At 44.6% G+C, this 70,585-nt stretch overlaps 4 protein-coding genes across 4 annotated transcripts; all 4 read right to left on the reverse strand.

Moving 5' to 3' along the window:
• Window positions 1-13,325: 13,325 nt before the first annotated feature.
• LOC148103059 (keratin, type I cytoskeletal 13-like) lies at window positions 13,326-17,345 on the reverse strand. Its single transcript, XM_087840207.1, has 8 exons — window positions 16,881-17,345; window positions 15,936-16,018; window positions 14,820-14,976; window positions 14,401-14,562; window positions 14,196-14,321; window positions 13,852-13,926; window positions 13,620-13,768; window positions 13,326-13,541 (listed from the first exon to the last, which is right to left on the reverse strand). Exons 1-8 carry the CDS (start codon window positions 17,280-17,282, stop codon window positions 13,421-13,423), a joined length of 1,275 nt encoding a protein of 424 aa, XP_087696333.1. The 5' UTR covers window positions 17,283-17,345; the 3' UTR covers window positions 13,326-13,420.
• Window positions 17,346-30,221: 12,876 nt separating this feature from the next.
• LOC148103060 (keratin, type I cytoskeletal 50 kDa-like) lies at window positions 30,222-33,216 on the reverse strand. Its single transcript, XM_087840208.1, has 7 exons — window positions 32,795-33,216; window positions 32,202-32,284; window positions 31,741-31,897; window positions 31,370-31,531; window positions 30,913-31,038; window positions 30,612-30,832; window positions 30,222-30,394 (listed from the first exon to the last, which is right to left on the reverse strand). Exons 1-7 carry the CDS (start codon window positions 33,161-33,163, stop codon window positions 30,295-30,297), a joined length of 1,218 nt encoding a protein of 405 aa, XP_087696334.1. The 5' UTR covers window positions 33,164-33,216; the 3' UTR covers window positions 30,222-30,294.
• Window positions 33,217-39,193: 5,977 nt separating this feature from the next.
• LOC148103061 (keratin, type I cytoskeletal 13-like) lies at window positions 39,194-42,697 on the reverse strand. The gene is made up of 7 exons (XM_087840205.1): window positions 42,183-42,697; window positions 41,666-41,748; window positions 40,514-40,670; window positions 40,270-40,431; window positions 39,889-40,014; window positions 39,589-39,812; window positions 39,194-39,455 (listed from the first exon to the last, which is right to left on the reverse strand). The coding sequence occupies exons 1-7, from the start codon at window positions 42,630-42,632 to the stop codon at window positions 39,266-39,268; spliced, it is 1,392 nt and encodes a 463-aa protein (XP_087696331.1). The 5' UTR covers window positions 42,633-42,697; the 3' UTR covers window positions 39,194-39,265.
• A 16,242-nt stretch (window positions 42,698-58,939) lies between these two features.
• LOC148103062 (uncharacterized) lies at window positions 58,940-70,146 on the reverse strand. Its single transcript, XM_087840440.1, has 13 exons — window positions 70,118-70,146; window positions 69,657-69,744; window positions 69,362-69,534; window positions 67,754-67,877; window positions 67,249-67,377; window positions 66,404-66,486; window positions 65,808-65,975; window positions 65,686-65,776; window positions 65,408-65,554; window positions 64,853-65,076; window positions 62,344-64,754; window positions 60,997-62,283; window positions 58,940-60,454 (listed from the first exon to the last, which is right to left on the reverse strand). The coding sequence occupies exons 1-12, from the start codon at window positions 70,144-70,146 to the stop codon at window positions 61,025-61,027; spliced, it is 4,926 nt and encodes a 1,641-aa protein (XP_087696566.1). The 3' UTR covers window positions 58,940-60,454; window positions 60,997-61,024.
• Between the last annotated feature and the right edge of the window lie 439 nt (window positions 70,147-70,585).

Consider the following 70,585-nt stretch of genomic DNA (forward strand, 5'->3'; position numbering starts at 1 on the left):
ACCGAAGCCCCCAAGGCCCAGCCAGAGCCCTTGGCCCAGCGAAGCATCCCCAAACCCCAAGCTCCAACGCCTGCCTCGGATCCACTCAGGGGCAGCCAGGCTACCAGGCCAGTAACCTACGTCCGCCAGCACAGACCCTCCCCCAGCCCCGCTGCACAAAGCCACGAGGAAGACACCCTCTAAGAGCAACCAGAGCCACTAACCAGGTTATGACCACAACCCCCGGGTTAAACCCTCCATGGATAACGTCCCTAGGGATTCTCCAGATGCCCTAAGCCCGTCCCAACCTCCACATCAACCACAATAGGGAAGGCGGGACCAAACCACGACCCCTCACCCCCGCTAGGTGATGGAGCCAATCAAAGGAGCCCAGAGGGATTGATCTAATGTGGTGGCAGAGGCTGTGTCAAGGCTAATGTGATCTATTAGATGGTTTCTATATTGGGTAGAATTAAGATTATTTTTATTTTTCCAGTTCATGAGGACCGTTTTCTTGGCGATGCAAAGGGCCGTAAAAACCATGTGGACTGTATTAGTTTCTGTAGTGACATCATCCAATTTTCCCAATTATTTCTTCGGGTGATGGCCGAAGAAATAATATTCGCTTGGTGGCCTCCTTGAAGGAGATGAGGGCAAAGATATGTGTGGATTCCTAACTAAGGTGGATCCCAGAGGTGCTTGGGATTCAATCTTTCCCAGAACCCAGAGTGATTGAGCGAGCCCACAGAATCAGGAGACCCCGGGATGTTTCAAAGTCAACAGTAAATCCACCACGTCGAGGTGATAATGAAGTTGTTAAACTCTGCTGATAAGGTTCGGGTTCTAAGAATCGCCAGGCAAAGGGGCAGCGTACTTTATGAGGGCAAGAGAGTCGTGTTCTTTCCAGATTTCTCAGTGGAGCTCCGTAAACGACGAAGGTTGTTTGACACGGTAAAAAACAGCTGTTAACACTTCGCATCCCGGACCTCCGTTTTGGCTTCATCTACCCAGCAAGGATGCTGATAACCTTTCAAGGGGACCGACATATTTTTGTTAATCCATCTGAGGCAAGTTCATATAACAGCTCAAGCCAAATGGACAGGAGGAGGTTACGACCTGAAATGCTCACTTACCAGTAAAGCTTCTGTTGTCATGATTGTTATGTTGGATTTAAGGGTAATTTCATTCCAGGCCATATAGTCAGTGAATAACAAATATACTTTGAGGATAGAAGTGTCATGGCCTGATTTAATTCTTTTTCGTTGTGGTGGCAATTTACTGTTATTATTTTATAATATCTGACCGTCCATTCTTAGTTACCTTTTCTACTTTATTAGTTTTATTATTAGAGAGCGGCTCTGTTTTCTTTTGTTTGTTTGCTTCTTCGTTCTGGCTGCTCCTTGTGTTTGGCTGCTCCTCTGCAGGTATGGCATGGATCGGCCGTGAACATTAGCCGGGCCTGTTTAAACTGGGACGGGTCGGGTGCACACAAGTGTGGATCACAAACTTCTTTTGGTTTAGTTCGTCTTGGTGTTCTAATGTTACGCGCTGTGCACCTGCTTTCTTTTGCACTATTGTGTTGCTTTGTTTAGTTTTCTTTTGTTTTTTTATCTTCAGGGCAGACTTGTACATGTCTACATCTTTCATATTATTAATGCCGACAGCTCCAGATCTGAACATGACCTCCTGGAAAGTTCGAGGGCTGAATAAACTGGTTAAACTGAAACAAGTTATGAATTGAATTAGACAAATTAAAGCCCAAGTAATATTTTTACAAGAGACCCACCTAACTGCTGATAACGTTGTTACTGTAAAGAGATGATGGCCGGGTTTAAACTGCACAATTTATCCAAGTGTTGGTAAACTGGTCAACTGGAGTCAATTCAGCTCATAAGCAGTCTAGAAAGGAAATACTGCCATTTATGACTGAACTCAATTAGTTGATGCTTGGAGAAACATGCACCCGGATAAGATTACTTTCTCCTGCTACTCCAGCACTCATGGCACCTTTTCCAGAATTGACTATTTCTTACTTTCTGCATCTTTGGTACCCATGGTAACTAAATCCTGGTATGATAGTATTGTCATATCAGATCACTCCAACTAAATTTACCCAACTTACCATTATTTACCTTAGAATACATTGGAAAGCAAATAGATTATTACTCTGCTTATAACACAACTCAAACTACGGCTGCTATAAAATTGGAGGCCTTTAAAGCTTTCCTGAGAGGGCAAATGATCAGTTTTACAAGCTTTAAACATAAAGCATCCAGGATGGAGCTGGTCCGTTTGGAGGAAAAGATAAAAGATATCGAGGAAGAGATATTTATATCCAAATCTAATGCTCTAATTCTAGAGTTAAATAAACTCAGAGCTAAATTTAATATTTTGTCATTAAATAAAGACTGAAACAGTCATATTATGAACAGGGTGAAAAAGCAAGTAAAATACTGGCTTGGTGTATTTAACAGGCTCAGGAAAGAACAATAAACTCTATAACTACAGATGAAGGACAGATCACAGCTGATCCTGAACATATTAATGACTCTTTTTGTACTTTTTATAAACAGCTATACAAAACTGAGCATTTAATTTACATCAAAACAAAAAATCTTTTTGTATCAGCTGCATTTTCCTAGACTACCAGAAAACGATATGGATGAACTAGAGCTTAATATAACAGTAGAAGAAATTACTAATGCTATAAGGAACATGAAAGGGGGAAAAACTCCTGCACCTGACGCAACACCAATAGAAATATTCAAAATATTTAAAGATAAATTGATCCAGCCCTTATTGGATATGTATCAGGAATCATTTGAATCTGGGTCCCCCCCCCCTTCACTTAATGTTGCAACAATTACTCTGTTAGAATAGAATGGAATAGAATAGAATAGAATAGAGTTCAACTTTATTGTCATTGCACATGCACAGGTACAGGGCAACGAAATGCAGTTTGCATCCATCCAGAAGTGCTTTAGCCATGATATAGATATATTACAATATATATTAGCAATAATATAGATATGTAAGTATATTACAGAAATGGGTCTATTATGGTATGTTATAATGTACACGGTATGAAGTATGTTAGGAATATTCTATAACTATAAGTATGTACAGGCTGTAGTGAGTACAAGCTATGAACTATATAAATATGAAATAAAAAAACTATACTGAGATATGAACTATGCAAGTTATAAACAGTTGTAGGATTAAAAATTATCGTATGTACAGAATGATTATTTACACAGAGCTATACAGTAGTGCAGTTAAGATAAGTGAGATATGTGGATAATTTCTACAGAGGCTATAAAGTGCTGGTGGTTGTGAGTGGTGGTTCAGTCCATGTTATTTTGGCACGATCTGATATCCTCGTGTTGGTGTTGTTCCCAGATCATCATACTAAAGGTTGTTCCAGGATCAACATTGCAAGTGACCAATCAGAATGTTGTGATGTCATACTTTTGCGACTTCGGGAAAAACCGGCGTAAAACAAAAAACTGTACTTAAGCTGCGAGAAACCGCCTTTGTCCGCCGATCAACGGACCCTAACCCTGACCCTGACCCTTTAATAAACGCTAAGCAGAATTGATATTGTCCTTGCAACATTGGAATTTCATAAATGCACGAATGGGTTGGTGCGCAAAAGAATAACGTCACAATAATGTGATTGGTCACTTGCAATGTTGAACCTGGAACAACATTTTCATGATGATCTGGGAACAACACCAACACGACGATATCAGATCATCCGTTATTATTGTGTGTTTGAGGGTACAGTTGTCCGTGTGTGTGTGTAGGTGGTTGTGGGTGTGTGTATGTCCAGTCTATGAGTTTAACGTGGGTCAGATGTCAGGAGGCAGAGTTCAGGAGTCTGACAGCTGTGGGGAAGAAGCTGCTCCGGTACCTGGTGGTCTTAGTCCGGAGGCTCCTGTAGCGCCTCCCAGAGGGCAGGAGGGTGAAGAGTCAGATAAAAAACCGCTAAATAGCAGATTCTGGAGAGACACTGAGCCTCGCGTTGTTCACGCGCCGCCATCTTGGTCGAATTACTGAAACCTAATAAGCCAGCAAAACATTGTAGTTCTTATAGACCAATCTCACTGTTGGATTATGATTACAAGATACTTTGCAAACTATTAGCTATGAGACTAGAGTAACTCTTGCCTAAGATGATTCATTCAGACCAGAACAGCTTTATCCAGGGGAGGCAGGGGTTTCACAATATACGGAGGGTCATGAATATCATTTATGAGAAAAATGAGACAAGTTAATCTCAATGGATGCGGAAAAACCCTTCGACAGGATTGAATGGCCGTTCTTATTTGAAGTTTTGAAAAGGTTTGGTATTGGAAACAGATTTTTTAAATGGATTCAATTGATATACTCCAGATTTTAACCAATGGTCTTTTTTTCTGCACCATTCAGATGAACACATTAACAGACAACCTGTTAATGTGGCTCAGGCAGATCTGGAGTGTCACAGTAATGTGTTTCAGGCTCCACTGAGTATAATTCAGGGTTTGCAGAAACCCCAGCAGACCCTCTGTTGTCTTGTTTACAAGTCACACGAGCTTCTAGGTCATGAAATTTGATTTAAAATATAAAGCCGAACTGATTGCAATAACTCCACCTGCTCATTACTCATCAGGTGGAGTTATATATTTATAATATATATGTAATAATAGCAGACTGTTGTGAGACATGACGAGATCACAGAGTTTCTGCGTGTGGTCAAGAAATAATACATAACAAAATAACAGAGTCGTGATTGGCCAGTCCTGTCCAAAGGACCGTTAAGCTCCAATATTCCCAAATCAAACACAATAAGTCGCAGAACCAAAACAGAATCACCGTGTCCTGAATCGAGTGGCCACACAAAGGTCGACCAGAAACTCTGCAGCTTTGTCAACAGGTTGAATCTCCACAACGACAGAACCAACAAATAAACCTCCAAGATCAAAACCCAAGAATTTGGACAACACAGCGAATCACTTTCCGTCAGAGGTTCTGCACTGTAACCGCATCGCTTTGTTGTCTGTTTATATTTTATTTTATTTTTTCTTTTATAATGTTTCTCTCTGAATCTCTGCACTGTGCGGTCCATGTACGGTGCTCGTGTTCAGGCGCCAGTCTGGGGAACGCTTCAGCTGCACGATTACTCACTCAGAGTGGCCGACAGCAAAATGAGGTCTGATCTTTGGAATGATAAGAAGTGGATCTGCTGCCACATGTACCAGCCCGAGCCCTGCAGCTGAAAACACCACGGCTGATTTACAGGCTCATATTTCTGTGCATGCAAACCTGCAGGCATGTGTGAGCCCAGTTATGAACCATTACTGCTGAAAGTCACATCTCCAGGTCTCTTTTTGTAGTTTTCCACTTCAAAATGTCGACTCAGGTTTAATTTGAAATTAATTTAAAAAAATTGTCACACTTCTTTGTACACGGCAGCATGTTCAGTCTGCTGGGGGAGTGAAGCCAACAGACTCACAACCTTTCCTGGTAAAACACAGTACAAAGATGTGCTTTACAGACTGTCTCAAACCAACAGCTCCAACAACGAGTTCAGGTCAGAGACGGGTCCACAGCTCGGTGACAACACGATACTCAGAACAAGAGCATCAGTGTCCAAGTCGACTCCCATCAGTTCAGGTGATTTTAATTTGAAATGTCATGTAGCTTAACTGGCTCACCTTATTTTAAGGTTTTAACATATTAAAAATGACCAGCTGCCATTTCAAGGTCATGTTCAGCTGCAGGCTAGACGTGTGCGTTAAAGAGGCGGACGACCTTTAGAGTGGCAAAACCACCGTTGGGCCTCAGAGTTCGTCTGTTAGAGGTCGGTCCATTGGGAAGTACCCAGAAGTCACTGGTGTGCTGAAGTTGGGCTGATCAAACACAATGTGAGGAACTGTTACCTTTTAGATGATCTCTCCAACAACAAAAGCAGACATGAGCCTGAAGCTGAGCCTAAGTGGGCTGAAGAGGTGGACTTGCTGCATGTGAAGCTTTGATGAGCTGGACGAGAAACTGTGAAACAGCAGAACTGATCTCAGGCTGGTGTGAACGACAGGAGCAGATAAAAAGATGGAAACCAGCGAAACTGATGGTGCAGCTTCACGTGGGCGCTGCTTCAGTCTGGCTGTCAGCCACGTTTGCCACTTTGAGTTCAGCTCCTTGCTTAAGGGCACTTTGTGGCAGCAACCTGAGCTCCCCCACCTATCGTTTATCGTTGCTGCCTTCAGGTTATTCTCTGCTGATTCTGTATAATCAGCTCCAACGATGAGATTCACCACTGTGAGAGGAACAGGCGTAGAGAACATGAAACTCAACTTTCCCTGGAAAGTTTAAGCCCTATGGGAGTGTCCCCAAGAGGGCCGTGGACCCCCTATTGATCCTCTACCTAATCACATGAGCCAAAACTAAAACCTCCTGATGCTCAATCATCTGTCACCATCTTACATGCTGTGATTGCAGCCATTCCCCAACTCTCTGTGAATGCACTCATGGATATTGATCAGTGATCGTGAGAATTTGCATAATTATGATGAACTGAGCTCCCAGCCCATTGTTCCTCCAGTGGCTGGTTTCAGTCATTATGCAAATGTCCTGTTTAGATTGAAACCTGCAGTCAGCTGAGACTGACGACGTCACCTGGTGACGAAACGTTTCTCCCCCTGAAAACGTGACAAAGATCAAATTTACTCCAACAGTTTCTTTAAAACAAAACTCTGACGTTGAAAATTTTGACTTCTTTCATAAAATAAAAATGGCCAACCAATTAAAAACGCTCCCTCTAATTTAAATGTTTGCAAAACAATGAAAGTGTTGATTTGGAAACAGAAATGTCATTAAAGATGTTTTTGTCCTGATGAGATTTGATGCCAAGTTTTCACCGAGTCAACAGGAAAGAACAGTTGTGAAAAACCTCACAGCTAATTTGGATTAATTAGCAACACGCTCGGCTGCTCTGAGGCAGCAGGCAGGTTTATATTATCATTTAAATTCAGGCCCGCGGCGTGGGAGTGGTAACGACACTGTAACTGTCACGCTGTGTTGAAGTCGTGCACAGGTCAGCACACTGCTGCAGGCCGACTCCCTTAAACTGTCATTACGAGTTCACAACCATCAGGTTAGAGATGTAAACGTGTTCAGTGCCGAGCAGCAGCTGCAGCAGCAGTTTATCGCTATTTTTAGAGCAGTTTTATTGACGTGTTGACTTGGATGTTTGAACCTGCCCGTTAAACCTCAGCATCATTCTGTGTTGTGCTCTTTCACATCCTCCTTTATGGGATCCGAGTTCGCAGCCAAGACTTTGAGGAAGGAACATTTTAAAATGCAGTGAGAAGCAGTAAAATCACACACAGAGCCAGAGGGTGAAACCAGCGTTCAAGTCACCGTTTTTATGTTAAAGTCTTTTATGTATGTGAGAGAAAGCAGCGTGCCAGAGCAGGAACACGGTTGGGAAAGTCTCGATGTGTTGGACACTTTGTGACGCTGTGATCACATAAAGTTACAACATTTGTTAAATGTCGAGGTCGTCTCTGAAAGTACTTTTCTATTTCTGTCATATTTCCAGGATAATTAGAAAGACTTCCTGGATACTGAGGTGGTTTCTGATTCCTCACGCTGTTGTTGTCAGGACACGTTTTGATAAAGTTTCATGCAAATTGGGTGAGAACACCTTTGTTTGTGTAGCGTCTTCTGAATACTGACACGCACAATGGGACTGTGGAGGGAAGAAGAGCCGTGTGAGGGCGAATATTTGGATTCAGGCTTATGTTTAGAACTAGTCTTAGGTTGAAGTTGGTTTTAAGTCCTGGTTATCAGGACAGGCCGGGTCCTCATAAGCAGAGATGGGCAGTAACGCGTTACTTGTAACGGGTTACTGTAATCCGATTACTTTTTTCAAGTAACGAGTAAAGTAAGGGATTACTATTGCAAAAACAGTAATTAGATTACCGTTACTTTCCCGTAGGAACGCTGCGTTACTGCGTTACTAAAACCGTGATTTTTTTGCGAGAATGTCTCATGACAGTGACGTAAGCGAGTGCGACGTTCGTGACAACAGCTGTGTGCAGATCAACAATGGATCATATATCGAGTGCAGAGAGAGTATGAGCGTGCAGCGTTTAAAGCGTGGAAGTACTGACCTTACTTTGAGTTTGATTCCATAAAAAGTGACAAAAACATTAGTGTCCGTTGTGCGTGGGAAGAAAACTTCTTTTTACAGCGAAAAAACCCCTAAACTTCCAAACAAGCACCGAGTAGCTACGACGTAATGGGAAACTCACAGAGAAACTCGCGTATCCTTCCACTGACCGCTGCACACCTGCACCAGGGTAACCCTCCGCCTACCCCACTCCTGCTTTACAGGTGAAAATAGAGCAACAGGACCGCTAGTCTTTGACTTTATTTATTTTCTGCTGTGTTTTACTTGCATCTATTTGAAAGACTGAGTGTAAACACACAAAAAATATTTTATTTTATGAGCTGGAATGTGCAGAAAATAGGTTTAAATGTTAAACTAATTTCTTCCAGTCAGTGAATGTTGCAGATAATTAAATTTTTGCTTGATGCATAAAGTTAAAAGATTAAAACTAATAAAACAAGTTTTAAAAAGAGACTTTTCCATTTGATTACATTTTGTATGATGATTATGTAGAAAAAGTAGAATTGGGCTGAAAGATCTATCACTTTATCACCTATTCAGGTTGTGAATCGTGGTTTTAAAAAGTAACTAAGTAATTAATTACTTTTGAAAATAAGTAATCAGTAAAGTAACGGGATTACCTTTTTGGGGAAGTAATCAGTAATTAGTTACTGATTACTTTTTTCAAGTAACTTGACCAACACTGCTCATAAGTACTGTAAACGGGTGTGAGTGTGTGTGATCGACACTGACTGTTCAGGAGATTTCGTGTTTCTACTTTTACTTATTTATGAAAAACTTGTGTTAAACACAAAAACATGACGACACAGTGCAAACCTGCTCATCCTTCACCTCTCACGGCTTTTAAATCGAGATTAAATGTTTAAAAATGATGACTTGCTAAGGTAAATGCACTGGTTCTGATGTAGCGCTTTTCTACTCTCCTGAGCACTCAAAGCACTTTGTACATCCACCCATTCACTCCAGCACATTTTCTGAGTGCTTTCTAACGAACACACACTCATACTGCGATGGATGCATCAGAGTGTGGAGTAATGTGGGGTTAGCATCTTGCATTTGGCATTTGGCATGCAGTCCGATCAGTAGATGACCTGCACTCCCGCCTGAGCTACAGCCATAAAGTGCTTTGCTTAAAGTGTGGACATCGAGCCAGCGTTGGCTTCAGTAATGCTTGTGACGGTGACAGGTGCAGCTGTGCTGGGACTTCGCTAACAAATACAAAAACTTATTGAAAAAGCATAAAAAACAGGTCAAACTAATGATGTTGGATTTGTGCATTTTTTATGCGATCATATTTTTGCTGCCTGACGCTCTGATTTATATAAGAGGCACTAAACTCACTCTGAGCAATGACGCCCTGAGGCATGATGGGAGGAAACTGCGGCTGCAGCGGTGCGGGGCATGAAGCAGCCTGCAGAGTCGCTGCAGCTGCTGCCAAAACCCTCCGAGGGGTTTAAATAAAGTTCGAATGAAGGGCGAGAACAGTGACGCCAACATGACTGTGCAGGCCCAGCAGGGGGCAGCACCATCCTTCAGACTGACACCTGCTGGGCTCACCTGACTCTCAGTTCAGGTTTTTCAGCCACTTTGTTCCCCGAATGCTTTACATATAAAAAATGACCTTATTAAGAAATGTATTTCACCCAAAAGGAAAAACATGATCAGTTGTCCCACACTTTACCCAGAATGCACTGCAGGTACGCTGCAGGTTACTCTGATGCTTCTGACTCCCTGGCTGTGTCCCAATTAAGAGACTGCATGCTTGAAGTACGCGCACTATGCGTACTACGTACGGTGCGTACTATAAGTGCGAGAAGTGCGGAAGTGAGAGGCTTGTGAAATGGGACGGTCTAGCCTTCGTCGCGCTGTTCAGGTTGCCTAGCAACCACGATACTAACCGCAAGAAACGTCTCATACAGCTTTGTGTGACAGAAATGAAGGAAAAAAATGTTTTGTTGGTCATTCATTTTTGTCATGACATCACTTTGATTAGTTGAGTATCTGAGGCTGAGACCACAGGACTGTAAAACATGATTGTTGGGCTTCATTTCTGTACTGAACAGTCATTTAAGATTAGTTAGTAAATAACAATTAGCTGATGTTGTTCATGAGACTAAAGTCATCTCACTGTGGTAATGTAAATATAATATGGCCAATATTATAGTTATTGTCAGATTATTAGGATATATATATATATATATATATATATATATATATATATATATATATATATTAGGGGTGCAACGATACAACAAAATTCACGGTTCGGTTCGATACTTTGGTGTCACGGTTCGATATTTTTTCGATACAAAAAAAATGTTCATGCCTTTTTATTAATTTGTCATTTATTAAATTTTCACGGCACATTCTGCACCACCTCTCTGTGCGTTCATCATTTGTTTGAAGCCAGCTCACCTCCTGCAACCACTTTTCTGAGAATACGCTTCTTTTGTGGTTCGGACTCCTTCTGACATTTCTTTGGAGGTGGAGGAACACCAAAGTAATTGCTTAAAGGAGCTTCTTCGACATCTTTAAGAGTTCTAAACAAATGTCTGTCCTCCTCCTGAAAATCTTATGTACGCAAACACGCGTTGCAACTTCTTATCTTGTGCGGGTTTTTATTTTGACAGCGAATGCGCACCTGCGGACCACTTATGTGCAGCCCTGGTTATTTAGCTCGTCATATTGCAGCCACAGAAATTCTTTTGTCCATGAAACCATAAAGCTGCACTTTCTTTTTGCCTTATAGTCTGATTTGTCATAACCTTTCCGTTTTGTCACTTCTTCACCCTGACCTGTCTTATTTGGCTCAGCAGAACTAAAATATATATCCTGCTGCTTTTACACACGCACTAACATAACGCTCAGCGATTCTCTGCGATCAACCTCTCACATGTTTAAGCTGCGGGAGATTTCACTTGTCATGTTTGCATAGTAAGCTAACGATTGATAAGACGATGTCAGAGGAATTGGTGCAAATTATCATCACTCACCAATCAGTACTGTCGCTCTCTATACACAGTTCGCGCGATTGCAAAGTGAAAGCAAAAAACAAGCGCAAATTCAAACGCGATTTCAGTATGTCACATATTGACAGTGGCCGATGCCAATGACATAATTACCCAGCTACATTTCCGAAAGAATGCAAAAGCATTGACATATATTTTTCCTTCCTACGATAGGCCGACGGGCAGGGCAGAGATAGATTTTGGTAGCCCGACTGGAAAAAAGCCCCAGGACGTCGGGCTAGCGATTTTGCGAGCCCTGTACCTGATTGAGGAATCACTCATCTTTGGAAAAGAGAGTTTATTATGGAGAAATGTCTCTTTCCAAAATAAAAGCTATACTATACGCTTCTTCTGGGCTATATTCTCAGCAGCATATTAAACATATCAGGTCCCCATAAGGAGAATCATGTGCTAACGGCTGTCTAAATGACTCGGGTAAAGTTTGTAGCATGCCTGCTTGTTTTTGTCTGCTTCCACTTGTCTTTGCACGAGGATGATGTCGGAGTAAATGTGCAGTCATATTCGTTGTGTTCCCACTAGTGCTGTCAGCGTTAATCTGAAATGACGTTAACGCCACAACACGGCAAATCTCCGTTAACGAGCTACCGCGGATCGCCTCATGAGTGGGGCTGGAAGACGTCAACACATTAACGAGCTAACTGCGCTAACACACTAGTTCCCACCAATTGAGCATTGCTGGCACATCTGACATACTGTTTTACTTTTGTCCATGATGCGCTTACCTTCAGGGTCATACGTCACATGAAAACCAAAATAGTTCCAAACGCCAGATCTGAATGAGGGTGGGGGAGGTTCAATTTGCCATGTTGCAACGAGCTTAACTTCTGTCTAGCTAGCTTGCCCTGCGCTCAGTGAATCTGCGGTCGACTACTCCGCCTAGGCTGCACTGTCGAGCGCAGATCCACTGAGCGCTCAACACAGACAGCACCGTCAGAAGGAAAGTTGATAAAATAAATTAAAAATGTTGTATTGTTCGATACATATGCGTACCGAACCGAAAGCACTGTATCGAACGGTTCGATATCGATACGAGTATCGTTGCACCCCTAATATATATATATATATATATATATATATATATATATATATATATATATATATATATATATATATATATATATATATATATATATCAAGTTAATGGTGAAAGTACGAACATCACTAATGTCACATAACTTTGCCGACATGTCGCCAATAGTAATGTTTTAATGTTCTTCGTTATTAAACATTCACACATAAATAAGTGACGTCATATTCAGTACTTACTTTTGACAGTTCACTCTTGGCCGTAAAATTTAAAAGGGACATAAATACTAATTGTACTTTCTGTGGGGATCATCCAGAAACTGTGACACATCTTTTTTGGTGCTGTTCTCTTACACAGAGATTCTGGAAGGAATTTAGCAGGTTTGTTATTGTCCATATTTTAAGGGAGTTTTCTTTACGATGGGAAAATGTTTTATTCTGTTTCTTTAAGTTCCCCAAGAAGTATGATAAATGTTTTTTTATGATAAATTTGTTAATACTTTTAGCTAAACTTTTTATCCATAAATGTAAGTTTACTAACAAAACACCATATTTCTGTCATTTTTTAAGGATGTGGAAATGTACATTCAATTAATATCAGACTCCACCAACAAACAGGCTCTCAAAACAATATATGTGAATTTTTGCGTGTATTCTTATAATTGTTACCTTTTTCTTTCACCCCTGGCTTTTTGTGTTTATGTTCTGTTTTGTATACTTCATCTGTTCGTATGTTGTATACTCATTGTTTGTTAAATAAAGTTTAAAAAAAAAAAAAGTTCACTCTTGGCTGCTCCCTTCTGCCGTATTTTGCGGCAAAATTATCCACACCCACCGCCGCGCTATGAATTGTGGGATATATGGGACCACGAAGCGTGCACCGGACCACGCTTGATATTTGGGGAAATCGACGGCGCATTTGGAGTATGCATTTGAAGTACACTTCGAATTGGGACAGCCGTCGTCGCACGGCGGTGACGTAACCGCACTTAAAATGCGTACTTCAAGCGTGCAGACCCTGAATTGGGACACACCGCCTGATTGGAGGAAAACTGAGCGCTCTTCTTCTCTGAGCTTAAAGACATGGAGGTCAAATAAAGACACACTCTGAGTTTTTACGTGGACTCTCGGTTTATTGTCAGCACTCTGAGAGGAGACACTGGTTGGCTCTCTGCAGCGGCTCAGCTGATTGGCTGTCTGCAGCGGCTCAGCTGGTTAGGACAGAGGAGGACGTGGAGGAAGAGGAGGACACCACCTTCCCGTCAACCACCTCCTGGACCACCGTCACCACCCGCTTGGTCGTGGTGCTCGAGGACTTGGTGGTGACACTGCGGACCAATCAGAACAGAGCACAGGTTAGCGTCTGCTCTTAGCTTCAGCTTCACTCTTCGAAGCGCGAGTCTCACCTGCTGGTGGCGTCTCCATCCAGCAGCCTCCTGTACTCGGCGATCTCCATCTCCAGCCGGGTCTTGATGTCCAGCAGCATGCGGTACTCCTGCCCCTGCCGCTCCAGGTCGGACCTCAGCTGCGTCAGCTGCTCCTCCAGCGACATCACCTGCAGGACAACCGAGTCACAGGTGAGACGAAGAGCAGCGTGCTCAGGTACAACCCGCGAGCTCGGGATGAACAGCGGCTCACCTGCATCTGGTACCTGGAGAGCTGCATGGAGTAGCGGTTCTGCGTCTCAGCCAGAGAGGCCTCCAGCGACGCTTTCTGCAGAGGAACGCAGCGTTTGTGAGGTCAGCTGATCAAAAGCGACACCTGCAGTCAGACCCTTACCGTTCCTATCCTAAAACCTCGTTTTTATTGATCTTCCTCTCTGCTTTCAGTCAAACCTCGGCTCATGTGACCCGTCAGTGTTCAGACAGAGAATTAGAAACAGCCTGATCGGACGTTTTTCACCGCCTCTGTTCACAGCTCGCCCCTCTCTCTTTTACAGTGAAGCTCCTGCAGCTGCAGAGTGGAGGTCATGTGACACTCACCATGCCCAACATGGACTGCAGCTCGATCTCCAGAGACTGCAGCGTGCGCTTCACCTCCGTGACCTCTGACCTGGACGTCTGCAGCGAGGTGGTTTGAGTGATGACCTCTTTGTTCAGAGTCTCAGTCTGCGCAGGAAACACGCACACAGGTTAATACACAGGAGACGTCTGCGGTCACAGGAAGTGACGTCATGGTGGTAGGTACCTTGGTCTGGAACCAGGACTCGAGCTCTCTCTGGTTTTTGGCGGTGACGGCCTCGTAGTGCTCTCTGATCTCAGCCATGACCTTTGTGAGGTCCTGCTGTGGACCGGCGTCCACCTCCACGTGCACCTGACCGCTCATCTGATTCCGCATGGCGAGCAGCTCCTACACACACACACACACACACACACACACAGACACACACACACACACAGACACACACAGACACACACACACACACACACACACACAGACACACACACAGACACACACAGACACACACACACACACACACACACACAGACACACACAGACACACACAGACACACACACACACACACACACACTCAAGTTCAGCTAAAAACAAGTTTTCTTACAGTAAAAGAACAAATCTGTGTTTGAGCATCTGACTCCACGCTCACCTCCTCGTGGTTCTTCTTCAGGAAGATTAGCTCCTCCTTCAGGCCCTCGATCTGCATCTCCAGGTCGCTCTTAGCCAGCGTCAGGTCATCCAGGACCTTCTTGAGCCCGCTGATGTCAGCCTCCACCGACTGACGCATGGCCAGCTCGTTCTCATACCTGCATGAGGAGGATGGATCACAGGTGAGGCTCAGTGATTCAATCTGAGCTGCTGTGGCGCCACCTGCTGTTCAAACGTCCTAATATCATTGGATCTTTCCCCTGCAGTAACAGCAGTATTAACAATGACACTCTTATCCAGTGTTGCCAACTTAGCAACTTTGTCGCTATATTTAGCGAGTTTTCAGACCCCCTAGCGACTTTTTTTCTAAAAAAAAGTCGCTAAAAAAACTCGTGAAAGACATTAAAAAAAACAATAATTGCTAAAATAAATTTAATTTGTAGTTCTAAATAAACTCTAAATGCATTTAGGACGTTTTTTGCTCACTTTATGTCTCGTCCACGATGTTATTTCTCTCTCCAACAATGTAGGTTACAATTACGTTAGCATGACCAATTATGCAAATTAGGTGATGACGTCATTTAGCAACTTTTAGGACAACCAATAGCGATTTTCCTTACTGAGGAGTTGGCAACACTGCTTATCAGAGGAGATCCTGCTCCTGTGCGTGCTTTATTTCAAATGTTCACCATGACTCGCTGCTCTGATCTGCTGCTGCTGATGGAGACTCGAAGCATCATCTGAAGCCAATTTTTAACCATCAAATAAGGGACACAACCGAGTGTAAATCTGCACTGTGTGTGACATCGCAGATTTGCTCTTTATACGTAATTTCCCAGTTGGCATCTCTATCAGAACGTCACCGATGCTCCGTCGATGTCTCCACCTGAAGCCTCATTTTGTCTCGAGAACCCAAAACATCTCATATTAGCACCACGTGGCGACAGTGGGGAGGAAGAAGTCCCTTTTAACCCAGGACTGCTGTTTCATAACATAATGCTAACATTAAGTAGCACATGATCTCAGACTTGTATCAGACATGTGACTGATGGCTGCAGCGGCCTCTGCTGGGCGTCAGATGAACTGCAACCCGCTCTGCAGGTTCCTGCAGACTCACTTTGTCCTGAAGTCGTCAGCAGCCAGCCGGGCATTGTCGATGCTCAGGTGGATGGCTCCGTTTTTCTTGGTGGCTTCCTGAATCTGGAGACAAAAAACATCGTAATGGATGAAAATCAAACTTTATTGATCCACATTAAGGTGCTTTTATTTTGTAATTACCGATGCAGTGCAGGTCTTTTACTTTGAAGAGTGTTTGTACTACAGGAAACACATGTTTCGTAATCAAGATAAATACTTGGCTGCCAGTGAAAGTCAGCAGGGGGCGGGGCCACAGGATTACTGATTACTGCCCCGCCCCCTGCCAGTTCTAACCAATCAGACAGAGCATTTTTATTCACTTTTCATTTTCCAATATTTCAGAACTTTTAATTAACCAAAAATTCCCAGATTGTCAGAGATGACTGAGGTTCAGATCAGAAAAGTAAAACCTCCTCAGACTGTGTGCTGGTTCACCCAGTTGGAGACTTCCTGTGTGATTATGATAAATAATGCATTATTATACTTTTAGTTTGTATTAACTGAGCTCCGGCGTGTAAATCTCAGGTTTGAACTGAAGGTTTATGTTCTCTTTTCTAATTTTAGATCAGACATCCTTCAGTCCTCTGATTTCTGAAGCCACCTCTCCCGTTAAACGGGAGATTTGCAACCTTTGTCTGCAGGTCGGATGCAGAGGAAAAACATTAACAAAGTGTTTCTGTGAGAAACAAACTGAAGATGAGTGAGAAGTAAAGCCTGGATATGGCCTGTAGAGGGCGCTCTGTGTCACAGCTTGGAGAGAGTGTAGAAAACTGCAGAGGAACAGATCCTGAAGATCATGATGAACGACGTTCAAAGGAACAGGACGAAGCTCGCAGTGACATCATCATTCAAAATAAGGTAAACATGAAACAAACAGGGTTAAAATGGAGGTGAGAGCACCTGCGGGAGGACGAGGAAGCTTTACCTTTGCAGTGATGTCGCTGATGGTGACAAAGAAGGTGGTGTAGTCCCGGGTGGAGGGGCCGACCTTGTTCTCCAGAAACTGCCTGATCTTCAGCTCCAGCTCGGCGTTGGCCTTCTCCAGCTTGCGCACCTTCTCCAGGTAGGAGGCCAGACGGTCGTTCAGGTTCTGCATGGTGAACTTCTCGTTGCCGATCAGGCTGTCGTCCATGCCAGAACCGCTGTAGCTGACGGAGGACAAGTAGCCTCCGCCGAGGCTGCTATTGAGCCCTCCGCCCACAGAGGAGGAGGAGATGCGGACTTCGGAGCCCCCAGCTCCACCGTACACGCTGCTGGCCCTCATGGAGCCGCTGCTGCCCACGGAGGACCTGACGGAGCGGGAGTATGAGCGGGTGAAGGAGGCCATGGTCGATGCTGCGTTGCTGCTGTGGCTGAAGACGACAGAGAGCAGAGTGAGGAGCTGCAGAGCTCTCCTCCTTTTATAACTCCTGCAGCCTAAGAGCTGTCACTCAAACAGAAGGTGAGGCTGGGCGAGGCATGGGGGGGGGTCACGGAAAAATGTAACCTGTAACACACTGATGCTTTTCTCAACCCTGCTTCCCCTGCAGGCTCAGCACGACCTTTGCCTCCAGAAAGGAGGGAGATTAATGAGCAGGCGACACTTCAGCCAAAGCTCAGTAAACATCAGCGACTCCTGAGGAGTGACGGGTGCAGAGGGGGTGGTAACAGCTCGAGGAACAGCCTGACAGCAACGGCAGGCTGCGATCAGGCTCTGCACACACGGGCCGAAGGTAAGGAGGCACCCTGCAGAGGAGCGACAGCGAAGCAGCTTAACACAAACATGAATCTACAAAGTTACAATCAGTGCAAATCATCAAATATTCATCAGATGAACTGTGAACTGTTCAGAGCTCTGATGTTTCTCATGAAATGTGACAGTTTGCTCTAAAGTGCAGGACATGGCTCGGTGGGCTGAGGTCATCCTCGAGCTGGAGGTCGGGGAGAGCGTCTCCGGACCCGAAAGCAGCTCCGCCTGCGAGCCCGACCTCGTGTTCAGGAACACTGAACCAGCTCTGCATCCTCCCCAGGACACTCCAGGAGCTGCCTGCAGGACAGATTGTCCTGCTTTCATCCTGCGAGCCTCTGAAGGTGTCAGAACAAACACGAGTTCAAAGGTTACAGCTCTTAATCTGAACACACCCACATCCTTTATTCAGTTTATTCACCTGTTTTATGAGGCAGTTGAGGATTGAGAAATCCAAACATGGCTGACATGTCCATGAGCTCTGTGAGAAATGATCTGATCAGGTGCGAACAGGTCGAGGGTCGCTGCCGTCGGAGTATAAGGAGGGCAAACACACACGTGGGCGTCCAGGAACGCCGTTCACTCAGAGAAACAATAATTTCTCATTAAAGCCAAAACAACATGTTTTATTTAAAGCTGCTCTGTATCGATCATGTAGCCTCTGTTTTCAGGCCGTCACATAAGAAGATCGTCTCGTGCACTTTAAACAACACGCAGCACGAGCGGGAGGAGGGAGGTACGGGCCTGCAGCATGGCTCACTCTGGCTCCTGCTCCGTGGGTGCTGGGTGACCCCTCCACACCTGCGTGCACACCTGCGTGCACACCTGCGTGCACACCTGCGTGCACACCTGCGTGCACACCTGCGTGCACACCTGCGTGCTAAAGAACCAAACAGGACAAGAAAAAAAGTGTCTCTCTTCCTCAGAGGAGATGTTTGCCAGCTGAATGTCATCACTTTTCTTTGGAAACCTTCTGAGCTGGAAGACTTTAATCCGCCGCCCTTTGAACGCGCTCATTACTCTGACTGTCGCTGTGTTTATGACCACCCCTCCCCATTCCTTTGTGAAACCCCACGCCCAGCTCGCAGCGTCCCATCTTTCATCGCTAGCCGATCACGCCCTCCTCAGGACTGTAAACCTGCCCGTTTCACACAGCGAGGGGAGGGGATTAAAATCACAGTGAAACTGCCCTCTCGCTTCGCTGCCATCAGCGAATGTCGCCTAACCTGCTTCTACACCCTAAGCTGACCTCTGACCCTTCCTGGCTTTGTCCCAGTGTGATGCTTGACTTTCACTGTATGACACGATGACAGCCGTCACTCACCAAGACGCCGCTGACCCGCCCCGCAGGAGAAGCCGAGCCGGTCTCTGCTGATTGCTGAGGTTCCAAAACTCGACATGGGAGGAAAGTTAAGTTGGCAACAGTTATCAAAATGTTCTTAATTTATGTTTCTTAACAAACACACGACACAATAAAAACAGATGTGTTTTATTAACAAAAGAACAGCAAACATGTCAAACGTTTAAACTAAGAAACATTGTTCAGTTTGATTACATCAAAACGTCTCTAAAAGGTTGAGATGGAAGCAAAAAGTCTGGAAAAGTCAGCAGTGCTGAAGAGAAACAGCTGTTTAACGCCTGATCATGTGACCGGTCAGCAGGTCACATGATCGGGTATCAAAAGAGTGTATCAGAGAGGCAGAGCGTCAACAACCGGCAACAAACTGAATCATGTTCCTCACTGTGAACATCTCATCATCTACCAAGCACATCTACTGCGGGTGTGGTGCCTGTTATCGACCCGGAGTTAGCAACATCCCCCAAAAACCCGAAGAGGAGAGTCCTGGCCCCTAGCCCTGCCAGTGTAGCAGAAATGATGAGGATGATGATGCAGCAGCAGCCGTTCTTCTCTGCGTGAGTAGCTTAATGTTGTTCGTGTGTAATTTACGTTGAGTAGGCTAACCACGTTATTACATTAATGCATGTAAGGTGAACTAGCAAACACCATCATAGCTACATGCGGCTGTGTTCTTGTTTGATGGCAGATACTCCCTTCACCCTGGACAAAAAGGCTAAAATGACCAAAGAAAAAGTGGAAAACAGTTAAACATGAGAGGTTTTTGGACAAAGTTTGTGTTTTTTCCATTGTTTAAGCTGCTTCCAGCCAAGAGTGATACCATATATGCCCCATAGCTGCAGAAAAGGCTAACATTGTTATCTTTTTACAAAAAACAGCTGAACATGAGAGGTTTTTGGACAAAGTTTGTGTTCTCCATTCTTTAAGCACCGGCACCGTTTCAAAAGTACCAGTTTGGCACCGGTATTGGATAAAACCTAAACGATACCCATCCCTAGTCCTTAGGCAGGACTAGTAAAAGCGCTATACAAATAAAGGCCATTTAACAACTGGATACTGGTGTGCGATGCTGCATTTTTTTGGTATCAATCTGATACCAAATAAATACGGGCCAGTATCACAGATACTTTTCAATAAATAAGGTGGATGCGTCACTGAATTATCTCAATTAATTTCCATGAGCTTGAGTGTTTTTTGTGATGTTTCCATTTTATTTTAAATAGTTAAACCCAGGACATACTTAGGACAAAGTTCATAATTAAATAGAAAATGAATATTATCTTTTTTTTGGGGGTGGGGGGGGGGTGTCTTAAATATAAAATGCTCGCTAACCGGTAAAGAAATTAAAACAAGTACTGTTGAGAAACTATAATACAAGAATTACAATAAAAATTCTCAACAACAAAAACAAAACTGCTGAGAATATAAATAACAGCTGTTGCCCTCAACAGGCTTCCTCCAGGAGCCTGTTGAGGGGAACCTCAGGAGCCTGAGTAACTGAACGAGCCGCTCTGGTCTCGCGTCTTTGATGTTCCAGACCTGAACGATGTGGAAATGCTTTCGTCTCAAACGACATCGCTCCAACAGACCAAATCACCAGTTAAAGGTAACTCTGTAAGTACATATAACCAGCAGACGTCTCACAGCAAAGCTAAATGCTGTCACATGACGCCTCTGCACGAGCATCCCGATGTGCTACAGCGAACACAAAGTCACATGACCTGCACACAGAAGCACAACAAGACGATTACAAAAACCAAAAGTAGCAACACCCAGTGATCCTTGTCTCCACCCCACAGACAGTCGTGGTCCTACACCATCAGCGCACGGCTACAACTACACACTCCACACCAACTCAACCAAAGGCCCACCTGCATCAGGTCATGACTAATGAATGATCTCAACCTGCTCTCAGTTTCCTGCAGAGGTCAGAGCCACTGGTTTACTCCCAATCTGATACACATCACTTTACCTGCTGAGTGTTCAGAGGCGCACGGGGCTCGAGGAAACTAAACGCAAACTCGGGAGCGAGCTACCAAACCCCTCAGTGGACCCCACCCAAGATAACCAAACAATTTAATTTATACAGCAACAAATCACAACAACAGTGTCCCGTGTGAAGCGGTGAAGACGATTCATTCCTCCCTTGATGGGTCACCATAAACTGAACCATGTGAATAAAAATAATGTTAAAATATTAAAACATCCGACTCGAGTTAAACATCATATTTAAGGTTGAATTCACTGAGCAGTTCGTGTCTTGATGGATGATTGAGCGTCTGAATTAATCGTCTTCCTCTTGTTGTTTCTCCAGCTGTCTGGGTGGAGGCGCCACATGTCCGTGAACTCCGCCTGTTTGTCCAAAGTTCACAGAAACTGTTTGTTTGCTGAGCTAAACGCCTCTAAACTCAGATACAGGTTATGAACTTCCACGGCCTGACTGATGTCGCAGCGTGAACGGTGGTGACGAGGAGGACGATGTGTAGGGGTGTAAGCAATCCTGGGATTATTGAGCAGTACCTCCGTCTGCACCTACAAAGGTAACTTGATTACATTTTGAGGCAGCAAACGGCCTTCAGATTGAACTCATCGTTGACTGTTTGAGAGATGCTCCAGCCGACTTTTCTTTATGCTTTAAAATATGAATTTGTTTCTATTGCGTCTTCACTCGTGTTCATGCTGCAGACATCGATGAAGCCGTGGTTGTGGCACCAGCTTCGCTTGTTTCAGAGGAAGTTTGGAGTAAGAACTATGGAGGACGCAGAGCTGAAGGCAGAATCAACAAGGATGGATTTGTAACGGGGAACTACAAATATGGCTCCCATCGAGCAACATGGGTTCATGATAGAAACTAATATCAGCTGCTGTAGCTGACGCTGCAGACTGACACTAAAACCTGGTTTATCCTGCAGAGCAGCAGACGAGTATTTACCAGCTGAAATCACTCGGCTGAATATTTTCACTCTTCCAAGAACTCGTCGAGTCTCACTGGTATCAAAAAGCCTCAAATGCCTCACTGATAATAACCGACGCGAAGCCTTCCAGCAGTTTCTAAGCCTCGGGACTGTTGGACTCACTCCAGCATCAAACAGCACAACCAGCCGTTACACAAACACGACAGAAACGAGGCTGAAAACAGGCAGACAGACAGGTTATTCACTGACCTCGGGTGTGAACAGCACTGCTGTTTATCAGGAGTTCAGTCTTTTCCATTAGTTCAGTTTCAGGAGCAAATGCAGACATCACAACTCTTTACATGAGTCCTGCTTTGCCTGTCACACAGGTGTGCTCGCTCAACTGATTCAGCAACACAAAGGACGCACAATCATTCAGCCACAGATACACAAGCAGCTTTCAGAGCTCTGACACAGAAACATCTTTGTTGGAGTTTCACAAAGAAGCTTCTGAACCGGTGAAGATGCAGAAAGTGTAAAACCGAGTGAACAAGAAGCAGAGTTTGCGTCTGTGACTGAAAATGCCTCAGAGCTGTGCAGACGTTACTGCGCACGCGTCGCTCCTGTTTCCTGCTTGTTAAAGCCCGACACGCTGATCAGTCACATTAAAGCTGCAGCTCGGCACACGTTCAAATAAACGACCTGTAGGGGGGGGTTCACAGAGAAGATCAGTTCAGGATCAAACGTCTCTGCATCTGCGCAGAAATGAGCCTGAAAACCTGAAACTCAGTTTCAGTAAAATCCAGGTTTTCCCATCCGAGTGGTAACCGGGCCGGCTGAGATCAGGCGAGCGCGGGCAGTGTGGGCCGCACGCCGTGGTTTATTATCGAGGGCTGTGGACGTGCAGGGTGAGGACTGGGTCAGAGTTCACAGCACATCCTGTTTGTGCAGCGTTGGTGAACCTGTGAACTCAGTTATTCCTGCGGACGACCTCATTAGGTATGAATTTCAGAGCTGTGTGTGTCACAATACAACAACCTCACAGTGATGAATACTTAAACAAACACCTGACGCTGAAACTGCCTCAGAGCCTGATTGGACGTGAGGCACACCTGTGTGCACCACAGCGCTCACGCTCACCTGTTCCCTTAAAAACACGGAAAACTGAATCAACTATAGAGCTAATAACCAATAATGATATTAATATTTATCAATATTTATTCTGCAAACGTCTCTTTGACCTGAACCATGAACAGGAGGTCTGATGGCGGCTCTGACATGTAAAGTTTATTTTATTTATTAAGCGCTTTTCATAGACAGGTAGTCACAAAGCGCTGCACACAGAGATTAAAATAAACAGTATGATAAATAGCAAAATGCACAATATAGAGTTTAAATGTAAATTAAAATATAAAAATGTAAAAAGCATTTGTACTCAAAGTAAGAAAGTAAAAGTCTTTGGAGAAAGTTTCCATTTTTGTGCAAAGCTGACTGAACCCTGAGCCTCGTGTAACAACAAGATAATATCAGTCGATGGAAACAGGAACTTTATTTCAGTTTGTTTTCATCCTAATAAATGTGCTCAGCTTGAGTCGAACATGAGCTTTTCCTGTCGCCTGTGACTCTGACTCTAAACAGGAACATGTGAGCAGTCAGAGGTTAAAGTGGATTCAGCAGGAACCTAAAATCAGCTGAAAGTCTCAGTGTGGGAAAATAATCACAGCTCACAATCATTTCTACTGAGTGTTCTTAGTGCAGGCTGTACACACAGGTGTGCTCGCACCTGAATTCAACCAGATGTGAGCAGATGTTTCTGGCTGGTTTCATCCTCCACACTGACGCTGTGTATGCTGTCTTTATATTAGACAGTCACACACTGGTCTTTACTTTAAACCATCACTGTGCAGCAGACCTGTTCATCCTGCACCTGCAGCCTTTCAATAACAGTCAGTCTGGTTAGCAGCAGCTTTATGACAAACATCATGTGACACGTACAGATTGAACAACACTTCCATGTGAGCTTTAAACGAGCATCCTTCCTTTGACTCTAAGCTCTCTGCTTCCTCTCCTTCTTCCTTATCTTTCTCCATCTCTGAGTGAACATAGCTCTCTGTCTTTGCTGTCCCTGAAAAATAAACTGCAGCACACTGTGGGACAAACTGCACGCACACAGTTTGTGTGTTTGCTGGTGTTTGTTGAGTTCATAGAAACGCTGCACTCCCGTTACTCCCTTTGTGCTCGCTCCTCTCCTGCAGCAGTAGCCAGATGCCGAAGTCGCTTTGACGATTGAAGGCTCGCAGTGACGAAATAATAACTCGATTCAAATGTGTTAAAGCAAAAGTAACAAGTCTGTTTTAAAGTGTGAGGAGTAGAAATTACAGATATTTGTTTAAAAGTGTAGGAAGTAGGGGTGGGGAGGGGGAAAGGGGCTGGCAGGGTTAGGGTTTGGGGTGATGTTCTCGGGAAACTCAATATGTTGTATGTTTGCGGTGTGCTGTACAAATAAACATTACAAACAAAGTGCAGGAAGTAAAAATAAAAAGTTGTCAGAGAAAAACTACCCAGCTAAAGTACAGATACCTGAAAATTCTACAAATACTTGAAGTATTTGTACTTAGTTACTTCCCAGCTCTGGATAGATTCCTGTCAGTGCTCTGCAGCTCTGAGAGGCTGAAGCTGGAGGCTGTGTTTCCTGCTGTGACCAGCAGGGGGCAGCGTTTCTTCACAGCTTCACCTCTGAGACTCTGCTGTGAGTAGAAACATGTTCAGTTGGTTTCTGCTGGGATGTTTTACTGTCTTCATGCTGAATGGAGCTCCTGCTTCACTTTGTGAGTCACAGTTTGGTCCCTGAGGCCGGTGACCACATCAGAGGGTGGCGAGCTCGTCAGGGCCCAACATTTGTGCGTTTTCTCTTCTTCTTCATCAGGTCTTTTTCTGCTGCGATGCCTGCTCAGCTCTGTTACAGTTTTACTCCCTATGCAAGTGAAATGGATGCAATTAAAACACACTGATTTGATCTGAAGTGAAACTAAAGCTAAGAAGCTCCGCAGAAGGCTGAAGTTACCTGACAGCGCCCTCTAGTGGGAGCTCGGTCAAATCATTTGACACAAATAATTAATAAATTATAACAAAAGAAAACAAAGTTAAAGTACTGATGAGTAATGTTTAAATTAAGGGAATGAAGATTTTTGTTTGTGATAAATTCTGTTGGCGGACTTCATCTAAACTAATGCTAATAATCTGTTTTTTATGCAGATTTTTATGATCTAGCTGTTCTGCTCTGATGATTTTCAAAAGAATTTCCATTGTTTGAAATCAGGGAGATGAATTCTTAACTTGGAGGAAATATTTAAAAAAAAAACCTGAAAATAAATAAATAAATTTAAAAATAAAACTCACGAAGGTCGTGCTGCGCTGTGCAGACATTTTAAAAAATGTTTGAAATGTGAAACGGAAGAGATTATCATTATTTATTTATCTATAATTTATTGTATCTTTGTTTTGGTGAAATCTGATGATGAAAGTGTTGCCGGGCATAAAAGTCAGTATGTAAATCGAGCCTTTTCACTCAGATAATGAGAGTTTGTTATCCTTCAATTTTATCAAATTATTTGTTGTCATTTATGTATTTTTGGGGGACATTTTATTTGTTTTGTTTGTTTTTTCAAACAAAAAGCAAACAAACCCCAAATCATTGAAAAACTAACTGTAATAACAGCAGACTCCCCACTAGGGGTCAGTGTTTTACCACATGCAGGCTGAGGTCTGGTGGTGCAGCGGTTGTCCTTCTCTCCTGGATCTGCTGGAGCTTTCTTTAGGAGCCTTCCAGCTCTGACAAAAGTCCAGCTGGGATAACCACATTTACTCAGGGCCTCCTTAAGGAAAAGTTAATGTGTTAAACTTGATCACTCGCTCAGTCATTTGGTTTAAAGGACGAGATAAAGCAGGAGGTTCTGCAGCATCCATCAGGCCATCAGCCTGCTGAGCACTTCATAGACGCGTCGCCTTCACTCACATGATGCGCTCCATACTGTACATACATGCCATTTGTTTTGCACAATATCCAACTGCTGACCTCAGTATATTTTATGTATATACACACACACACACACACACACGTATATATACATATTCAGTAATGTGCATACATTCTTATATTTAGCTTTGTTCTGATGGTTCTTGTATTTTGCACGCCTCTGTTTTTTGTGAAGCACATGTGATGTGACGATGACAGTGTTTTGGTTTAAAACACTTTGTTTCTGCTTCAACAGTGACGGAGCTCATGGCGACGTCCACACAGAGATGCATTCAGAGCCAGGTGCTTGTTGACATCATCAGGGACACCTGACACCTTCCCCAGCTCGCCTCAGCAGACCGGTTTGCTGTTTGCTTTGCAAACACTCGTCATCCTGTTTGCATCTCAAACATTTCCTGCAAACAGGTTTGTGGAGTCAAAGCGATCGTCAGCAGGTCGTTTTCACAGGAGTTAACCCACAAACAGATGGTTGGGGGGCGGGGTCGCCCTGCTGGGGGGGTGTTGTTGGCACCTGAGCTTTCTAATACAACAACTATAATTCTAAAATTGATACCCATTCATACCACGGGTCTGGGACTCATTTTGACTGAGTCACATTAACGATTTCTGTTTTTCCCGCAGAATCGATTCCTTTCTTCTGAACAAACTGTTTGGGCTTAAAATTACTTTTGTTGAAATGACTAATGTGTGATTGGTGGAACCAACACCAGAGCGAATATTGTGGGTTCTTCAGCTAATCGTGAACCCGAGCCAAACTGAGCCGAGCACGTTCAGGGCTGACGTGGACTCGCCTGGCTCTGCAGCTCTCTAGTGAAGGCTGTCCAAAAGCTTCCTGATCTTCTGCTCCTGCTCAGCGAGGGCCTCCTGGAGCTCAAGGATCTTCTCCAGGTAAGAGTCCAGGTGGTTGTTCAGGCCGTCATTGGTGAGCCTCGTGTTGTCAGAGATGTTGACGAAGTCTGCATCGTGACCCAAGACTTTGCTTGTTGCTGAAAGCTGCTTTCCTTTGACTTTATTAAATATCTTCATCGTCACAGAGCAGAAGAATTAAATGAAAGCACATTAAAGCAGCCTAGCGCTGCCTGAGCGTCAGATTTATCCAGAAACTATTAGCTCAACCACACAGTCAGTTTATTTATGAATGAAAACTGTTTCTGTTATATAAACACCGTCGTTCTCTTCAGTCACACCCGTCGTGCCGTTTCCGGACTAAATCGTGTTATTTTTCCTGACTCGTCATCGCGTACTTCTCTTGGCACTTTGTTGATCATCAGTGTAAATGACAGACTCTCTGTATTTGATGCTTTGTGGGAATCTGAGCTGTGTGGTCCATAAATCAAAGCAAGTTTAATGCTGCACATATAAGATCAGCAAACGCTGAGTGCTTGGGTCAGAGCATCAGTTCACACACATCTTAAGGAAAGGAGCTCTGACTGTCGTACTGATGACATCAAGCCGCACCTGAGACGAAGTCAGGAGAAGCTCACCTGGGCGAGGACAAAATGACTTGAGACACCAGAGGAAGTCGAGAGAGGCACAGAAGGATTTGGGGTCATGTGCTGGTGGTTGGTTCGTGGATCTTCGAGGGCTTCGTGCGTTCATCACTGACGAGCTTTCTGGAGCTGCTGATTTCCTCATCCAGCAGGACGCTGCTCACAGCGTCAGACCCAGAGATGGGCAGTAACGCGTTTCTTGTAACGCGTTACTGTAATCTGATTACTTTTTTCAAGTAACGAGTAAAGTAAGGGATTACTATTGCAAAAACAGTAATTAGATTACCGTTACTTTCCCGTAGGAATGCTGCGTTACTGCGTTACTAAAACTGTGATTTTTTGCGAGAATGTCTCATGACAGTGACGTAAGCGAGTGCGACGTTTGTGACAACAGCTGTGTGCAGATCAACAATGGATCATATATCGAGTGCAGAGAGAGTATGAGCGTGCAGCGTTTAAAGCGTGGAAGTACTGACCTTACTTTGAGTTTGATTCCATAAAAAGTGACAAAAACATTAGTGTCCGTTGTGCGTGGGAAGAAAACTTCTTTTTACAGCGAAAAACCCCTAAACTTCCAAACAAGCACCGAGTAGCTACGACGTAATGGGAAACTCACAGAGAAACTCGCGGATTCTTCCACTGACCGCAGCACACCTGCACCAGGGTAAACCTCCGCCTGCCTCACTCCTGCTTTACAGGTGAAAATAGAGCAACAGGACCGCTAGTCTGTGACTTTATTTATTTTCTGCTGTGTTTTACTTGCATCTATTTGAAAGACTGAGTGTAAACACACAAAAATATTTTTATTTTATGTGCTGGAATGTGCAGAAAATAGGTTTAAATGTTAAACTAATTTCTTCCAGTCAGAGAATGTTGCAGATAATTAAATGTTTGCTTGATGCATAAAGTTAAAAGATTAAAACTAATAAAACAAGTTTTAAAAAGAGACTTTTCCATTTGATTACATTTTGTATGATGATTATGCAGAAAAAGTAGAATTGGGCTGAAAGATCTATCACTTTATCACCTATTCAGGTTGTGAATCGTGTTTTAAAAAGTAACTAAGTAACTAAGTAATTAATTACTTTTGAAAATAAGTAATCAGTAAAGTAACGGGATTACTTTTTTGGGGAAGTAATCAGTAATTAGTTACTGATTAGTTTTTCAAGTAACTTGACCAACACTGGTCAGACCTGAGGTCAGATGTTCTTCCTGTGTTTGATTTTCATGAACCTCACAGAGTCTGTGAGACACTCAGGTAGCATCCAGGTAATCGCCTGCTGCTATACTTCATATTAAAGGAGCCCCAAGCAAACAGCGAGAGCATTAATGAACTTTCCAGAAACATTTTTGATCCAAATGAGGAAAATCTTGTAATAGTTTTTCACGACCTAGAAGCCACAATCAATAACGATTGTTTCTAAAGGTTTCAGATATTTCCCTTCATGTGTAATGAAGATACATAAAGAGCTGCAGCTCCGAACAAACATGTCTGAATGTGTTTGGTGGATCTTATCGGTGTTATCGCTCCTGTGCTGGTCTGAAAGAAGTCGGATCAGTTAATGTTGAAGTGCATCGCAGAGCGGTGACTCCCTGCTGTCACACATCACTGAGCTGCTGAACAAAGACACTCATCACGCCAACATGCAGGTGAGAAGACACACCTGAGCAAACGAGCTCAGTCCTGCATGCATGAGGACGACTGCTGCTAACCTCCCCCAGCACACACACGCAGACTGTCTGCAAATACTGATGCTGCAAATCAACCAATCAGATCACACGAGAGCCGCTCCGTGTCAGGATCTGCTTCCAGTTCACAGCTGGAGGAAACACGGAAACTCAAAGTAGAATTCATCCATTCATCATTCATCCATCAGTTGCAGAGAGTCATCCTGAAGCGTCCGCCTGCTGCTCTGATGGTCCCGTTAGGAAACGCCGTTAGTCCGACGCTGATGTAGCGGGACTCGAACCTCCCACATAATTCAGCTTCTGTCTCATCCACTGAATATTTCCCCAGACGTTTCAGGGATCATCGCCTTGCAGCTGTAAACCTTTCAGACTGACGGACCTCAGCGGTGAGCTCTGAGCTTCCTGACCTGCTGTCTGTCTGCACTAAGTGATGCAAGACCACAGCCAGGAAGCTCATGAAGGACCTCCCATCCCAACGATGGAGTCTTCTCACTGTCGAGGTCTGGGAAGCACTTTCGTTAAGACCAGAACAGGCTGGACTCTCTCTCTCATACATCAGCAACTGTTCATCTGCACTTTGAATTTATGTTTTTTTTACCTTAAATTTTACTGTAAATTTTTGCATTTTAATTTGTATATTATGTAAATTTCTTGGTAATTTAGTTTTATGTTTACTTTTATGTCTATGTTTAGTTTTTTATGTTGGACAGCAACATTTCACTGCATGTTGTACTATGTATGATTGCATACGTGACAAATAAAATTTGAATTTGTGACACATGAAGCGCTTTTAGAGATGGAGTCTCTGCTTCGCTCCCTCACACAGGCGAGCATTAAGAGAATTTTAAAACCTCCTCACTTTGTACAGCAGTTATGATGAAGTGTCTATAATTTGTCTGCAAATGTGTGTAATCTGTAATTTTTGCTGCATTTATGGGGACGGATTCAATGCTGGAGCCTCTGCTGGACGTTAGAGGAACTGCAGCTCTGGATGTTGATGTTCATTCATTTAAAAGTATTTATTTAAAAAATGTAATATCTCAGAGGGAGAGAGAACTGAAACACACACATTAATCAGTTCATCAGGAGAGTTTTATTTGTGCACTTCTGAGAACGTTTATGAACGTGTTGACGGGTGTTTGTCGTCTCATTTTATCTCCTGACTTTCAATGGTCACCTCTCCGTCCTCAGTGGTCTCTTTGGTGACGATCACCACTTTGCGAGTGGTGGTTTTGGAGGAAGACGAGCTGTGGGAAACACAGAGACACAAATCCAGTTAATGTATCATCCTTTAAGTAAAAGCTACCTGTGCAGTTATTCAACACTACAGTTGATTGAGATCAGTGCATCGGCTAACTTTCACATTAGGAGTTTTCATCAGATCAGTAGCAAAGTGTTTGAAACCAAATTAGTGGGAAAGTGTAGCAGTAGCTGGTTCCTGATGATGGACGTATGCCAGCTCACCTGCCCTGCTCTCCATCCAGCAGCCGTCTGTACTCTGCGATCTCCATCTCCAGCCTGGTTTTGATGTCAAGCAGCATCTGGTAATCTTGTCGCTGACGCTCCAGGTCGGCCCTCAGCTGCATCAGCTGTTCTTCAAGAGACGTCACCTGGTGCTGGTAACCTGCCAGCATGCTGCCGTACCTGCTCTGGGTTTCGGCTAGAGTGTGCTCCAGAGACTTTTTCTGGGGACGAAGAACGAGTCTGAGAAGATTTGCAGAATCGAACGCTGAGGAAAAGTCAGCAGTGAAAGGTTAAAGCTCACCATACTGAGCTGCGCTTGGAGGTCGATCTCCAGACTTTGCAGAGTTCGTTTGAGCTCCGTGACCTCAGAGCGAGACAACTGAAGAACCTCCGTGCTCTCAGAGACCGTCTTATTCAGCTCATCAGACTGGAAACACGCACAAAAGTCAGAGAAACATCTGAAATGGTTGCAGCACTGACATCAGCAGCTCTGCAGACGACACTTTGCTAAATTGATCTAATGATGTTGATGTTGCCAGAACACGTTTCCTCTACGAGCTCGCAGGAGCAAAATCTATGTTGTAACATTTTTACTAATAGATGTTTAAGTTTTTACAAAATCAGCGACTGAGTGCAGTTCCTCCTGTTGCCACTAGACTGCGTTAAACTCATCTTCTAGCCTTTGCTGTCACAAACAGCTTCAGCTGTGTTTGTCTGAACGTATCTCAGGCGGATTCATGGCTGATTTGCGGTCTCACCTTGGTCTGGAACCAGGCCTCCAGGTCTTTGCGGTTCTTGGTAGCAACGTTCTCGTAGTGATCTCTGATTTGGGCCATAACTGCAGACAGATCCTCCTGAGGAGCAGCATCCACCTCCACGTTCACCTGACCGCTCATCTGGGAGCGCTGCGCGAGCAAGTCCTGCAGAAGAAGAAAGCATCGCCCGTAATGCAGAGATGGAGCTTTAATAATAATTCATGCAATAAGTTTGACTTTGGGTCTTGAATTTCAGTCTTCTCTGTAAAAACATCAACCTGTTCTAAGTCTAATAGTTTATAAATGTGTAATCATAGTTATTTCCTCCAGTTAATTATTATTTGTTCATAGTTGGTCTCTGGGTTTACTCCCACCTCCTCGTGGTTCTTCTTGAGGTGGATGAGTTCCTCCTTCAGAGACTCGATCTGCATCTCCAGGTCGGATCTCGTCATCGTCAGCTCGTCGAGGACCTTCCTCAGCCCAGCGATGTCAGCCTCCACGCTCTGACGCATGCTCAGCTCGTTCTCGTACCTGTAGAGCAACGAGCAGCAGCGAATGAGTCATGCAAACCGTGGGAGCTGTGGGAGCTACTTTACATCTCAGTGGGAAGCCTGGTGCGGATGGTGGTTTTTTGCACGTGGTCACATGAGAGAGTTTTGGGGTTACTTGCAAATATTTCTGGAGATGCTCAAACATCCCAAACATCAGAACATTCAGAATCCATCCTTCAGAGTTTCTGTGCTTAGTGGTGGATGCAGCTAAACACTGGACGTGCACCAACCCTGCGATGTATCTGTGTCTGACATTTAAACTAAAAACCAGAAAACTGACTCACTTCATTTTGAAGTCGTCAGCAGCCAGCTTGGCGTTATCAATCGTCAGGTAAAGGGATCCATTTATGTTGGTGGCGTCGAGGATCTGAAAACAGAAGGAGGAAATATTCAGCTTTAACTGTGGCGTGTTGTTGGGATGAGGATCATGTGACGGGCGTGGCTCCCGGCCTCGCCGCCAGTTCACCACCTGCTGCAGAAATGATTAACAAACAATAAGAATATGCAAAGTGCAAACAAATTCCCCCTCGTGGTTTCATGTAAAACCAGAGAGGTGACCTCGGGCGTGGCCGCACCTGCAGGAAGTCACAGATCCTGCTGCGGGGCGCGTCGGAGAGGGGGGTCGGTTTCATGCCCCTCCCGTGTTTCACATGACCTCACAGCTCTATTCTCTCTTTTGTGTCTCAGTGACACCAAGACGTTTCACTGAGAACAAACTCGAGCCGTCACCACATATAAAATTGCAACATGTCTGACAGGAAATACAAAAACCATCGAGCAGCAGCCGAGCAGGACAAGCCGCCGCACGCCCTCTTCAGATCCTCCTCGTGATACCCTTTGGTGTTTTCACCATGTTTGAGAAAGAAGCTGCTCTCACCTTGTCCTGCAGGTCACTTATGGTGGCGTAGTAGGCAGAGTAGTCCCTCCCCTCTACTTTGGTCTTCTTCTCAAGGAACTCCTTGATCTTCAGCTCCAGGTCGGCGTTGGCCGTCTCCAGCTTGCGCACCTTCTCCAGGTAGGAGGCCAGGCGGTCGTTCAGGTTCTGCATGGCCATCTTCTTGTTGTCTGAGATATCGACGGCGTCGGCCAGTTCGAAGCCACCAGACCCGAGACCTGCGGCAGCAGAGGAGGAGAAGCTCCTGGGAGCGCTTGAGGTGGAGACGCGGACGCCGTGTCCCCCGGCGCCGCCGTACACGCTGCCGGCCCTCATGGAGCTGGAGCGAAATCCTGAGAGACGGCTGGACATGCTGGAGGCTTTTTTCTGCTCTGGACAGAGACGAGGAGAGAATGAACCGGAGACCAGCTCAAGCTGCTTTTATGCAAGTGAGGGAGGGATTACGGCCCCCGCCCCAGCGCAGCACTCCACCCCCACCCCCACCCCCACCGTGCCTCGGGGCAGGCTGAAAGGAATGTCATATGTGCCTTTCGAAATCTACGTCCATACCTGAGTCTCTGAGGTGAGTGGGTGTCCCCCCCCCCTTCAGATCTGAGTCATCGTTTCAAACCGAAGTGTCCTCTCCCCCCCGTCCAACGGATTCCTGCCATCGTGTCGCAGCCTGTCTGTTGCTTCTGTCTGTTGTTTTTGTGCCCTGCTCCTCCTGCTTATTGTGCAACCAAACAATGAAACACTTTGTTCATTCTGCCTCCACCTGTCAGCAAACACGGAGGGACAGTGCTCCAACATCAGGACAAGAACACGGAAACACGAATATCTTCTGTAAGATGTTTGTGTGACGAGGCTGTGATCGGTGTGTTTGTCACGCCACGAATCAGGAAGTGCTGTTGTTTCACTTTAAATGTTTTATAAGGTTTATATTAGCCTAGAGTGCAAATATGGTCCCTGAAGGGTTTGATTCACCTCAAGGTCAAAGGTCAAACCTTCCTGTACTCTTCATTTTACTCAACAGTGACCTTCTTGTGTCATTAAATAAAAAACAAAAAATAAGGTGACAAACAACACTCCAGGAAATGCTGCGTTATTTTCAACTGCTGGGTAAAAGCTGCAGGTTCGTACGTTGTTGTCACCAAATATTGGTTCAGAAATCATGACTCAGGAGTCGGTGATGTGCCTACTTCTGTTGGGTCATAGGTCAGGTAGCTTTGATCAAATATTGGGTCAAAATTCCACCCAAGTGTTGGGTTGAAGATAAGCCTGAGAAGAAGCTTCACAAACTGCCTTTTTCAACCAAACTGTGACCTGATCAGAGGTCACTGGACTTCTCCTCGACTGTGAAATAAAACATGGTGAGAAAAAGTGAAATCTAACAGTTTGAAAATCAGAGGGTTGATAATTTATTGGTTTAATCTAGAACATTAAATGTCTTTTAACAGATAACACCGGCTGTGATGAAGTTATTTCTACTTAAAAAGTTTCTACTTTAAAGTTATTCTTTGAAATGAGGCTGAGGTTGGTCAGATCGCTGCATACTGAACGAAGACCGTTTGAGATTGGGTGCATTTGTGGGAAAAAGGTAAAAAAAAGAAAAAGCCTACGATGACCTGGATGACCTTCACAGACGTTTGTATTCAGCCTTTTGGTTTTCAACACACAGGCTGTTGTTAAAGGGTTAACCCAGGGATGGGCAGTCTCAGGCCTCGAGGGATGGTGTCCTGCAGGTTTTAGATCTCACGCTGGGTCAACACACCTGAATCACAGGATTAGTTTGTTACCAGGCCTCTGGAGAACTTCAGGAGCAAATTTATCCATTTAAATCAACTGTGTTGGCTCGAGGACACGTCTAAAACCTGCAGGAACACCGGCCCTCGTGGACTGAGATTGCCCTCCCCTGGTTAACCTGTCTGGGCTGAGAGTGTCGGCTGCACTCGGACCCTGCTCAGCTGAGCTGCTCTTGCTACTCGGTGACGCTGGGTGAAAGCAGCCTGTCACCGACTTAGTCGTCCGAATGATCGGTCCTGAGTACACAAGCTGTGTGATCACGCTTGCTTATATGTTTTAAACTTATATCTATGTACTTTGACTTGAATGAAAATAAGAAACATTATTCTTGATAACATTTGAGTATTGTGATGGACCGAGCAGGGAAGGAACGTCAGGCACAGGTTAATTCAATTCAATTCAATTTTATTTATATAGCGCCAAATCACAACAAATGTCGCCTCAAGGCGCTTCATAGATACAGAGAAAAGCCCAACAATCATATGACCCCCTATGAGCAGCACTTTGGCGACAGTGGGAAGGAAAAACTCCCTTTTAACAGGAAGAAACCTCCGGCAGAACCAGGCTCAGGGAGGGGCGGGGCCATCTGCTGTGATTGGTTGGGGTGAGAGAAGGAAGACAGGATAAAGACATGCTGTGGAAGAGAGACAGAGATTAATAACAGATATGATTCAATACAGAGAGGTCTGTTAACACATAGTGAGTGAGAAAGGTGACTGGAAAGGAAAAACTCAATGCATCATGGGAATCCCCCGGCAGCCTACATCTATTGCAGCATAACTAAGGGAGGATTCAGGGTCACCTGGTCCAGCCCTAACTATATGCTTTAGCAAAAAGGAAAGTTTGAAGCCTAATCTTAAAAGTAGAGATAGTGTCTGTCTCCCGAATCCAAACTGGAAGCTGGTTCCACAGAAGAGGGGCCTGAAAACTGAAGGCTCTGCCTCCCATTCTACTTTTAAATACTGTAGGAACAACAAGTAGGCCTGCAGAGCGAGAGCGAAGTGCTCTAATAGGGTAATATGGTACTACAAGGTCATTAAGATAAGATGGGGCCTGATTATTTAAGACCTTGTATGTGAGGAGCAGGATTTTGAATTCAATTCTGGATTTAACAGGAAGCCAATGAAGGGAAGCCAAAACAGGAGAAATCTGCTCTCTTTCTAGTCCCTGTCAGGACTCTTGCTGCAGCATTTTGGATTAGCTGAAGGCTTTTCAGGGAGTTTTTAGGACTTCCTGATAATAATGAATTACAGTCGTCCAGCCTGGAAGTAATAAATGCATGAACTAGTTTTTCAGCGTCACTCTGAGACAGGATATTTCTAACTTTAGAGATGTTGCGCAAATGGAAGAACGCAGTCTTACATATTTGTTTAATATGTGCGTTGAAGGACATATCCTGGTCAAAAATGACTCCAAGGTTCCTCACAGTGTTACTGGAGGCCAAGGTAATGCCATCCAGAGTAAGAATCTGGTTAGAGACCATATTTCTAAGCTTTTCAGCGCCGAGTACAATGACCTCAGTTTGATCTGAGTTAAGAAGCAGAAAGTTAGCGGCCATCCAGGTCTTTATGTCTTTAAGACATTCCTGCAGTTTAACTAATTGGTGTGTGTTATCTGGCTTCATGGACAGATAGAGCTGGGTGTCATCTGCATAGCAGTGTAAATGTATGCTATGTCTTCTAATGATGCTGCCTAAGGGAAGCATGTATAATGTAAACAGAATTGGTCCTAGCACTGAACCCTGTGGAACTCCATAATTAACCTCAGTGTGTGAAGAGGACTCTCCATTTACATGCACAAATTGGAGTCTATTAGATAGATATGATACAAACCACTGCAGTGCAATACCTGTAATACCTGCAGCATGTTCTAATCGCTCTAACAGGATATTATGGTCGACAGTATCGAATGCTGCACTAAGGTCAAGAAGGACAAGCACAGAGATGAGTCCACTGTCAGAGGCCATAAGAAGATCATTTGTAACCTTCACTAAAGCTGTTTCTGTGCTGTGATGAACTCTGAAACCTGACTGAAACTCTTCAAATAAACCATTCCTCTGCAGATGATCTGTTAGCTGTTTGACAACTACTCTTTCAAGGATTTTTGATATGAAAGGAAGGTTGGAGATTGGCCTATAATTAGCTAAGACTGCTGGGTCTAGAGATGCTTTTTGAGTAAAGGTTTAACTGCAGCCACCTTGAAGGCCTGTGGTACATAGCTGATTATTAGAGATAGGTTGATCAAAAATAAATCATGCAGGAGGCTCAAATCTTTATGAAGATTAAATATTTTCAGGGTTTATATGATTTGTTTGTTTATGAGCAGCTTTCCTTTGATGGTGTCTGACAGCCACGTTAAAACTCATCCACCCACATGCAGTATGCTGGCTCATATTTGAGGGACTTCCTTGGATGCTTTTCATGTAGCAGTAAAACCGGTCTGCTGGGATCAGCTTCAACACTGCAGGCAAATGTTCATGTAATCAGCACAATCACCTGCCTTCCTTTGTCAGAGTAAGGAACATTACAGCGTGTAATTGGACTGTATAGTTATATTATTTATATAAAACATGTATTAATAAACACAGATGCGCTGATGTGACATTGTAAAAATGTAAAAATAAGAAAAAGTGAAGCAGTGCAAACACAATTTGCAACCTCTGAACTTTACCTTTATTTTACACTTAGATAATGATAAGTGTACCAGACGAGTCTTGTTTGTCAGGGTGGGGCCTCCCTCAGCTCACTGTGTTCAATAAAGGTTTCAGTTTTGGGAATTTTTGGCCTGTTGTCCTCCACACTCCTCCCCAAAGCAGAGTAATGTAGAATCACTTAATATTAAAATATCTTAGACCTGAGCGGACTTGTGTTGGAGAGAACAATGGAGTAGGCCCAGGCACGTGCAGCGAGGGGGGCGGAGGGGGCTTGAGCACCTGCCCCTCTCCTCTTGGGTGCCCCAGGTGCCCTTTTCTTTCTCTCTTTTTTTAATGTGTGTGTGTGGAGTCCTGCCTGTGCCCCTCAACAAAAACATTTAATTATAAATCATAATTTGCTAAATAAAAGCATCTTGCTCACATCAGTCACATGATGACTTTTAACCAATGCTCGCCCTCGACAGCAGAGCACGTCGGTTATGAGCCGGGAAGAGCTTGCAAAGAGCACGCACATTAATTGGGAGCCGCAGACTGGTGCCACTAAAACCAGTAAGTAGGAGTACAGCGTACACGGTAGACTCCACCACACAGCAGTGTTACTATGTACATGTTGTTCAGTTGTCTTGTAGCAACTGACAAACTGAAACAAATGAGCGTGCTGTGTGTAACCGGTGTGGTTCCGCGTTGTGTCTGATCCTGACGATAAAAGGTGACAGAAAAACCTCCAAATAAATAATTTGCCCGCTCCAGCTCCTACGTGGGGAAGAGGGTTAGCTCAGCCCACCACAACTTCCAAGCTAGCAAGAATGATCGATTCATGCATTCACGTTCCCTAGAACACACATACTACACATTTATAGCATCTAACAAAAAACAGGCATAATGATGACAATAATTGAACTAAAATCGCAATCAGAAACATCAGGGTGGCTAAATATGGATTATATGTGTGTTTTACAGTGTTGGAAAGAAATGACACCGACCGCTCCCACAGGGGAATTGTAGCAAAGGGGAGAGGCCAGAGGGGTGCACTGTATTTATAGGGTTGCACCAAAGAAGAAGAATGAGGAGGGGCTCTAACTGATAATGAACATAACTACAGGCTTGGAGGTCCTAACAGTCAGGTATAACAGGAACGTTTTGGGGGTTGAGAACACATTTTGTGTAATTATAACTAGATGTGATTTATGACCCTGTTACATTATTAACTGCACAGGTGTGAGGGTCATTAGCTGCTAGCTAATTGGGTAAGAGTGGGTCTGTAGCTTTGTGTAATTATGATATTGTAAAGTGTAGAAGTAAATTTAAATGATATACAAAGAGGTGTTTACAAAGGTTATAAAGCTAGTTATGTAGCTATCTGGTGGTTACGTGTTTTGATATTTACATGTTTACACATTTGAATGTTTAGACATGCATATTCAAACCAGTAATAAGTATGTGTTATATCTACCTGGTTGTTTTCCCTGTTTTGATGTATGAGATTTCCTGGCTTCTGAGAGGCCAGTGAAGTATTCATGCACACAGGAAGTGTGGGTTGCTGTTGCTGTGTGCTGAGAGTAAAGAAGCTGCTAAAAAGTTTCCATCTTGCTGTTCCTAATTATTCAGAGATTCCAAACCATCTAGTGAACCCTCACGCTACACTATCATGAAGAAAAGAACGTCCAGCCTGGAAGTGATAAATGCGTGAGTGCAATCTCCCTGCTCTATCTCACACATTTGTCCTTTGACTGCATCTTGCAGCTTCACAGAAACACCGTCACCAACTTCACACCTTTAACCAGCTTTTGAGTGAATCGTCCAATTACATGACAGTTTCTGAAGATGAGGAACCTGAAATTACTGTGACTCAACAGCTAACACAGTATATTTGATCACTTCCTGGACCTGATTAATTTAACTGAACTTAATTTGAATTTCAGCCCAAACAAAAGACACAAAACACATTTTTATTCTGAAACTCCTCAGCGGATTTTTATTTGCATGTTTATTTCTGTGAGAGCGCCCTCTGCTGGAACTCACAGGGTGACCTCTTGTTTGTGGGAGCTCACCACCTTCCCGTCCACGACCTCCTCTACGATGACGATTTGTTTTGTGGTGGTGATGCTGGTGGGCCCAGAGGAGGTGGTGGAGGTGGTGGAGGCGGTGGAGGTGGTGGAGGCGGTGGAGGCGGTGGTGGAGGCCTTGGTTCTGGAGCTGGTGGTCATGCTGCAGTAGGAGACAAACAGGACAGTCTGGATTTAATCACTAAATTTAAATATTTCAGAAACATTGGTTTGCTGTCACTAAAGCATTTTTCACATTTGTCTGTCCTGAACGTTTTCACAGTAAAGACTCTGACCTGCCGGCGCCCTCTCCCTCGAGCAGCCTCCTGTACTCGGCGATCTCCATCTCCAGCCTGGTCTTGATGTCCAGCAGCATCTGGTACTCGTGGGACTGCCGCTCCAGGTCTGCCCTCAGCTGCGACAGCTGCTCCTCCATCATGAGTACCTGGTTCTGGTAACCAGACAGCTGCATGGCGTAGCGGCTCTGAGTCTCAGCCAGCGTGCCCTCCAACCCGGCTTTCTGCAGGAGGCACAGAGGAGGAGGCTCAGTGCGTTTCTGGAAAGCTATGAAAACCTTTGTGTGCTGTGATACTGACCATGCTGAGCTGTGACTGCAGCTCGATCTCCAGGCTCTGCAGCAACCGTTTGAGATCTGTGATCTCTGATTTGGACGTCTGCATGGTTTCTGTGCTGGCGACGACTTCCTTGTTCAGCGCTTCGGACTGAAAGGACCAAAAACAATGTTGTGATTTTATTTAGATCAATATTAAGTCATTCACCCCTCGTCCATCCAGGCACCAGGTATGATGCAGCCATCATGCTCGGTGTCTACAAAACAAGCCATTAGTATTATTGTGGAGTCTTTACAACAGCTGTGGTTTCTTCTGTATGAATAAAACTGAATGGAAAGAAACATCCTGGTGATGCTAGAGAAGAAGTCAGAGGCTTTATCTCCTGAGTTAAAAATCCTGCCTCACCTTCGCCTGGAACCAGGCGTCCAGGTCTTTGCGTTGCTTGGCAGCGAGACCCTCGTAGTGCTCTCTGATCTCCTCCATGACCTTGCTGAGGTCCTGCTGAGGAGCAGCGTCCACTTCCACGTTTACCTGACCGCTCATCTGAGTCCGCATGGCCAGCAGCTCCTACAAATACAACCAGGAGACACATTAATGGACATAGCTGGGATATTATTTATCCCCAAACACAGAGCAAGAACTCACTGACCTCCTCGTGGTTCTTCTTGAGGAAGACCAGCTCCTCCTTCAGGCCCTCGATCTGCATCTCCAGATCGGTCCTGGTCATAGTCAGCTCATCCAGGAGTCTCCTGAGCCCGGCGATGTCGGCCTCCACGGACTGACGCATGGCCAGCTCGTTCTCGTACCTGCAGAAGAACACGAAGCATTCAGAACAATCAGAAACAGAAAAACCTCATTTGGTTGCATCTAAGCCGTCGAACTATCTGCAAACCAACGACTCTCTGAGCAGCAGTGAAACTGAAACTGAAGAACGTTTAATGTAAAAGCTCTGCTGTTTGAAATGTTTTGGCTTCAGCAGAAAGAAGTTGCTTTTACTTTGAAGGCCAGCGTTCGTTGCTTCCTGTTTTAGGAGGATTGTTTGCACACGAGCTGCTCTCCTCCATGTAAACGTGACTTTAGCGCTGGACTGGTAACCACAGCGGTGGTTCTCTCTCGCCCAGCGACAGGGGGACGCACACTTCTGTGCTGGTTAGGCTTTTTCCGTTTGCCAGCATTAACAAGTTAACAAGTTAACATCACATGGTTAGTGGTCATGTGACTGCAAAGCCTGAATAGTGCTAATATACAGCAAGAGCTACCTTAAGGAAATAAGACTGACAGTGAGTGAAAAGTGGGTGTGGTTTAGGATCTGAAAGAGCGTTATTTAATTATCATGTCATGCTGTGGTTTGCAGGCGTGACAAAGTCATAAATTAAAAAGCTGCACACAGCTATGCAGGAGGATTTTCTGTTGCTTATTAAAATCTTTTCAAGTTCAAGTTCTAATTTTATTCGCCACATGCAGTGGAATGAACCCGCCCCCGACCTTACACACACGACACGGACATCACATGGGGTACAAGTCAGAGAACGGCTGCATTACAGAAAACTACTGAAATGTACACTACAATGGGAAAGTACAAGAGGAAAAAAAGAGACCTCTGCTCATGCTGGGCTATGAGGACAGCATGAGAACAGGAAACAAAAAAACTCAGACTGAGGTCTTAAGATTAACGTGTGCTTCTAACACGAGTCCCCCTGATTCATGTTTGACTGGAAAAACAAACCCTGAAATATGTTTTTCATTCATTCAACGTGTCACAAATGAACTGCTGGCGTCATTAACAAACTCGTTCACTCACTTGAGCCTGAAGTCTTCAGCGGCCAGCTTGGCGTTGTCGATGTTGAGGTAGATGGCACCGTTGATTTTGGCAGCATCCTGGATCTGAAGGTGAAAACAGGGCAGTTTAAGAATATCAGATTTTACAGGTGAAGACAAACTTACAGAGCGCCGAGTTCAGCTTTATGTGATGATGTCATCATAAATATAAATGATACATTTCTGCAGTGAGGTTTTTAATCTGCTCATTTCTTTTATCTTCGTGCTGCACAAACAGATTTTCTTAGTTTCTGTGAAAAGTGATAAAAGTGTGAGGCTGTGATGTCACACCTTCGTCTTTCTCGGATGTTTCCTTCTGACTCTTATTCACCTTCACATCCTCCTTTGTGTTTTTAAATGTGGTGCTTTACTCTCTGACTGCAGTGCACTGCTTTTTATGCTTCGGGAAACAGACCCTGGAGCTGAAGATGAAGCTGATGCGAGGCTGAGCGATGCTGCGCGTGCACCTTGGTCATGTGACTAAACAAAGGTGAGCCTACCTTTCCATGCAGCTCTGCGATGGTTTTGTAGTACTGGCTGTAGTCTTTGGAGGAGGGGGAGGTCTTCCTCTCCAAGAACTCTCTGATCTTCTTCTCCAGCTCGGCATTGGCCGCCTCCAGCTTGCGCACCTTTTCCAGGTAGGAGGCCAGACGGTCGTTCAGGTTCTGCATGGTGGCTTTCTCATTGGCAGAGAGCCCAACGCTGTCACCAGCACCACCTCCAAACCCGAAACCACCGCCACCTGCTCCACCGCCACCTGCTCCACCGCCACCTGCTCCACCGCTGAAGCCAAAGCCGTAGGCAGATCCACCTCCACGTCCACCTCCACCACCGCCACCACCGCCACCACCATACAGAGACATTGCGGATGGAGCAGAGGACATTCTGGCTCCTCCTATGGCACCGGAAAAGGACATGCTGCTGCCCCTAGCAGGCCTGACAAAGGACATGATGTCGTGTGATGATGAGGATGAAGGATGCTGTCTTTCTGCTTCAGCTGAAGAGGAGAAAGTGGAGCGCTCAGACAGCGCAGGTTTTTTATACTCTCAGATGAGCGAGTGAGGAGGAGGAGGGATGATGGTGAGCTGGCGCCGAGCCTGGGAGGAAACACCTGTGACTGTTTCAGTCACGAACAGCTTAATGGTTTAGGGTGTGCCTAAGAATGCACAATCCACTTACAGTCAACACAGTGATTAACAGACATCACGCCAAGTTTCATTTCACATCAGAGGGGCTGACAGGTTCGAGGAAACCAGTTCAGACACAGATGATATTTAGTTAGAGCCTCCGATCAAATCCTGTCTCAGCCGCACAGGAGTGACTCTCCTGATGTGTTGTGTTGCTTTCATGCTCCTTTAGCAGTTTAATCTTCAGTAAACTGAGGAGCGGCTGAAACTCGAGGTCCAAAGTTCAACCAAACACTTCTGAAAAGCTGCAGAGCTCAAGAGATTATCCTGCATAAGCATTAGCCCATCGATTCTGGGCCAGACAGAAGAAGAATCACAGCCCTGCAGTTTGACATGCATTTTTCATCCATGCCTGTCCAGAGCCATAAAGCATAAAACACGTCCTTTCGAGTCATCAGGGATGTTTCACTGTCATACTTTAAAGTGAAATTTCAATCTTAGGTTTAAAAGGAGTAAAGTGTTGCTCATATTTTGAGTGTTAAAGTGTCCTAGTTGTTGACATAGTTATAGTGTCATTTTAAACAAAAAGCCAAAGGCGAGGTTTTCTGACTGCACGCCAGACGTGATGAGAACCTTGTAAAAGATGCAAACGAATTAAATTAAATCTGCATGAAATTTGTGATGCAAATAAAAACAATTTTGCTGTTGTTTAAATTGAAATGATCTCACCTCCAGTAAATAATATGCCCAGTGCTCCTCTCTGTCCTGGCCCTGTCTGGGTGCCCAGCCTTTCTCCGTCCTCCCTGTTCTCCTTTTCCTTGCAGGCTCCAGGTCGGGCCTCTGCTCTGTTGGCCTTCAGACTGAGACGACTTGATGCAGTTACTGGACCTGTGCAGCTTTTCCATGCTTCACACAGCAGCACTGACCTGAGCCAGTCTGGAGTCTCAAGAAGGCTCCAGAATTTCCTTATCTGGGCAAATGCTGCTGATCCTGACCAGGGTAAGTTATTTTGAAAGCGTAATTAATAACAGTTACTAGTTACTTCTTCAAAAAAGTAACTGAGTTACAATATTCTAAAAGTACTTAATTACTTGAAAAGTAACTATTGCATTACTTTTAAAAACAACGTTTAACCCTCTGGGTATAATCGGCCATTTTTAACTATTTTCCCTCCTAATTTTACCTTTAAAAACTGATTATTTGCCTTGTTTTCATTCTTTTCAGCACAGCCTCACGTGTCTGAATTTACAGTCATGTTTTCATTTTGACAGACTTTACTAACACAGTTGATCTAAGATCAGACAAAAAACATACAATCAGAGTAGAAAAAGTGATATTTTTACTGTAACAACCACAAACATGTTTAATGAATCATATTTCATAACTTTAAATGCAAATATAAATTGTACATTTTAAAATCCAATGTACAAGTTTTGCAAACAACAAAGTTATTTGCATCCAATTCAATTCAATTTTATTTATATAAAGCAAGGAAGAAACCTCCAGCAGAACCAGGCTCAGGGAGGGGCGGCCATCTGCTGCGACCGGTTGGGGTGAGAGAAGGAAGACAGGATAAAGACATGCTGTGGAAGAGAGACAGAGATTAATAACAGATATGATTCAATGCAGAGAGGTCTATTAACACATAGTGAGTGAGAAAGGTGACTGGAAAGGAAAAACTCAATGCATCATGGGAATCCCCCGGCAGCCTACATCTATTGCAGCATAACTAAGGGAGGATTCAGGGTCACCTGGTCCAGCCCTAACTATATGCTTTAGCAAAAAGGAAAGTTTGAAGCCTAATCTTGAAAGTAGAGATAGTGTCTGTCTCCTGAATCCAAACTGGAAGCTGGTTCCACAGAAGAGGGGCCTGAAAACTGAAGGCTCTGCCTCCCATTCTACTTTTAAATACTCTAGGAACAACAAGTAGGCCTGCAGAGCGAGAGCGAAGTGCTCTAATAGGGTGATATGGTACTACAAGGTCATTAAGATAAGATGGGGCCTGATTATTTAAGACCTTGTATGTGAGGAGCAGGATTTTGAATTCAATTCTGGATTTAACAGGAAGCCAAAACAGGAGAAATCTGCTCTCTCTTTCTAGTCCCTGTCAGGACTCTTGCGGCAGCATTTTGGATTAGCTGAAGGCTTTTCAGGGAGTTTTTTGGACATCCTGATAATAATGAATCACAGTCGTCCAGCCTGGAAGTAATAAATGCATGAACTAGTTTGTCAGCGTCACTCTGAGACAGGATATTTCTAACTTTAGAGATGTTGCGCAAATGGAAGAACGCAGTCTTACATACATCCATTTACCTTTTACCTTGATTTTTTAAATAACCATTTCAAACTATTTACAGAACAATCAGCTGTTCTTCAATAAGACGCCACAAATTATTTGTGCCACTGCAAATATTTCTGTCCACTATAAAGGAAACATCACAGCCTGATACCTGCAGGTCTGAGCAGGTGTATCAGTCCTGTTTCTACCTGGAGACAGCAGTCGCCTCATTGTTCTGACACACAACACAAAACTATCCACAACACTACACACTAACTACACAAGACAACACACTAACTACACACTCCAAACACGCTAAACATCACAAATCTCTCACATCTCAAAACTCGCTCTCTCTCACTCCTAAATCTTCCGCCTCTTCCTAAACAACCAAACATCATGTGGCCATATCATTTTTTCATTGGTCGACATGGTGCATTTTTCCACCAACAGGAACGGGGTGGTTTTGGTCATAAGTAGTGGTGCAACGACGGATCGGATCAATTTTCCAATCAGCAAAAATAGAAAAAAAAGACAAAAATTCGAGTCTCCATTTACTTATTTAAGTATTTTTTGCCTATTAAAAAACATTCAACTGAAGACTCGTTCCACTCACTTATATAAATAAAATAACAACCTTTATTGTTCTGATTGTGGACATTTTACGAGGACAGAAAAGGACAGATGAGCTGCCCCGATGGCCTGATGTGACCTGATGGTGCGAGTCTGCGCTCCGTCTTGTAGGGGAAAAGCGTTCCTGCAAGACTGAGCGCACACGAGTCCTGACACGTCCGCGTATAATGGGAGTAATCACAGCTTTAATGATTTGTAAAGTGTTTTTGTGGTGTGGGTGTAGCTGGGTGCATTCATGCTGCAGGTGCCAGCCGCTGCTCCCAGGCTGCAGGGCCAAACACTCGCTAAAGTCTGATCGAGGTGATAATGACAAATAAATGAATAAAACGTCTGTGTAACGAAGCAAAAGCAGAGCGCTTCATACTGCAGTCCGGGTGTGCAGATGGTGTTTGTGGATGTGGACGCAGTCCGCACGGGTGAAGTGATGATTTTAAGGATTTAAAGATGATTTAGCATCTTTTATTTCTGAGGAGCTCAGCATGAAACCAGGAAACTGTTAGATAAGGTCTGTGAAGGCAGATATTTGAAGTTCACACAGAAACATTCTCGCATGAAAATATCTTAAAAGTTTATTTTGTGACCCAGACAGAGTAATATTTCAAACTCCGCCACTGCCTCGTTTGAGTTTTGGTCGAAATGCATTCTGGGATATTGCATTTCATCATTTCGAGCTGATTGGAGACCAAAACAGCCAATCAGATGTTTTTGCATCCAAGTCTGTGATTGGCTGGTTTTGTGGCACAAATATAACGGTGTAGAGAAAGAGTTGAGTGCGCACGGGCAGAAATGTTGAGAGCGCGAGCAACACATTGCGAGCAAGTGCAAAAACTGAGCGAGAGGGGCTGCTGTGTGTGTGTGTGGATAACAGCAAACACTGAAATACAGTTTAGGCTGACATCTGGGCCAGCAGTGTGTCTGCAACTGGCCTTGTGCTGGCCCATGTGTGGGCCACCTCTGGCAAACCTGATCTGGGCCACCAAAGGGCCGACATTCTTTCTGGTATGTGGGCCATGTGTAAGCACATTGTGAGGGCCAGATCAGGGCCATACCAAATGTGGGTATGAGACGTTTAAACGGAGAGCCTCTGCAGCAGGTTAAATCCTCTGTTGGTTTCATTTGATAAAGCTGGTTTTCTTTAAGCTGACATTATTTTTCCTCCCAGTGTGGCCAACTGGGACCAGAGGGGAGGCACTGGGACAGAGAACTCCATGTTGGACGGCCAAATTTGGCCTCCGAGCCTCTGTTTGCCTCCCAAGAACATTAAATAACAGTTTCCAGGATCAGATTCAGCCTTTGTTGGCCAACAATGGACTTTCTCTCAGTGAGCCTTTCATTCAGTGCAAACTATAAAAAGTGAAGTTATGAGGACCTCACAGACCAAGGATAACGAGGATTAGTGAGTCAGCTCTGTGGTTTCCTGGAGAAACCGCCGCAGTTATGGCATTAAGTCCTGCAGCTGCTTTTAAACAGACCTGCTCTCACATTTAAGTCTTTCATGGATTTGTTTTAACACTGAGCTGGTTTCTGTCATCCCAGGAGGAGCTCTGGTTCTGTGGTCAGATGAACGTGTTAGCAAGCTGTGTCGAGGTTAAAGTCACACCTGTTAAATCACCATAGTAACAGATGTTGAACACATCACCTGGTCAGGAGCAGGTAACGTTGAGAGGTTTGGTTTAAAATCAGCTGGAAGCTTCATGTTACCAAAAACCACTGAATGCATCGTCACTGAACGTGATCATGGGATCATGGGATCATGGGATCATGTGATCATGTGATCATGGGATCATGTGATCATGGGATCATGGGATCATGGGATCATACGCCGATGCAGAAAACCCTTAAATGCTGCTGTTCTGCTGCAAACATAGAACACACACCTGATCAATCAATCACATCCATTCACTGTGATGTCATTTCCTTCATCAGGCTGTGGGACGGGAAGCATTCATGTTTCCATGGATCCAGCCGTCACCGTAGAAATAAATGGCGGCACTGAGCGCGCTCAAACAAAATCATCTTGATTTTAAATTCTGTGCTACAAATGACAGGATTCACCAGTTTCTGCTGTGCTTTTGTCACCATTTTATCATCATCATCATACGATAACATCTCTGATCGGAGCAGGTGGCGCGCACAGGGATCATTTTGTGTGGAAGAAGGGTCACGTGACCTGAGAAAGGCCTGTTTTTTGTGAGCGTGCTCAGAGTTTGAAGCAGAGATCTGCTGGGTTTTAGGTTTGGTCGAGCCAGCTAACAGAGAATCCTGGTTTTCTTGAACTTCTGTAATGTCTCAATATTACTGAATACTTTTTTGATTCATTCATTCATTAGGTGAGTGAAGGGGCAGGTTAAAGATGGCAGTGAGAGCTGCTCTGACGGTTTGGCGATGTGGAGGCTGAGCTGAAGATGTTCATATGTTCACTGGGAGCAGAGAGAGGAGGGACAGCTCCGAGTCATGGAGCATGTGCAGAGGAGGAGGGTGGAGGATGAAGATGGAGCTGTCAGGCAGGAGGAGAAGAGGAAGACCTCAGAGGAGGTTCATGGATGTAGTGAAGGAGGACATGCAGAGGATGTGAGGAGGATGCTGAGACAGGAGCAGGTGAAGGTAGCTGAAAAAAGAGAATTTGTGTCTGTGATCACCATTTTTGTGTTTTTCAGAGACAAAAGCAAGAACTTTATTTTTATAGCACCTTTCTAAGCTAAAGTTAAAAACAGAAATCAAACAGAAAATCCTTGAAGTGAACTCCAGCTGTTACCCAGTGCTGCTCACAGGGATCACTCTCTGACACCGTGCCACCTTCACCGTGCATCACTGTGAACACATCTTTAATCTCAGGTCATTTCTGTGGACGGCGAGTAAAGGAGGAGCAGTTCTGTTTAAAGGTGCAGATCTGAGTCCTGCAGAGACTTGCCCCCCTGAGCCGTCCGCCTGAGGCACCAACCTTACCTAACAGATCACTACAGAGGGGCGGGGCTTACTCAGAGTAGGAGCACACAGGTGAATCGCTGTGTTTCTGGATCTTTGATCTGACTCAAATTAAAAACTGTTTTCTTTTCATCAGCTTTGGTTTAATTTATAAAGCAGTGACTTACACCAACAACCCCCCCCCCCCCCCCCCCCCCCCCACACACACACACACACACACACACACACTGTGCAGTAGATAAAGTGGAGCTCTCTGAACATTTGCTTGGAAAGCAAAGTCGGACCCTCCTGAATCACGTCTGGGATGCATGAGGCTCAGCAGCAGCTCGAGTGCTGCGGTCAATAAAGGAGGACAAAGAAACCTGCTGATAATCTGACTGCAGGACATTTTCTTTAAATTAAGTAAAGAGGTGTTAGGATGTGTGCACCGTGGAATTAAAGGCTTGTTACTCTAAGACTGAAAAGGAGTGAAAGCAAACAAACGGCTGAATTGCTTCCAGACCTGCACTGCAGCAATGAACAGAGGGAGGCTGAAACAGCCTGAAACATGCCTGTACAGGTCGAGTCAGCAGGCTCCATGCAGGCTGGTCTTCAGCAGCTCCTCTTCATCATCCTCCTCCTCCTCAGGCCGCGACAACACCTGGATTCTTTGGAAGTTTTTCTCTGATTGCCTCTGGGCTTCACTCCTCTTCATAAATCTTTCTGCTCTTATCGTCACCCATTCACTCGGCTGTCAGCGCTGATCTCACGCTCTCCTCTTCACTCACTCATTTTTTGGCACACTGACGGAAACCCCATCTGAACGTTGGAACGGCCCCTCCTCAAACATCCTCTGAAGAAACGAGAGTGACCTTCATCTGCTAAAAGGAGAGCCTGTACATGCCGTGTACACACTGTCACAGGGGAAATACTGCACTGCAAAGGTTACTGCAGTCAAAGTATGTGAGTAACGTGTACTTTGTGTACTTGAAGTTAAACAGTCACTAAAGCAACAACCAGTTATTGTTCAGAGAGAACTCAACCTCCACCAATGAGAACAGGATTACTGGTTTATTAGTTCAAACAGCCATCATTATCATAACCACAGCCACATAAAACAGACTGGGATCAACCAGGAGACAAAATCTTCATTGTAGAACAACAACAGATTAAAGAGCTCGAAGAAAATGTTTAAAAGTTGCTGCCAGTTCAGTTCAGTTTTATTTACACAGCGCCAAATCACAACAACAGTCTCCTCAAGGTGCTTTATATTGTAAGGTAGACCCCACAATAATACATACAACCATCTGCTGTGATTGGTTGGGGTGAGAGAAGGAAGACAGGATAAAAGGTTGATGTCAGGATCCAGATTTGTTCTGGTTCAGACGCTCGTCCCTGAGCTCTCTGAGGTCAGATATTCTCACAGCTCTTCTGTTAAATGCTCTGTGAGGAGGCGAACCGTACCTGCAGCCTGCTGCTCGCTGAGACCCGGAGGTTACGAGGTCAAAGTTTTTATGGCTGAGGTTGTGCAGAAGCTGCAGACGTTCAGCTGCTTTCACCAGAACAGTGTGCAGATTTGTTTCTGTCATTAGAGGTGGTAAATGAGAGGGTCTTCCTCCTGCTCGCTTCCTGTCCCTCCTCTCCTGTTTCCCCTCCTGCTGCTCTGAGGTTTTTTCCATATAAGGACACGTCACGCTGCTCCCTGCCTGTAACTGCATCTCTTTGGCCTCGATCGAGCTGGTTGGTTCACGTTTTCAGGAAGTCTGTTTTTACTGACATCGCCTCCATCCTCAGGAGGTTCAGGCCTAGCAGGCAGTAAATCCCATGTCCAGCCACTTCAGATCTCATCATTACATTAAGTGATGTCAGTCTCACTGATGTTCTCAGCAGAATTACTGCTTTGAGAATATTCCTGCTTGCACCGGCTGGTCTTAGTCAACCTCTGTATACAAAAGATGGCCACAGCCACCCTGACCTCACCTTGCTGTTGATGACAGAGCGTCTTCATCACTGCTTTTTCATTAGATGTTTTGAACAAGGAGGAACGTATCAATCAGTGTGTAGCCCCACCCCGAATCCCTCGCTGCTTCCTGTTCCTGTCTGACTCTGCAGGGACAAAAATCCCCAAAATAAACTTTCTGGTTTATAGGATCAGACCTGAAACAATTCACAATTAAATGTGGAAAACAAAAAGCAGCAGCTCCTGGTTTGTTTTAGGATCAGGACGGTGACTCATAATGCTGAGTCAGCGTCCTGCCTGAATGATTCCTGTCGCTGTTTGGACGCCAGCAGCAGAGATTTAACACGCTGATATTTGAGACGCTGGCTCCTTTGTGTTTTTGAAAGATAAGTGATAATAAGACTCCACATGGCTTGGTAGCAGCTGCCAGGGGATGTGTAATTCCCGTATCTGTGTGCGTTTACATCTGATGACGACCATTTAATGTACCGATGACATCTGAACAGCAAATCAGCATTTGTGAGGAAATGGAGGAGAATCTGCTGAACACTGTGCAAGAGAATAGAGATTAATGAAGTGATGAGAGCAGCTGAGAGTGTGTCAGGTGTGCTCTAAGCCAGGTTTACCTTGACCTGACCACATGGACCTGATCGCTTTGACCTGATCGCATGGACCTGACTAAATGGTACTGATCACATGGACCTGATCACATGGTACTGATCACATGGACCTGATCACATGGTACTGATCACATGGACCTGATCAAATTGACCTGATCGCATGGACCTGATCACATGGTACTGATCACATGGACCTGATCAAATTGACCTGATCGCATGGACCTGATCACATGGACCTGATCACATGGTACTGATCACATGGACCTGATCACATGGTACTGATCACATGGACCTGATCAAATTGACCTGATCGTATGGTACTGATCACATGGTCCTGATCACATGGACTTGATCACATGGTACTGATCACATGGACCTGATCAAATTGACCTGATCACATGGACCTGATCACATGGTCCTGATCGTATGGTACTGATCACATGGTCCTGATCACATGGACTTGATCACATGGTACTGATCACATGGACCTGATCGCTTTGACCTGATCGCATGGACCTGACTAAATGGTACTGATCACATGGACCTGATCACATGGTACTGATCACATGGACCTGATCACATGGTACTGATCACATGGACCTGATCAAATTGACCTGATCGCATGGACCTGATCACATGGTACTGATCACATGGACCTGATCAAATTGACCTGATCGCATGGACCTGATCACATGGACCTGATCACATGGTACTGATCACATGGTACTGATCACATGGACCTGATCAAATTGACCTGATCGTATGGTACTGATCACATGGTCCTGATCACATGGACTTGATCACATGGTACTGATCACATGGACCTGATCAAATTGACCTGATCACATGGACCTGATCACATGGTCCTGATCGTATGGTACTGATCACATGGTCCTGATCACATGGACTTGATCACATGGTACTGATCACATGGACCTGATCAAATTGACCTGATCACATGGACCTGATCACATGGTCCTGATCGTATGGTACTGATCACATGGACCTGATCACATGGATCTGATGGCATCGACCTGATCACATTGAACTGATCACATGGTCCTGATTGCATTGACCTGATCACATGGACCTGATCACATGAACCTGATCACATGGTCCTGATTGCATGAACCTGATCACACGCTGTCAGCCATGAAAGGCAGCCAGCTCTGCACGCCTGTCCATGAAGTACAGATACTATAACACCGGTGATTGAAACAGATTAGTGGAGGACCTGCGAGCCACTCTGTTACTCCTCTCACTGTCAGTAAACTGTGATGCTGCATGATGAGAACAATCTGAGGGAGAACTTGTCACATTCGTCCACCTGGTGGGTTTATTCGCTCACCTTTCACATCGATGGTGCGGTAGAAAGATTAAAATCATTTATCAAGCTTTATATGATGAGTAAAATCCAGCCCAGAGGCATCAGATGCTAAAACCTGACTTCAGAATAACGAATAATGGTTTCTAAATGGTGTTGCACAATAAAGACTGACAGCAGATCAGTTTCTATTCATGTGCTGCCAAGTTTCAGACATTTGTGCCAACACACTCCGGTTCTTCCAGCGCAGCGTGTGCACAAAAGCCAACAAGCCGTCAGCCATGAAGTGACGGACGATTCCCGCCCGCCGCTCACACAGAGGCGTGAAAGGTGACACAAATATGTTCAAACACACTTTGTTTCACACGCTGATAGCTGCCCACCTAGTAGTGTCCCATGTACACTACAAGGCTCACACCCCTCTATCACCACGAACAGGTGATAGACACATGAGTCCTGACCTAAACTCACAGCCTCTGCATGTCCTGCTAACACCAGGGCTTCACGTCTGTCTTATTAATTTCATTTGCTCTTGGAGATGACTCCATTGTGCGATCTGGTTTGAATCTGGTGCATTTGTGGGGTTTTTGTGGGAAGGTCCTTGGAGTTGATGTCTGTCCAGGTGTTGAAGGTCCCTCGTGTTGTTGGGGCGTCACTGCTGGAATAAGCCAGTCTCTCTAAAGGCAGAAGCGAGACAAAGATGCAGTTTGTTCATACTCTGTTTCATCCGTGTCCTGAAACATCAGCATGTTTTAAATGTTATTTGATGAGAAAGCGTGTCCTCAGCGTGTTTGAAGTTTTAAAATCCATCTGGTTTTGGCAAAACCTGACAAATATTTGGGGCCTCCTCGCTGCTACAGGATCAGCTCAGTGTTTCTTTAACTTATTAAGTAAAAGTAAAATTTTATTTATATAGCACCTTTCAAGACAAAAATCACAAAGTGCTTCACAGTGAAATACCAAGGCATTTAAAACAAAACAGGCAAAAATATGAGTTTTATGTTGTTTTTTTAAGTCCACAGATCTTAAGCTCAGAAGAAAGGAGTTCCCCAGTCTGTGGGCCACAGTGGCAAAAGCTCTGTGTCCCGCAGTTCTCAGTCTTGTATGCTGTATAACAATTAGGCCCTGATCACATGACCTCAGGGACCAGCTAGGGACATAGGGCTGTAGAAGTTCAATGATGTCAGCTGGTGCTGGTCCACAAAGAGCTCTGAAAAGTCAACCAGAATCTTTAAATGGACTCTGAATTCAATAGGGAGCCAATGCAGCTGTATTAGCTACAGCGTGATGCCTTGCTGCAGCGTTTGGAACAACCTGCAGACGCTCCAGGGGGTTTTTGCTTAGACATATAAACAGTGATTTACAGTAGTCCAAACGTGATGAAATGAATGCATGTATAGCAATCTCCCGTTCAGTGCGTGATACAATAGGACTTAATAGAGGAATGTTTCTTATGTGATAAAAGCAGGACCACACCAGAGATTTGACGTGAACATCCAAAGTGAGAGCAGGGTCAAAGGTTACCCCTAAGTTCCTGACTGATGATTTCACAAATGTTGCAAGGGGACCAAGAGCATTCATTATCTTAGGTATGTGTCTATCAGGAGCTCATACAAGGACTTCGGTCTTTCCTTCATTAAGTTGGAGAAAGTCATCAGCCATCAACCTTTAATGGATTCTAAGCACTCATTCAGAATCTGCAGGTTAGAAACATCTTGGGGTTTAAATATATGACTGGATGTCATCTGCATAGCAGTGATAGCAAATGTCCTCAAAGGTGCTCAAAATATACCAAAGAGGAATTAGATCTCTTAGAAAAAATAAGGGCCCCAATACAGAACCTTGTGGTGCACCACAGGTAAGAGAAGTGGAAGATGACTGTACTTAGAAAGTGCCACAGAAAAGCATCGTTATATGAGGAGTTATACGGAGAACCACTGCAAGGCAGATCTAGATACACCGACCCAGTATTTCAGTCTTTAAAGCAGAATGTGGTGGTCAACCATACCAAAGGCCGATATGAGGTCCAACAGTTTGTTGGACAAGAACAAGAACATTGTCCAACAATCTGCATTCAGTTTGGGCCAAATTTGACTTCAAACCAATGAAAAAGCGCGCATCAGTGCTCACAGGTCAGCTGATTGACGATGGAGGTATCTGCATAAAATGTAAATATGCTTAAACATGATGCACCACACTTCATTCACATTTCACCTCATCCTAGTGAGACGTGACTGTTTTCATTATTTTGAGTCTGTTCCATTTGTTGTAAAAAAGCTGCACCAAAGTCCATCAGATGTGACCAGATTCGACAAACCGTCTGACCTGTTCAAACACTTCATTCCTTTATCCCTGTGGAACTGGTGGAGGGCAAATATCTGCCGTACAAACAGTAACAGGACACTTTTTAGCTAAAACTCCAACTAACTAGTTTCCTATTAGTCAAACAAAGAAGACTTCCAACTTTTAACCAAACTCCATTCAGTTTCTGTCAGAATTGAGTGTCTGCTGGAGTGAAGCAGGTTTACAGCAGGTTTACAGCAGAGAGCTGAAGGCATAAAATCAGGTCACGCTGTGTTTGCAGTAAAAGGAAACGTTAAAGCTGCGGCGTGCGATGGCGATTTGTAGGTGAGAGACTGTAAATCACTTAGTCAGCTTCTGTTGTTGTGTTAAAGTGAACGTTTGTCATCTTAATAACCTGCTAAGCTTCTGTTTTCTTTACTGATCCTACTCTGCTCATGTAAGATCTCCGTTTAACATTTGGCTTGATTCAGGTAGTCAGGTGTTTCGTTGACATGGCAACAAGCTTGTTAACAGAAGAACTAACCGACTGCCTGTGAGAGAAAAGTGAAGATCAAAAGAAACAAAAGACGCGGAGGAGATGGAGGCTGAGATTAGAGGCGCGAGTATCAGTGCGGTAAAAAGGCTCTGTTCCAACAGGCCTCTGGGAAATACCTGCCATAACTCCACCTGCAGGTCTGTACCTGAGGCAGCACACGCCCTCTCCCAGCACCGGGTGTTGTGTTACAGTGACCTGCACTCCATGAGAACTGTGCTGGATTCATTTGTCTTCATCTGTTTGTCTTCATCCTGACATCAGTTTTTATTCTGGCAGAAAATATAAAAAGTACAAAACAATACAAAACAGACACACACAGGCAGGAGCTGTATCTGTCATTTCCAGCTCATCCTGCTAAAGCACAGAGGATCTCCCAGCATCATCCACCTTGCTGTCCCTGTTTGTGCCACAGAGGAACAAAGAGAAGGAAAGTTCTCCACACACATTTCTGCAACCTGTGAGCTGCTCCAGGTTTTGTGAAGTTGAGCTTAAACCTCACTCGATGCTGTTTAACTTGTCCGTCCTTCCAGGGTTATGAAAGATAATTTATCAAAACAAATATTTTACCTAAAGCATTTGTTTACCCTGAGCACTGAAATGTAGACATAACTCACTCACACAGGGGTAAACGTGCATGCCATATGGGTAACAGTAAGTGGACCCCACAGTTCAAATACTCACATTTGGTCACTGCGACTGGTTGCAATGGTTCTACTTTAAAATCTTTTATTTTAAAGGTGAAAATTTTATAAAAATCTGTGTAATCCTGCTGCTCATGAGGGGATGTAAGTATTTCTGTGTTATTCATGGTTATGTGTGTTGCTGTGACAGGATTAAGACGAGGCCTTGTGCTGCTGCCGTACCTGCAGGCTGCTGACAGGACCGACCAGTTTCCTGCAGACCTTTCACTGTGGAGCTGTTCCCGTCACTACACACCCACCTGTCATCGCCGAGCTGCTGTGACACGTACGTTCGACACCCACCAAACCTCCACAGCTGCAATTAAGTTGTGCTCAAAGGAGGGAGTGGTTGAAATATCTGATGGAGATCTGTCAAACAAACCTGCAGCTCTGGCAGCTTCACAGCTCCGGCAACAAAAACATTCCACATGCTTCTGTTGGCGAACGTCTCAATGTGCTCTGTGTGTTAGCAAGAAAAACGCAGATAAGAAAGTGGTGCGCAAAAACAGAGTAGTGACAGAATCGATGCGCATTATTGATATTTGAAGCATGTGTACCTGCACATGCATGCTTATTAACACACGGGTACTGTGGGATATGTTTTTTAAGCGCTCATGCTCTCGTCCACTCCCCGCAAAAAAATTAGCAGCTGTGCGGCATCTGTGGCGTCGGTGCTCTCATCGCAGGCGATGGAGTAAACATCGAAAGCACAGCTTTATCAGACAGTTGCAGTTTAATGTTGGCTGATGAGTCTTCAATGCGTTGCACGACTGGATTCTGGACACGCTGACGTTGTTGAAGTCCTGCACTTTTTCCACATTATTTCGGTGACTTTAACGAGGCCGTGTTTTATGAGGTCTCCATCTGAAAAAGGCTCGCCATGTCTCACGATGAGTTGGGCGACCTCATAGCTGCTATTGGAGCCTTTTCCTGCAGGAGACCTACCCTTTGCTTTAATTTCTGCTCTCTCAGCACTAGTGTTGGATGCACAGGCCTGATGTTTGGTTTCATAATGACGTCATACATTATACTCTTTCATAACTGCCACAGTTTCAGTGCAGATCAAACAGACACACTTCCCCTTGAGTTCTTTGAAGAAATATTCACTCTCCCACCATGTCTGAAATTTTCAGCACTCACTTTTCTACCTTTCGCTTCTTTGGTTCTGACCTGTTTAGTAACTTGGGGTAAATTTCTTCTGTGATTGTCCTTTTTGGTGGAGCAACTGCTCCAACAGCAACTGCTGCTGGATCAACAGCAGCTCCCCTGGTGTTAAAACTAAGAAGTGCAATACACTCAGGCAAAAGTTGAAGTGCGGCCTTATTCTATTCTATTTATAAAATTACTTGCGGGCCATTCCTGTGCATACCGCAGGAATGGCGATCCCACAGCTGAATCATCTTTCATCTTCTACATCAACATTCTCACCTGAGTTAATGAGAAAATTATTGAAATGATGCCAGCAGGTCCTTTCATCTGATCACTCTTCATAACAGTCTTGAGTATATGCAATATGCTATTCTAAAAACTGAAGCAGCAAACTTTGTGAAAACCAATATTTGTGTCTTTCTCAAAACCTTTGGCCACAACTCTATCCTCAACTCTAATCCTTTCCAAGTTGCTGTAGTAAACTGATAACTTTCTTTTTGTATTTGCTTGTAGGGTCTTGTCTTCAGGCTTCGTAGGTATTGTTGTCTCTGAGGAGTGTAGTCAATTTGTGTGATAATCCGTTGTGTTTAGACGGCTGGTGATATGGTGATGTTTTGATCTTTGCTCAGGGATGTGACAGCCTGTCGTTTTGGGGAACTTCAGCTTTGGGAAAGTATAAAAATAATTATAGACACAGGTGTGCAGTGAGCTCCATATTTACCTGTGTCAGCAGGTCATCTTCACCGCGTCCAGCTGAAATTTGCCTTAATGAGCAGCTGAACATGTGTACCTAACAATGTATGAATATACTGAATATGCTCCAGTTTTGAAATGATGCCTGATTTTTACAAACATACTTATCATTTCAATATGACTCATGGAGAAAGACTCCTGATGCACCACTGAGTAAGAAGATGAGGAGAGAGTATGGAGGAAGGTCACTTTGTCTCTGCTGCCCTCTGGTGGTTAGACTGAATGTGCAGCAGTCATAGGTGGAGGCCGTGTATTCATTGACAATTGCCTCAGATTTCAGAGGTTTTCCTGCGTTCAGGCTGCTGATGAAGGAAAGCTCACTGTGCTCTTCCTGTGTTTCACTAAGAGCTACAAAACTAAACTACTTTACAAAGCCAGCAGCAGTGAGTCTGTTTGAGTCTGTTTCACAACCTGAGTTAAAACGTCTCATCAGACACTTTGGATGGTTCATGACTTTATCGCTTTCATGTTCCTAAAGAGGAAACAGGACACAGATTAATATTCAGCTTTATTTCCCAGGTCAAAGTGTACAAATTAGATTTCTCTGGTTAACACAGAAGGATGCTGATGAAGATGGAAAACAGAACCTGAACAAGCTGTTATTGGACTCGACATTTAAAAACAATCCCCAGCGAGGATACGACTGTAACGTTAATCTGCTGATTCTGAAGTTCAATAACAAGTCCTGGTGCTTACTGTCGTATGTTGCTCAACATGAACTTTTAGGAGAAGCTGACGAAGCACCTTTGCCTCCTGGTGTCACTCCAACACCTGAAGCATCTGCTTTGTTTCCCATAAAGAAGACAAACGTTAAAAGCTGGTTTTCTTGTACGATGTTATACAAATCTAAGTTATTATTAACCAAGGAAATGAAACCAACCATTTAAAGCCCAAACCTGTGGCTTGTCCTCTAAATGTGAAACAAATGTCTTCTTTTTAACATGTATTTGTTAACAGTGTTGGGAAGGTTACTTTTCAAATGTATCCCATTACAGATTACAGATTACATGCCCCAAAATGTATTCTGTAACGTATTCCGTTACGTTACTCAATGAGAGTAACGTAACGGAATACTTTGGATTACTTAATATATTATCATGCTGTTTACAACTACATGAATGTGATTTATTACTATTACTGAAGGTTACTCTCCATACCAACACCAGGCTGCAAGTACAGGTGATGTCAAGGCCTTTTATTTTCCACACACCAAAAAAGTCCAAGAAAAGGCCGTGGGTGGCAATGGGAGGTTTGTTTTAGAACGCACTTCTGACTCCATTGTTTTAAAATCATATGGCGTTTATTTCGTGCAAAATTATGAACAAAAATCAACCAAATAACTTCTTAAAACTTAAAATTAAATGAAAGTTAACTTAATTTGCTTTAACAACTTCAAAAGTGGTCAAAAAATCATTTTCTAACCCTCCCGTCTTCCCATCAGACATTTGGCAAACAAAAAATATATCCTCACCACACCCCTCCAGGGTGCTCTTAATCCCGTGATTAATGGGAGGGTCCATAAGCCAATAAACCAATCACTTTCCAAAACCTTTTCCAATAAAATGAATTACAAATTTACATAACAAAACTAGGTCAGCATATTCTTACAACTTTAAAGAAAAAACAAAAATTAATACAAATTGCGTTTTATAAACATTCAACAAAAATGGCCACAACAGGTGACGTGGGCCGTGAGACATTAGACATTTGAGCCTCTTAATGCGTGTTTGTTTGGGTTTCCACCGGCGTGGAATTACCAAAAATAGAGAGGACATAGCCGAACATATGAAACAGGAAAATACCGCCGTGTAATCCGTTTATTTAAACAAAGTAACTGTATTCTGAATACCACCTTTTTCAACTGTAACTGTAACAGAATACAGTTACTCATATTTTGGATTTTAAATACGTAACTGCGGTGCATGTACTCCGTTACTCCCCAACACTGTTGCGTAACAGCATCATGTTCTACACGTCATTCTTCCAGCATCATCGTATTTTAACACTCTGAGATTTGGAAACAAAACACTGATTTCGTCTTTAGACACTTTCAGTGTGAATGAAACAGCTTCAGAGCTTAAAAGTGTTAAACATGTCTGCTGCCTGTGTACCTGTCAGGCTGAAAATATTCAACTTATAGAGATAAAAACTGCTGTGTGGTCACGGCTCCGTTAAATTCAATGTCTATGGGCACTGGTTCAGCTCAGTGGGATGATCAGACAACCATATGCTGCGTGGTTGAGTGCGGCCGGCCCGGGTTTGAATCCGACCTGCGGCCCTTTGCTGCGTGTCCTTCCTGTCAGTCTTTAATGTCCTTATGAGGAAAAGCCTAAAATAATAATAAATTTGTAAAAAATCACTATTTAATGTAGAAAAAGAATCAGCTGATTTTGAGGGGGAAATATCACCCTACTCAGACTTGCATGATGTCATCGACGCCCTCGGGGTCAGAGGTCATGACCCTGACACCTGTGGTCAGCGAGCGCTGTACGAGAGGCGAGGGAGCTGCAAGGCAAGAGAGACGATTCTTAATGTTGTTAAACAGAGTGACACTTCATCACAGCGTACTTTTGAAAACATCTGAACGTATAAACAAACAGTCTGTAAACAAAACAACGGAACAAACAGTAGCAGCTTTGCCTCTTCATACGACACAGGTTAGATGCTCCCTGCTGTACCGAATCAAATGTTCTTTAGTTTCACATAAATTCATGCAGACGTCAGAAGCGTCGATCCAGGCATTTAGAATCTACAGCACAGATTTCCATGAGCTCAGGCTTTGTGTATTTTATGTGATTTCTTTTTTCAGCATGTTTGAAAACAGCCTCAGTAATCCGAGAAAGTTAACGTGTGCATGCGTCAGTTCAATTCAGCTTTATTTATAAGCCACCAAATCACAACAGCAATTAATACTGAAAAGTAAAGACCCCACAACGATGTTCTTATTTCAGATCAGGTCATTGCTCGTGTAGCATTACTTTCTCTTCATGCTGCACATGAACTCCTCAGATGTGTTTGTATTGTTGTCTTTGTGACTTTGATCTCACCTGCAGCCTTTTGTTGTTGTTCTTGTTGTCATGGTTGCTGTTGTTGTTGTTGTTGTCGTGGTTGTCGGGCTCTCTGAGCTTGTCGTTGTCTCTCCTGACTTCTCTCCCTCCCTGCAGCTGAGATCGTTAGTGCCGCCATCTTGCAGACGCTGATCTTCTCCTTGCTGCTTCCGGCTTGGCTTCCCGTGCTCCTGATTGGCCGATCGCTGCTGCTGATGACCCTACCCACGGTGTTATTGGTCCTCCCTGAACTGCTGATCCTCACTCCAGCATGACTGCTGAGTCTATCATTGCTACCAGCGACTTTGGATCCGCTTCCTGCGCCGCTAATCCGGTTCCCAGCAGCCTTTGAACTGCTTAGCCACCCCCCACTGCCCCCGATCCTCCTCCCGGGGCTCGGCGCTCTTTGCCTGTTGGTTGTCCTCTCTCCCCCGCCCCTCCCTGCACTCCCCACGCTGCTGCTGCGCCTCACGACACTGGCCGAGCTCAGCCTGCCACCACTTCCAGCACTATTGAGTCTACGCCCACTGCTGACGTAGCTGCTGGGAGGACTGACCATCCTGCTCCTGACACTGACCCTGTCAGCACTATCAGCTCTGCTCACACGACCAGGACTCCCACAATACACTGCCCACTCCCCACGGCTGAACCTCCCTGCTCCTGGTGTTCCTGGTGGGCTTGTTGCTATGTGTGTGGCTGCTGAGCGACAGTCTTTGCTATCGCTGCTCATGCATCCAGCAGGCCGACCGTAAACCTTCCACTCCCCACAGCTAAATATCCCAGCTCCTGGTGGGGTTGTGGCCAAGTTTGTGGCAGGTGAAAGGCGTTCTTTGCTCTCAGCACCCAGCGAGCTATCGCTGCCAGCCCTGCTGTTCTTACGTCCAAGACTGCCTCCGTAAAATATCCACTCTGCACTCCCTCTCCTCCCAAATCTCCCTGCTTCTGGTGGACTTGTCGCAAGATTTCCATTCATGGATGAGTTTTCTCCACCCCTTTCATTGGGTAAGCTAGTCCCAGCGTCTAAGCTGTTCTTACGTGTAAGACTGTCACCATAAACCATCCACCGCCTACTTCCAAATCTCCCGTCTTCTGGAAGATGGTCCTTGCTCCCTGAGTTAGGTGAGCTGACACTCATATGTCCCAAGCAGCCACCATAAACCATAAAGTCTCCACTGAATCTTCCCTTTACCGCTGCTGTACCCACTTGTGCATCTCCACTGCTGCTAAAACCTCCTGGCTTGCTAGAGGCCATTCCTCTGTTGGAAAGGGTATTTCCAAAGCTTGCTTCTTCGGCATTACCTGTTTGGTTCTTCTCTTGCCAGTCACCGTTTCTCTGCCCCCTGATACCTCTATTCATAGTCACACCTCCTATCTTATCTTCATCTGCAGGACCACTTACATCTTTGCCTCTGGACCTTCTTGCATCTCTTCTGCGATAAAGGCCTCCAAAACCAAGCTGTTCCTCTCTGTCTGCTATGATACTTCGTCTATCTCCAAACACCGAGCCTCCATGACTGCTGCTCACCTGAAGGCTGCTTCTCTGACTGGTTGGTCTAGAACTTATCTTTGTGTCATTCAGCTTCATTCCCCTTCCTTCATAACCTTGAAATGGCCTAAAAAGCACACCCCGGTTTCCCTCTGACATTATGACTTCCGTATCTCTGTCTTCTGGCAATGATCCATCTCCACTAAATGATACCGACTGTCCGTCCTCCTTTGTTGACAGAATGAATTTCTCTCCTGGGTGAACACGTGCATTTGCCTCAGTCAGACTTCCTGCCTCTTCTTTTACATCACTATCTGGACTGAGACATATGTCTGAGTCATTTGGACTCTGAAGTAGATCAGGACTTGCAATGTGGTCTTCCACATCTACTGGGGAAAACACTTGATCTGTAAGGTTTAGCATGACCTCGGTCTCATCCGGACTCACGCATATGTTTGGGCTCAAGCAGCTGGGTGAATTTGTTTCACCAACTGACAAATGGACTTCTGTTGGACTTTGTAACTCTTCATAAGAGGAACAGCTCAAACCGACACCAGAATCTGTTAAACTTGTAGATATATTTGACGCCTCTTCACCTGAAAGATCACCTGTCTCCTTCTTAGACTCGACTGGATCCAGCTTTACCTCGCTGGCATTGTTGACTGTTTTCATTTCATCCACTTCTGCCTTTAAACCATCTGTATGTTGAATATAACACTTTTGGTTTTCCTTGCTTTCTGGAGAAGAAATGGCGACACTGGTCCATGAATCTGCATCCTTCACAAGTTTGTTGTTGGACATATTTGTTAAACTTTTATCTAAACTCAGGACAATCAAAGTATCTTCTGCTTCTTCCTTTCTGTCTACAAGCCCATCATCCACCTCAGTCATATCCTCAGTTGGGTTCAAACATGTGTGTGGATCGTCTGGTGTGAGATGCGGTTCTGGCTCGGTGGAACTCTTCATTGAACACTTTTCTGGATTCAAGCATGCATCTGGCTTTGTTGGACTCATTGATTCCTCTTCTCTTGGACTCTGATGCTCTTCAGGGCTGGAGGAACTTAAAGCCACACCAGAACCAGTTAGACTTATAGACATTTCTGAGTTTGTAGCACTGGAATATATCTCCTGACTTTGCAGATTTATCAGCTCATTTTCTGATATAAGATGGTTCGTCTTCACTTCCTTGCAGTCGTGGAGTTCTTCTACTTTGTCTACTTCTTCCTTTAAGTTCTCAGCACTTGTAGTTTTACTGTGAAGCTTGTTATTAATTTCTGAGATACTAGACAAAAAATGTTCATTGTCATGCACTGCAGGTTTGGCTTCTATGAGTTTCTTCAGTTCGGTTTTGGACAATCCCAAACTCTGATCAAGGATTAGAACATCTTCTGCGTCTACTGTTTGTTTTCCAGACCTTCCATTTGTTCCTTTATCTGTTTCTTTCATAAGGGCTACCTGAACCTTACTTGATCTAAACACTGGAGGAGATCCTGGCTTGTGCACTGTACTGACATTTTCCTCCATGTCCCTGACAGCTTCTGGTGGAGTCTCAGCCTCCCTGATGATGATCTTTGTTGGATCTTTTTCCTTTGCTTGGAAGGAGGCTTCAATTGGATCCATCTCAGTAAAGATCAAAGCTTCTCTCACTTTTACCTCAACAGCAACTGGTTTGCAGAGATAAAACGAGGTCTCATGCATTACAAAATGTGTTTTTTGAATTACGTCTGGTCCTGCAGAAGGAGTGTTTTTGTTAGTCTCCATGTCTGTCCCTCTGTCAGTAGAGAGTGAACCAGCTTGTTTGGAAGTAAAGGTCTCTTGTTTGGTCTGGAAGGCATCGATGCTGTCAGGAACCAGAGCTGCGATTACTCCTGTTTTGGAAGTCTTGACCAAAGCCCGCACGTCTCGGCTAGTTTGAGCCCCAACATCATGATCTTTAGTAAGGACTTCCACAGGGCTCCTCTGTCTGCTGCCTGTCTCTGTAGAAATGATGGACTTGCACACTTTTTTATAAAGCACTACGGTTCTCTGGTTTTCAGAGTTTTGGATGGTCTCCATCAGAGGCTTGGTCAGTGTTCTAGGTGAGTTATTTGGATGTTTGTTGTGGACAAAATCTGACTGGGCTGCAGTCGCTGTTTTCGGTGAAACTATTGGTGTTTGTTCAAGAGTGTGAACGCGGCCGCCCTGAACACTGGCGGTCCTGAATGTGGGTTTTCTGGTCTCAAGACAGGAAGATCTGACATCTGGCTTGGAGTTAAAGTTGACATGTGAAACTCTAAAAAGATAAAACAAGACAAAGGCAAGAGCAAAAAAACTGAAGATTAATAACTGAAAGGGGGCGTATTCATCTATTCCTCTATCATCATCTCATACCCCTGACGGTCCACGCTGTCCAGCAGCTGCTTGTAGTCCCGTATCTCGGCCCCCAGTTGGTTCTTGACGTCCAGCAGTGACTGATGGTCTGCAGCCTGCTGTGCTGCAGCCTGGAGCACCGAGTCCAGGTCTCTGCACAAACCATCTGCTGACTCCTGTAGGACCACCAGCTGCTGGAGTAATGACTCCTTCTGCTCCCGACCAGAGGACTCCAACACCAAGACCTGGGCAGACAGGAAGACTCATTCTAATCCTGTTTTTTATCTTGACTCTGATGGTTTTGGTTTTGTCTTTTAGTCCTGACTTTGAGAAAACTCTGGAGATGTTTCAAGTCTGACCGGCTTTTGGCTTCAGCTGTTGATTGGCTCTTTGGGGGAGGAGTTCATAAAACATGTGTTATTGTGAAGATTATCTTGCTAAACTAAAGCATCAACCCAATCTAGAAGACTGGAAAAAACTAAATGACATGTGGCTGAAGGAACCAGAGGAACTCACAGGTGGGCCTACAGGTTCCTGGTCAGAACATCGGAGTGCTGGTGTGTAGTTTGATCTTACCGCAGCCTGAAGTCGCGTCAGTTCTGCTGTCAGACAGCACACTTCTCTCCTCATTGCTTCTAGCTCGGCTCTGTCAGCATCGGACCCCAATGAAGGGTCAAAGGTCACCTGTGAAATGCTCTGCATGGACAGCTGAACACAAAACACCTGTTAAAATGCTTTTGCATTATTATCCTTATTAATGTTCCCTTTATGTTAAAATACAGGTGTGCAGGTGTGAGTGTGCCTACCTGAGTCTTGCACCTGGGTTTGCTCTTGCTCTTGTCCAGGTGTCCAACACTCGTCTGTCTCAGGTGGTCCACCTGTTGGATCAGGTCTGAAGACTCAGTGATGTGCATCTCAGCTGCTACACAGGTAGGCAGGAAAGGGGTGTAGGTTTTTTTAAGCATCCAGGTGAGATTGTTTTACCTGCTGGCGTTGAGTCTGCAGATCCGCTTTCTCTTGCTTTTGCTCATTCAGCAGATTCTGAAGCTCAGGCAGAATGTGAACTTTCAGGACCTCCCCCAGCAGCCCGAGGTCACTAAGCTCCGCCTCCAGATGAGTACGCTGCTCACGCACCTTTTGGCACCTGCACACACAGCAAAGGATCATGGGACATGTCTTCATTTATCTGTCTAGATGTTCAGCTATATTTGGCCACAGCCATGTTGTTGCGTGTAGGTGTGATCATGCTTGGACGACAGGTTAAGTTATCAGAACAACAGATTAAGCTAGCAGCTAGCAGCTACAGCACGGTGATGAAGCGACGCTTTGACTGGTTTGAATGATGGAGGAGTTGCGTGATTTTGTAGTTTTCACGTTAAATTACAAAAGTGTGACAGTTACATAAACGTGTTGGGATGAAAATCTGCATTTTAAACTGAGCTCGTTCTCCTGTTTGAAACCGGCGGCAGACTCTGTGATGTTTTTTATCCCGTACAGACCTCTGCACTCATACTCTGACGTGCATTAGAGACCCACGAGGCAGGTATGATTATATCGCTGGCGTGGCTCTACCTTTCTTTGAGGTCGAAGACGGTGAGTTCTGCTTCGAGTAACTGCAGCTTCGCTTGAGCCTGGGCCGAGAGACATTCACTGATCTGTGAGAGAGAGAGAGAGAAGCTTTATTCTGTGGTGGGAGGAGGTGCAAACGTCTGGGCGGAGAATCACAAATAAATAAATTTCCTTAATGACTTCTCTGGTTTTTACAGGACACGCCAGGTTTTTAGTCTGTCACATTTTGGACTCGTCCAAACCCGTCTGACCATTAAACACAGGTACAGCATCCTGACACCACCTGAGAAACTCGTTTAACCTTTGATTGTAAGGTTAGAACTGATTAACTGGGAGCCCTCTGGCACTGACTCACTTCTGGAGCCTCTAGTGGGCGTTAGAGGAACTGCAGGCTTTGGTAGTTCCAGTGTTTGGCTTCATTTTCCAGCCTGCAGGTTGATGCCTGGATCAGATTGTTTGGCTTTGACTTGGAACAGAACTGGTAAATGTTTTAATCTCTGGGCTCGACTGAGGACTTCATCATTAAATGATCACAGAACTGCAGAGACTCTAAAGCTGCGACAAGCTGCAACAAGAATAAATTTGACATCAATTTGTTTCCAGCTTCGCTGTCTGCACATGTTCTTTGCTTTACTTTATGACTCCTCTGACACATCACATCTGTTAACAGCAGAACACCTCAGAGTCCTTCAGATTTATGTCTGGTTTCAATCACAGGAAATACAAGTTGATAAGACAGGAAGGACAGAGCATGTAAGAAAGAAAAAGTGACAGACGGAAAGAAATGGACAACAAAGACACTGAACTGTGATGACACAAGACCATGCCATCCTTTATTTACAGTCTACCTGGCCCTGCAGCAGGGAGGCGGTCCTCAGGTGTCCGTCCAGCCACCTCAACTCTCGGGGACACTTTCTGTCCAGCTCCTCCTCGATCTGATGCTCCAGCCTCTGATTGGCTGCCTCGAGATGCTTGACCTGCACAAACAAACAAACAAACAAACAAACAAACAAACAAACAAACAAACATTCTCTGTCATTCTGTTGTATGAGTGAATCACCGTGTTCTCTGCGTACATTCAAACAGCTCTGGGAAACATTATGTTTCAGATCTTAGTTTTAAACGTGACATCATGAAACACAATCTTTGGTTCATGATTTCTTCCTTTTGATTTTGATTTATTGTGGTCTTAAAATTTCAAATCAATAACAGGACTTTATCGATCAATCTTTAAGCAGTGCAAACGTCCATAAAGAAATCGGATGTTTTTTTGTCCTCCAAGTCTTTCAGATCCTTTTAACTGCTGCTCATTAGTCTCAGTTGGAACAATGAAGCATGCTGCCTCCATCCTACCTGCTGCAGGTATGAAGCCAGCCTCCTGTTCAGCTGCTGCAGGTCGGCTCTCTCTCTGGATAAACAGGAGCTCCCGCCGCTGCCCGGAGCTGCCGTGCTGGGACACACCGACCCGCCGGCTCTGCTGCCACGAAGAACCAGCCAAGAAATCATCTCAATTCAGTTTCATCACAGCTTCTTCAAAGCTTCCTTTAACGAACTCTGTCGTGTTCTGGAGTTCTGCGTGTCTGAGGCAAGCGGTCAGGTCTTTTCTGTCTCGAGTGTGTCAGGAGCAGATGGAGCTCAGGTTTAATCTGCTCTAAACAATGATATTCAGAAACAGGTCTGAGCAGGATGGCAGCCCTGCCCAGCACACTGCATCCAGCAGCCGTCGGGTTTACACTTGTTCGTAATCTGAGAGCCAAACTTTCATTTACAACCTGGAAATCAAATCCATCAAAGCTCAACAAGATCCTGCAACAGAGAGACTGTTAGAGAGCGTTTACTCAGCCTGGACACATCGCAGCAGCCTGACTCTCCTTACAAACCTTTAAACTGCTAACTGGTTCTTATACCGTCATTTTCTGCTCTGAGCAGTTAAAGCACTTTATACAACATGCCTCATTCCTGCGTTCAGATTCAGAATCAGAAAGACTTTATTATCTTAATGACCTTGTAGTACCATATCACCCTATTAGAGCACTTCGCTCTCGCTCTGCAGGCCTACTTGTTGTTCCTAGAGTATTTAAAAGTAGAATGGGAGGCAGAGCCTTCAGTTTTCAGGCCCCTCTTCTGTGGAACCAGCTTCCAGTTTGGATTCAGGAGACAGACACTATCTCTACTTTCAAGATTAGGCTTCAAACTTTCCTTTTTGCTAAAGCATATAGTTAGGGCTGGACCAGGTGACCCTGAATCCTCCCTTAGTTATGCTGCAATAGATGTAGGCTGCCGGGGATTTCCATGATGCACTGGGTGTTTCTTCTTCACTCACTATGTGTTAACAGACCTCTCTGTATTGAATCATATCTGTTATTAACCTCTGTCTCTCTTCCACAGCATGTCTTTATCCTGTCTCCCTTCTCTCACCCCAACCAATCACAGCAGATGGCCCCGCCCCTCCCTGAGCCTGGTTCTGCTGGAGGTTTCTTCCTGTTAAAAGGGAGTTTTTCCTTCCCACTGTCGCCAAAGTGCTGCTCATAGGGGGTCATATGATTGTTGGGTTTTTCTCTGTATCTATGAAGCGCCTTGAGGCGACTTTTGTTGTGATTTGGTGCTATATAAATAAAATTTAATTTAATTTAATTGACAACTGGATTGTGTGGATCTGCAGTCATCGGTGTAGATGATGAAGAGCAGGGGGAGAGCACACAGGCCTGGGAGAAGCCATGGGAGGTGGAACGGAGACGGGAAAAACTTTCTGAGTCCTGTTGGTCAAAAAGTCCAATATCCACAGGATCAGCTGATCATCCAGGTGAAATCGTTTAGTGGGCAGGATGTGAGGCTGCAGAGAGTTGAACGCTGATGAGAAACCAGCAAACAGAAATCTGGTGGAGGAGTCAGGGAGCTCCAGATGTTTGTGGATGGAGTCCAAGATGAAGATTTTTGCATCATCAACACCTCTGCGTGCACGGTAAGCAAGCTGGAGGATCCATCAGGGGATCAGTTGCTCTTACGATGTGCTGTTTTATGATCTTCTCCATGGCCTTCATCACCAGGAAGGTGAGGGCCACAGGACGAAGATCATTCAGAGACTTTGTGTTGTTTCTTTTGGGGATGGGGATGACTGTGGAGTGTTTCCACAGCTGGGGGACGGTGTGACTGTCCGAACACACTTCCTGTGCCCTGCACAGTGGCTCAGAGCTCGACTGCTGATGTTGTCAGGGCCGGGTGAGCTCCTCTCCCTGCTCCTCCTGAGGGCTCTCACCACATCCTCAGTCCTGAAGGTGAGTGCAGAGCTGCCAGGTTTGAGTGAGGATCTGGACTCCTTATGGATGATGTTGTCCGTCTCAAACCTGTTGTAGAAAGCGCACAAACACTTTGCTTTTTTAGGTACGTGCTTTCTGTCATAATTGGGGTTAATATCTTGCCTGAGGATATTTGGCATGCAGACTTCCTTCTGATGAGTAGGTGACCTGTTCTACCCCAAAAACAGTGAAACTACAGATGCTGTCCAAGGACAATGCTGGACCTCTCACCCACTCCATGATGCCCGATCACAGGATCACACTCAGTGAAAGACTGAGTTTACAGGACACAGAAAATGTGGAAATGCCTTTGAGCCACTGAGCAGTTCTTGATGAACGTGTTGGGTTTCTCTTGCACATGACGCCTTCTGTTTTCTTCACAGTATCTATAGAGTTGTTTGACTGGGGTTGTCATGCCTACCTGTGGATATCGCTGTACAACTCCTCCATCCTCCTCACGCTTACAGGGCAACAGCTGCAGTTCAGCCTTTCTTTTTTAAAGCGAACGTATTTGTCCGTTAGACTCTGATCAGAGGGAATCACAAACCCACTCCCGATTTTCCGTCCGAGTGGTTCTGTCTGAGCTTATCTCTGTCGGCACCAGCAGCGCTCTGACTGCAGAGTCATGGCAGACAGAAGCACACACATACCTCATGAAGGAAGATGAAATGACTACATATATACATATATGTAGTCTACATATATATATATATATATATATATATTAAGATCAGGTCAGACGGTACTGGCGACCGGAACGCTGTTTGTTCCGTTTATTTCTACACTGTGTTTGTTTTACCTGTTCGTATTTATCTCATTATTGGCGCTTCACCGTCTAACCAGCAGGGGTCCCTGGAGGACTCATCATTTCTTATTAAATAACACGAAG

This window comes from Neolamprologus brichardi, chromosome 4 (genome assembly GCF_056152115.1).
Source record: "Neolamprologus brichardi isolate AB-2024 chromosome 4, ASM5615211v1, whole genome shotgun sequence".
Lineage (NCBI taxonomy): Eukaryota > Metazoa > Chordata > Actinopteri > Cichliformes > Cichlidae > Neolamprologus > Neolamprologus brichardi.

Bases quoted from the DNA above. Each gene is read 5' to 3' on its own strand.
- LOC148103059 (XM_087840207.1), bottom strand. From the start codon at position 17,282: ATGGCCTCCTTCACCCGCTCATACTCCCGCTCCGTCAGGTCCTCCGTG. The intron at 16,019-16,880 runs GTAAAGCTTCCT...TTTTGTCTCCAG, and splicing joins TCAGCGACATCACTGCAAAG to ATTCAGGAAGCCACCAAGAA. The intron at 13,542-13,619 runs GTGAGACTCGCG...ATTGGTCCGCAG, and splicing joins GATGGAGACGCCACCAGCAG to TGTCACCACCAAGTCCTCGA.
- LOC148103060 (XM_087840208.1), bottom strand. From the start codon at position 33,163: ATGTCCAGCCGTCTCTCAGGATTTCGCTCCAGCTCCATGAGGGCCGGC. The intron at 31,039-31,369 runs GTGAGACCGCAA...GCGTGTTTCCAG, and splicing joins AGGCCTGGTTCCAGACCAAG to TCTGATGAGCTGAATAAGAC. The intron at 30,833-30,912 runs GTGAGCTTTAAC...CTTCGTCCCCAG, and splicing joins TCCAAGCGCAGCTCAGTATG to AAAAAGTCTCTGGAGCACAC.
- LOC148103061 (XM_087840205.1), bottom strand. From the start codon at position 42,632: ATGTCCTTTGTCAGGCCTGCTAGGGGCAGCAGCATGTCCTTTTCCGGT. The intron at 41,749-42,182 runs GTAGGCTCACCT...TTTCACCTTCAG, and splicing joins TCGCAGAGCTGCATGGAAAG to ATCCAGGATGCTGCCAAAAT. The intron at 39,456-39,588 runs GTCAGAGTCTTT...CTCCTACTGCAG, and splicing joins GAGGGAGAGGGCGCCGGCAG to CATGACCACCAGCTCCAGAA.
- LOC148103062 (XM_087840440.1), bottom strand. From the start codon at position 70,146: ATGGAGGAGTTGTACAGCGATATCCACAG. The intron at 65,777-65,807 runs ATCTCACCTGGA...AAAAACCTACAC, and splicing joins CAACGCCAGCAGGTAAAACA to CCCTTTCCTGCCTACCTGTG. The intron at 64,755-64,852 runs GTATGAGATGAT...TTATCTTTTTAG, and splicing joins GACAGCGTGGACCGTCAGGG to AGTTTCACATGTCAACTTTA.